This window comes from Pleurodeles waltl, chromosome 4_1 (genome assembly GCF_031143425.1).
Source record: "Pleurodeles waltl isolate 20211129_DDA chromosome 4_1, aPleWal1.hap1.20221129, whole genome shotgun sequence".
In the NCBI taxonomy this organism is placed as follows: domain Eukaryota; kingdom Metazoa; phylum Chordata; class Amphibia; order Caudata; family Salamandridae; genus Pleurodeles; species Pleurodeles waltl.
The window spans coordinates 718,295,648-718,367,736 of NC_090442.1; positions in this window are offsets into that span (position 1 = coordinate 718,295,648).

The following is a 72,089-nucleotide window of genomic DNA, read 5'->3' on the forward strand; positions in this document are numbered from 1 at the left end:
TGAGGCAAGCTGCTGAAACTTATCCAAGCGGAATGTAAATCACTTGCAATACCACAGTAGTCAGACAGTAACTCACTCACAAGGAAGAACCACACAAGTGTTTAAAAAATAAAGGATTCTTTATTACAGTACTAACAACTAGACTAGTATTGGTATGTCTCCCTTAGGAGATATCTAAACACAATATATATACAGAATAATAAGCAGAAATAGCAGAAAATATAGAGGGCGCTTTGGTGAGCGGAAACCATACAATGGGTAAATGGAATGTGAAATAGTGAACCCAACAAAGGTAAGTGTGGTAGTTAGCTAGGAGCTGGTAGATTAAAACACCAGAGGAAAGTACAGTAACGCCCTGATTTTTACTTTTTGACGCAAAACTGCGCTAGCGCAGGTTTGCATCAAAAAGTTTACCGCCGGCTACCACCATTCCTAGACGCCAGCCGGGCGTCATATTTAAGGAATGACTCTAGCTGGCGCTAAGGCCCGGTTAGCATCAAAATAAATGGTGCTAACCAGGCAGGAGGGGCGTAGAGAAGACCGGGGGTTGTGCGTCAAAGAATGGCACTAGTCAGGTTAGCGTCAAAAATATTGACTCTAACCTGACTAGCGTAATTTTTTGACATACAACCCCATTGACATGACTCCTGTCTCAGCAAAGGCAGGAGTCATACCCGTTTGCCCAATGGCCATGCCCAAGGGACTAGTGTCCCCTGGGCATGGCCATTGGGCACAGTGCCATGTAGGTGGGGGGGGGGGGCAAGTTAGGCCATCCTATGGCACTTAGAAAAAAATAGTAATACTTACCTGGACTTACCTTGGATGGGTCCCCCCATCCTTGGGTGTCCTCCAGGGGTGGGTGGCAGGGGTGTCCCTGGGTTCAGGACAGGGCACCTGTGAACTGATTCCATGGTCTCTGACCATGGAAATCAGTGCACAGGTCCCCTAACGCCTGCCCTGACCCAGGTGTTAAATAATGGCGCTAAACAGGCTTAGCACCATTATTTAAGGCCCTCCTCCTCCCGTGCGTCATTTTTGCACGGAAAGATAAATAAGGTACCAATGCCTTAGAGTAATTTTTTGCCCGGGAATGCCTACCTTGCATCTCGTTGATGCAAGGCAGGTTTCCACGATAAAAAAATGATGTTAACTCCAATATTTTGACGCTAGATGGGTCTAGCGTCAAAATATAAATATGGAGTTAAGTTTGCACCGGATTTGCGTAAAACAAAATGACACAAATCCAGCACAAACAGAGTATAAATATGCCCCTAAGTGTCCCAGTGACCAGGTGCAAAGTGGTTACCTACCCAGTCGACCCATGGACTAACACAGGGACGTAATGGTTGGAGTTCAGGGGTTTCTAGACGGACCCCAAGAAAATCAACAGACAAGAGGCAGGTTGGAGAGTGCCCTCCCATCCAAGGATACCCAGAAGACAGGTGTCACTATACCAGGAGATCCAGGTTCAGAGGAGAGAAGGGACTCTCTCTGAAGTCAGTGGAAGCCTCGGATTGTCCAGCTGTTGTTGTGACCCGTGGCCCAGGCCGGTGGAATCCAGGGATGAATTCCAGAGGTGGAGGACCTGAAAAGGAAGGAAACAGAGTCCAGCACCCTTGGAGGTGCCCAGGTGGTGCAGGTGGCAATGCCCACCCTCCTGGAGGTAAAGTCCCTGCAAGTTGGTGGAGGAAGAAGTCTAGCTGCGGGGTCCTGGAGGTGCTAAAGGTCCTACTAGTCACTTACAAGCTATCTCTCAATAGTCATCGGATTGCAGGAGTGTCAGTGGCCAGTCAGGTCACCAACAAGCACTGGCAAAAGCAAGCAGGAACTGAAGATGTATTTGTAGAGTTTTGGGGACCAGCAGGGTCCAGGAGACTCTATCCTTGAGGGGGAGTCACGGCTGGACCTCAGCATGCACAAAGGCCAGCAAAAATCATTGGACCCCCCACGAGTGACCCGCAGGGAATGAACACAGGGAGTCACAAGGAGGCCTCTGAACACAACAAAACAGAAGTCCCATGTCACAGGAGTTGTAGGACAGGGGTTGATCTTCAAGTTGCAGGGTGCTGGAATCTGGGACTTCTTGATTCCTGAAGATCTCCTGGAGGAAGAGTCAACAAGCCTTGGCAAGAGTAGCAGTCGTGGTGCACAGTGGTTCCGGTCCAGTGGCAGGCGCAGAGGCCCACAGTCTCCCAAGTTGGCCAGAAGACAAGCAGGACTCAGGGGAAACCACAGAACCACCACCTGTGATGCAGAGTCTTTCTATGTCCCTGGGACAGCAGGCCCCACAAGCTGGTCGAAGTTGTTTTGAGGTGCCTGAGGATGCAGGGGAGTGACTCCTTCACTCCAAGGGAGATTCCTTCCTGCTTCCAGGTGCAAACAGAGTCCTTGTGACCCTAGAGGATGCACAGCCTTGGATGTTTCAGAATTCTTGCAGGATCAGGAGAAACAATGTTCCAATGGGAGCCTTCCCACCAGAAGCAGACTTGTATTGGTTCCAAAGCAGATCAGCAGTGTTTCCATAGGCCAGGAGCAGAAGATGTCTTCGAGAGAGTTCTTTAAAGAGTCTTACTCAATGAATCAGAGGACCCACCCTTGGGAGAGTCCTTAAGTAACCCGAAAAGGGTGATTGGTCACTCTCTGCAGCGACCACCTATCAGAGGGGGTCAGGGACGTCATCTACCTGGCCTAACCTGTCAGATGCTCCCAGGGGCCTTTGCCCATCTTGTTTTCAAGTTGGCAAGATCAAGTGGCCACCTGACAGAGATCTGTGCACCTCCCTAGGGGAGGAGGTGGGGGGTGGTCATTCCCCTGCTCTTTGTGCAGTTTCCCATCAGAACGGGAACCAGGGGTCCCTGAACTGGTGCAAACTGGATTATGCAAGGAGGGCACCAAATGTGCCCTTCAAAGCAGTCTGGTGGTGTTCAGAGGCCACCCCACCCCAGCCCTTATTCACCTAATACCCGGGGGGAAGTGGTCATACCTCTCCTGTGCAGGAAATCCTTTGTTCTGCCTTCCTCTGCCTGAGTGAGGCTCACCAGCAGGAGGGCAGAACAGTGTCTGGGGTCAACAGCAGCATGGGCTCACAGCCAGACCCCATAAGGCTGCGCAGGCAGAACTGGGGGATCCTCTAAGGAACCCCAAGAGTACAGGGGATCATGCAACTAGCCCTGGGATCAGTGTAGTTGCATGATTCCAACATGTTTGATACCAACCATGCCTAGGTTCAGAGAAGCCATTATGTAGTTGGATCACTCATGTTGACCAGTGTCTACTACATACCTTAAGATGGCTTTCCCACCCTTACAAAGCCCAGGGAATGGAGTCAGGGGTTTGTTGGGGGTACTCTGCTCATGCAAGGGTACCTGCACACTTAGGGGGTCATTCTGACCCTGGCGGTAAAATCCGCCAGGGCCAACGACCGCGGGAGCACCGCCAACAGGCTGGCGGTGCTCCCATGGGCATTCTGACCGCGGCGGTACAGCCGCGGTCAGAAACGGAAAACCGGCGGTGTACCGCCGGTTTCCCGCTGCCCTGGGGAATCCTCCATGGCGGCGCAGCTTGATGCGCCGCCATGGGGATTCTGACCCCCATACCGCCATCCTGTTCCTGGCGGTTTTGGCCGCTGGGAACAGAATGGCGGTATGGGGTGTCGTGGGGCCCCCCGTAACAGGGCCCCACAAAGATTTTCAGTGTCTGCCATGCAGACACTGAAAATCGCGACGGGTGCAACTGCACCCGTCGCACCCCTTCCACTCCGCCGGCTGCAATCGGAGCCGGCATCCTCATGGAAGGGTGTTTCCCGCTGGGCTGGCGGGCGGCCTTCTGGCGGTCGCCCGCCAGCCCAGCGGGAAACCCAGAATACCCGCGGCGGTCTTTTGACCGCGCAGCGGTATTCTGGCGGTCCCCGCCAGGCCGGCGGCTTCCGGCGCCGGCTGGGGTCAGAATGACCCCCTTAGTGACATGCACCATGCTCTTGGGCTGAAGGGTCTACCAGAGGGGTAATTTACTGTATCTAAGTGCAGTGACCAGGATATAAGGAACGCCTTATATCTGTGGTGAAAGGGTGCATGTACCATTTCACACAGGCTGCAATGGCAGGCCTTCAGACACAGTTTGCATGGGCACCCACAGGTGGCACAATACATGCTGTAGCCCATGGGGGACCCCTGATGTACATATGCCCTGGGTACCTAAGTACCATATGCTAGGGACTTAGGTAGGCTCACCAGTATGCCAATTGAGGGTGTAAAAAGATTACCAGCAACCAAATTTAGAGGAGAGAGAACAGACACTAGGGTCCGAGATAGCAGCATCCCAATTAACTACAGTCTAGACACACTGTCATCAGGCAAAAAGTGTGGGTAACTATGTTGAAGAGATGGTACTTTCCTACAATATTTACACATTGAACCACAACAATTACTCTGAATTGTTATGTCTTCTCCATTGGAATGCATGCCCTTTTGTTTCTATGAAAAGCATGTGCCTACCCCTTCTTTCTTGTACATTTTTATTGAGATTTTCAATCAATCAATCAATCAGTCTATTTCTAAAGCGCACTACTTACCAGTTAGGGTTTAAAGGTGCTGGGGGGGGAGGGGGTGCTGCTACTGATCGAAGAGCCAGGTTTTGAGGTGTCTTCTGAAGGTGAGCAGGTCCTGGATCTGTCTTAGGTCAGACGGGAGGGTGTTCCAGGTTTTGGCAGCGAGGTAAGAGAAAGATCTACCGCCAGAGGATCTGTGCTGGATGCGGGGGATGGAGGCGAGGGTGAGGATGGCGGAGCGGAGTTGTCGGGTGGGGGTGTAGAAGCTGAGTCTGCTGTTCAGGTAGGTTGGTCCGGTGTTGTGAAGTGCTTTGTGTGCGTGGGTGAGGAGCTTGAAGGTGATCCTCTTGTGGACGGGGAGCCAGTGAAGGTATCTTAGGTGGGGGGTGATGTGGCAGTGGTGAGGGATGTTGAGGATGAGTCGGGCGCGTTGCAGGTGTTTGGACGGGATGCCTGCGTAGAGTACGTTGCTGTAGTCGAGCCTGCTGCTGACGAGGGCTGAGTTACTGTTTTTCTTGTTTCGGTTGGGATCCATTTGTAGATTCTGCGAAGCATGCGGAGGGTGTTGTAGCAGGAAGAGGAGACGGCGTTGACTTGTTTTTTTTTTTTTTTTTTTAAATTTGATTTTCAATGTATCAAATACAAGACACTAAACAATCATGGATTTCTCAGAAGCAAGCAATCTCAAATCAATCTAGTATACAGATACATTACCTATGCATCAGATATTGAAGAAGCTATTTCCCCTACAATACAGAATACTGAGAAAAGGAAAGATAGAGGGCCAGATGTACAATAAATAGTGGAATGCAAAGCAGCAACCAAAACATCTGTGCTGCATTGCTGAGGGGGAAGAGTGCACTGCAAAGCCATATTATTTCACACGGCATGCTGCTGCTCTCTTTACCTGCACGAGGCTCTTTAAGGCTGCCTAGTGCCACACACACACCTTTGCACTGTAGGTGTTTGCAGGCAGTCTAGCATAGGTTTTGTACTGAAAGGGTAATATTCCGGTAGAAAATACTATTAGACATCTTTCAAAACAATTGTCCCATTGGATTTGCTTTGTGTACTGCAGCACACATGCAGTGTGTGAAATGTAATGAGAAATACACACATTTCTCCTACTTTGCAACCGCCTCGAGGAAACATTTTGTGATGCACAGCCCTGTATAACAACTTTAGTAGCTATGGATTTTCATCAAAAAACAGACATGGTTGCCCTGGAATATCCAAGCTTCACACATGGAACACCCCCTTGATGCAAAATATCACAGAGCAGCACAACTGACCATTTGCACTGCAAAATGGCATTTATCAGGGCAAAAAAGTCTGTGCTGAAAAGTAAATACCATATCAGGTCTTTGAGTTGCTTTGCACCACTTTCTATGACTTGATGGCGGCACAATGTCATGCTAAATCTGCCCCAAATTATTTATTGCATAGCTAGGAGAACTGTTCCTAATTTTTATGAAATAAGTTCCCTGCCCTTTATTTTAAGAGGAACCATGCCGGGGTTGTTTTGCATTAACATTTCTGGGAGCTTATCTTCAACTTTATTTTTGGAACCCTTCTTCCAATTTTTAAAAACATTTTATTCAATTAGAATCATCTTATTTGGATGTATGGTCAAAATGTACTACCTGCAAATATTATAGAAAAGTAAGTACACAAACTCCAGTTTCAAATAGGTTCCATCAAATAAGTTGATACAGCAAACTGCTCAATTTGACAATGCCGTCTTCACATTCTATTAGCATATAAGTATATGCCCCAATTGAATTATTTCAGAATTTGAAAGTCATATAATCTCAGACATGACATCTATTGAGAATTCCAGGGACTGTATTACATCAAATGCCTAGGTATTCAACCGGCATGTGGATCTACTGTATGTGGCTGGGGCACTTTGGTATTACAAAAGTTGCTGCAGATGCTTGCCTGGCCATCAGTAACAAGTATTGTACCGGTGCAAGATGTGTGCCAGCAAGATCACAGAGAGGCTTTCCATTATTTTCCTAGCAGCAAGGCTCGAAACAAATTAGCAAATCCATTGCCATTATACCCATCACCTGTTAAAGACACGGGCACAATGTCAAAGAAGTAGCTAGAAGGCCCACTGCCTGTGTACCACATAGGTAGCACAAGGTAGTTGCAACCCCCACCGGAACTCCGTGAAAGGGAGTTGTGGGGTTGGAGGGACTGCCCAGGCATCCCCAAAAGGCAGGTGAGTAACACAGGTAGGATGTCTGACACCTCTTCAAGTGCAGGCCGGTCCACCTGTAGTGAAACATAGAGCCACAGTTTTACGCCACAGCGCTGCCTGTCACTAAAGTGACCTCTTCAGCACCGGCACAACCTGTCAGAGTTTATGTCCTTGTTAGTAAAGCACATTTTGGTGTGTAATTGAGTGCACTGTCCTGGCCTGTGCTAGATGCACCATGTTAAAAGGTGTGTTGTGACACAGGCCAAGGCAGTTTAAGCTCTGATAGGAGTATCTATATATGTTTTTGTGATGCTGGTCAGAACATCTATTATTCCAAATACCTTAGTCAACAGTCGTTAATACTGTTTCTTCAATGGTATCGAAAGTATCAATACAAAACTAAAGAAGCAAAGACAACTCTCAATTCATTCAAATAGGATTTAGTTTCAAATGGATTTGAGCTGGAAATGTCATCCCTAACTATTATATTAAGAGTCCCATTCTGCAGCATGTTCAAGCAAGTAAGGGTCAGGTGTATAAAGAATGGATTTGCAGCAATTGCTTGGAAATTGCTCCCTGACTTTCGCAAATTTAATCTGATTTTGTAAGCCAATCTATGTATTAATAGGTTACATTCACAAAATGAATACTAGAGGGTCATGGAATGACCTGCCTAATGAATATTTTTAGGCAGAGAGGAATTTGCAACGCACTGCAATTGGCTACAGGCACGGTGATGATGGCCTGCAAGGAACAACAGCTGACCACCCCTGTGATTGCATTTCAAAATGAAAAACTTTTATTTTTTGATGCAGCCCAAAAGGAATGAATCTTCTCTGTACCACTTCCCCTATGCGAATAAGTTAGCACCCTCACTTTGAAGTCATAAACTGATCAATGGCTTGGAGTTGCAATTCCATAACATTAATATATACCTTAACGAATCTCAGTTTGGAAGGTATGCTCAAAACAAGCTACTTCCAAAATGCGATTTATTAGAGACATTTGTGAAGTGGAAAAAGTTTTCAGAAAATGTTTTCAGAATTACAAAATATAGTTAATACATAAGAAAAAAGGAATTTTGTGGTTGTACACCCTGTGGTATTGTGAATCGCAGTGTGTGCAACAGCAAAATCCCTTAGGTCAGCTGACCCTTAAATCCTCTTCTCTCATATTAACTGGATGTTTGACCACATTCAGGCCCATATTTAGGGGCATATTTATACTCCGTTTGCGCCGGAATTGCGTAGTTTTTTTTGACGCAATTTCGACGCAAAACTAACTCCATATTTATACTTTGGCGTTAGACGTGTCTAGCGCCAAAGTCCATGGAGTTAGCGTCATTTTTTTGCGTGGACACCTACTTTGCGTTAATTATATGCAAGGTAGGCGTTCCCGTCTAAAAAATCGACTCGGAGGCATGTGCGTCGGATTTATACTCCCGAGCAAAAATCACGCCCGGAAGTGGGCGGGTCAAAAAAAATGACGTACGCCCGCTTTTGCGCCGTTTTTTAGCGCCTGCAAAAGGCAGGCGTTAAGGGACCTGTGGGCTCTGAAGGAGCCCAGAGGTGCCCTACCATGCCCCCAGGGACACCCCCTGTCACCCTTGCCCACCCCAGGAGGACACCCAAGGCTGGAGGGACCCATCCCAGGGACAATAAGGTAAGTTCAGGTAAGTATTTTTATTTTATTTTTTTGTGGCATAGGGGGGCCTGATTTGTGCCCCCCTACATGCCACTATGCCCAATGACCATGCCCAGGGGACATAAGTCCCCTGGGCATGGCCATTGGGCAAGGGGGCATGACTCCTGTCTTTGCTAAGACAGGAGTCATTTCTATGGGGGTTGGGAGTGAAAAAAAATGGCGCAAATCGGGTTGAGGCGAAAAAATTGCCTCAACCTGACTTGCCCCATTTCTTGACGCCCAAGCCCCATGTCCCCCTACGCCGGCGCTGCCTGGTGTACGTCGTTTTTTTTAACGCACACCAGACGGCGCCGGCGGCTAACGCCGGCTAACGTCATTCAATAAATACGGCGCCCGCATGGCGCTTCAGAATGGCGTTAGCCGGCGCTAATTTTTTTGACGCAAAACTGCGTTGGCGCAGTTTTGCGTCAAAAAGTATAAATATGGGCTTTATACTTTTTAAAGCCGCATTTGCGTCGTTTTTTGACGCAAAAGCAGTGCAAACTTACAAAATACAATAGCGCTGCATTTGTGCCACTTTTTGACGCAAAAACGGTGCAAACTTACAAAATACAATTGTATTTTGCAAGTTTGCGCCGCTTTTGCATAAAAAAATGACCCAAATGCGCGCTAAATAAGTATAAATATGGGCCAATTGTATTTTGGAAGTTTGAGCTACTTTTGCGTCAAAAAACGACGCAAATGCAGCGCTAAAAAAGTATAAATATGGGCCTCAGTTCATTAGGATTTGTTCTTAGGATTGAAACTCATCAAAATACTGTTATCTATAAAAACGAATGTCTCAAACTCCTTACACAGGTATCACAATCCCTTCAACTCCTGGGCATGGTCTCATTCCTTGCAAAGATAGAGGAGCATAATAATTTAGTTTTGCGTTAAACCGCTTTCCTTTTATCGTATCTATCTGTCAGCAGTTTGGTGCCCTTTACTGCAACATAATTTACAAGGTTGGCCAATAATTACAGCTTATAAGATATAGATCTCTGTCATTTTAAGTGCTTTTAGGGCATGTTACTGTTTTTAGATGATCATCGATAAAAGAAGTGTCCCTGGCATGAATTGCTAAAAGTCTCATCATGACAAAGAACACAGTATGTCATTGTGTAAGAGAGCTGGTAGGGGCTGAACTGGATGCATGGTTGAAGTCTAGATTTGTAAGAGAGAGCAGTCTCAAAGCTTGGCAAGCAATGGCAAAGTTAGAAACCACTTATCACATTTGGAATTTCAATAGAAAGAAAAAGGGATCAATAGGAGCACCTTCTCTCTTGTTGAATTCTATTGGGCAGATTTATGAAGGAATTGCATTGCCCCTGCATCACTCATGGTGTCACAAGGGCAACTCAATACCTAAGTTAGATTTACCAAGCAAGGCAAGCCCACCTTGTCTGGTGCTGAGTTGCTTGGTAAATCTTGAGTAAAGCAAAGCAGTGCAAGTCACTGTCTTGCTTTACTTTGCCCTGCAAAGGCATTCAATGGGTGGAACCAGGCGTTCCCATGCATCCACCCATAGATTTTGGCGCATTCCGAGATTTACCAACACTGGTAAACCTGGGAATGAGCTTTTTTCCAGAGAAGGTGCAACAAGGAGAAATTTCTCCTTATTATTTCCTCTTTCTAAATGTGCTGCATTTTACAGTACACTTAGAAAGAGGAAAAGGCCTCAGAGGATTGTTTTTGTGCAGGAAGGTGTCTCTTCCTGCACAGAAACAATCCTGTCTGCAATGCAGGCACAATTGCACCATGGCACAAGGGTGCCTCAGTTGGTGCTAAGCAGCGGATTGTGCTCCACTACAGGTAGTGAGCAGTAATGCATCATATCTTGGTAGACATGGTGCATTCCTGCCCTTTTCCTTTCACTCAGTAAGTTGTCTTGCTGCATTGTGTTGCATGAAAGAATGATAATCCTGCCTCTCAGTTTCTACGTTAGGTGTCTGTGCAGCACTTTCACCATCATTATGGAAAGGAAAATAGTTAGCATGGGAACATAGCAAGAAAATGCAATCTGGACTCTGTAGAACGTGATCACTTCCATTACTTAGCTGGCTTCATATCAGTGATCTACTATTTCATCATCTTTACTGTGACTTGCCATGAATCCAATTCCACTAGGAGGGCTGCACAGTAGCTTTACTTGAATAAAGTGCAGCACATGAATCACTCACATGAATTGTGTACTCAACAGAAAATCCATCATGTGGCAAAATAAAAATGCGCTTAATGAAAAACCACACCAAAGTTTTGAATTCACCTGAACATAAACTATTTCTGAACCCCTTCTTCTTAATGGTTCTTTTTTGTTTCAGTCTCGAGGATGCACACCATTCAATTCAACTTACATTGAACTTTGAAATACAAGACTTCTTCTTTTTGGAGATCATTACTAATTGCTATGAAGGAAGGTTCAAAACAGATTTGCGTTTCAAACTCACTTATTATTAACAACCTCAGGTTGACAAACACACATACACACCCACACATGAAAACAGAATTCACTACATCAGTTGTTAATTTTAAAGGTACACTTTCAGCAGACGTGATATAGACAAAACATGAATAAAACGAATTACAAAATTTTGACAATGTATATTTTCTGAGAAGATTCTAAATATAGCTAAAGGAAAGATGAAACCCATTTCATGTATAATATTGTCAAAAAAAGAGAAAAGATTAGGCCTGGGTGGAGTTCACAGAGTTCTGTTATGCAGAATTCTGCAGAGTGAAGAAAAAACTCTGCGAACTCTGCCTAACTCTGTGCGAGCGGGCAGAGTTGTGCTTGGCTGGCAGTTTGCGGTGATTAGTGTGAGTGGCGCGTTCTGTGTTGCAATGCGGGTGCAATAGGCATCACGCGGTTGCCCGTGCACGCGCCCATCTTGTTTTCCTATTCAGTGCATGGTGCTGGGCCTGCTTTTCAATCCTTACTTTATCTTTGCCATATTTACTTTATCTAAGTAGTCTTCCCCTGTTTTACATTTAGGCCCTCATTACAACCCTGGCAGTGGGTGATAAAGGGGCAGCAATACCGCCAACAGGCCAGTGGTAATTACCGCCAAATTATGACCATGGCGGTGAGAACTCAGATAGACAGCCACTTTACCACACCGACCGCCAGGGCGGATACAACAGCCACCACTGCGGTAGCTGCCTACAGCCAGGTGGAAGTCAATGTTCCGCCCACCATATTAAGACCCTGGAAACCGCCACCCTTTCTGGGGTGGTACCAATGACAGCAAAAGCCTGGTGGAAACACTGCACAGAAGGGAAAGGACTCAGCTTTGGAGACACAGGGAAGAACCACGCCGCCATGGAGCCTGAACATCATATATTACCGATGATTTTCTACGTCCTGCTCCACCACGAACACCAACGACAGCGAAGACGACCACGGTGAGTACAGCCACCTAGCTCACAGGGGAGGGAGGAAGGAAAAAGAGAGTGACACACACACGCACAACACCCCCCCCAACACCATACACACAATCAGCTGCAGTAATAAAACATATTTACCCTTTACCCCTGAGGAATAATGCAAGGCCAATAGGATTGTGCAAAAGTGAGTGTAATAATAACAACACAGTAGATATACGAAAATGCAATGTAATGGTATATACATATGTACAGTTCAAGGGGCACTGCCCAGTCCATATTGTGCGGGGGCCACAGGGCCATAGGGCAAAGTCCAAGGCCCCACTTTTCACCTGCACCAACACGTAGAGAACACTGCAGGGGCATCAGTTGGAAAATAGGCAGGCACCTAAGTGGGACGGGGAACGGAAGGGCACCTCAGCCGGCAGATGGAAGAAGACCACTGGTTCTGGAGGGGGCAACATGCCCTCTGCTGGGTCCTGGGGAGTGCAAGGCCACAGTCTCTGGAGTGTGGGACTTGCCCACTGGCTCTGGAAGGGGCAACATGCCCTGTGCTTGGTACTGGTGCGTCCAAGGCCACAGTCTCTCAAGTGGGTGACTTGCCACTGGCTCTGGAGGGGGCAACATGCCCTGTGCTTGGTCCTGGGGAGTGCAAGGCCACAGTCTCTCAAGTGGGTGACTTGCCCACTTGCTCTGGAGGGAGAAGCATGTCCTGTGCTTCTGATGTTGGGGAGGCTGGGGTTGGTGGGTGTCTTACCCACTGGTTCTGGAGGGGGCATCGTGCCCTGTGCTTCTGATCCTGGGGAGGCTGGGGTTGGTGGGTGTCTTACCCACTGGTTCTGGAGGGAGCATCGTACCCTGTGCTCTTGATCCTGGGAAGTGCAAGGTCACAGTCTCTCAGCTGGGTGTCATACCCACAGGATTTGCAGGGTGCAGGCCGCACAGCAGCCCATGGAGGCAGGACTACATACCATCCGTCGGCGATGACAGCTGCTCAGTGGTGGTGGTGCTGCTATTGCAGCTGCTGGTGGGGTGAGATCCAGCCCACCCCCTGCAGCCTCAGACAGCTGACCACTGGTGGTGATGGTGGTGCTGCTGCTGCTGGTGGGGGGAGGCTCCAGCCCATCCCCTGCAGCCTCGGACGGCTGCCCACTGGTGGTGGTAGTGCTGCTGCTGCTGGTGGTGGTGGGGGGAGGCTCCAGCCCATCCCCTGCAGCCTCGGACGGCTGCCCACTGATGGTGCTGCTGCTGGTGGTGGTGGTGGGGGGAAGCTCCAGCCCATCCCCTGCATCCTCTGATGGCAGCCCACTGGTGGTGGTGGCGCTGATGCTGCTGCTGGTTGTGGTGGGGGGAGGCTCCAGCCCATCCCCTGCAGCCTCGGACAGCTGCACAACCATTGTTGGTGGTGGGTGCTCCGTCTGAGTCCCTGCACCAGGCCCCCTGTCCTTCCAGGCTGCTGGTGCTGGCTACTTGTCTTTCCTGGAGCAGGCACCTTGCCCTTCTGGGCAGCAGCTGGGGATGGCTCCTTGCCCTTCCAGGCAGCAGCTGGGGATAGCTCCTTGCCCTTCCTGGCAACAGCTGGGGATGGCTCCTTGCCCTTCCTGCAGCAGCTGGGGATGGCTCCTTGCCCTTCTGGGCAGCAGCTGGGGCAGGCAGCACCCCTTCCTTGAGGCTGCCTGGTGACCTGGATCCTTTCCCACCACCAGTGGGTGTGGAGACTACTGGGCCAGTGGCCTGGGTGGCTGAAGTGCTTGCCTGGGATTTTGCCACATTGGCCAGATGTGAAGGACAGGGGTAGGGGTAGGGAAGAGGTCAATGGTGGAGAGGAAAAGCTTCCTAGGGACATTGGGGCGGGAAGAGGGAGAAGGTTTGGGAGTGGAGGAAGAGGGATGGTTGTAGGAGGTGTCTGTCTGCTGTGTTTGGGTGCAGGTGCATGGGCTGGATGCTGCTGTGAAGTGGATGGCTGTTGGGTGTCTGAGTGCTTGCGTTTGTGTACTTTAGGAGGAGGGCCAGACACAGTGGGAGAGGACACAGCTGACGTATGCATGGCTGTTGTGGGTGTGTTTGCAAGTGAGGTGTGTGTCCTGTTAGGTGTGGTGGTGAGCTGGTAGTGGATGAGGATGTAGTGCATGCAGGTGTGAGTGTAGATGCAACTGGGAGGGAGGAGGAGGGGGAGACAGTGGAAATTGTGGATGTTGGTATGTCTGCATCTGGATGGTGTTTGTGTGAGTGCCTGGGGGATGATGTGTGGTGCTTGTGTTTGCCTGTGCCACTCTTGTGTGTTGTATTGTGTGCATGCTCATCTGCCTGTGTGCTTGGGATAGGTTGGGATTGAGGGGAATTGGAAGAGGATGTTGGAGGGGGGTGGGTGGAAACAAGGACAATGGCTGCCATCAGAGAGGAGGCCAGAGCCTGGATCGATCTCTGTTGGGCTGCCAAGCCAGTGTGAATGCCCTCCAGAAATGCATTAGTTTGTTGCATTTGGGCTGCCAGCCTCTGGATGGCATTCACAATGGTGACTGCCCTGCAGAGATGGATCTCAGGAGGTCAATAGCCTCCTCACTCAGGGCAGCAGGGCTCACTGGGGCAGGGCCTGAGGTGCCTGGGGCGACGGAGATGCCCACCCTCTTGGGTGAGCGGGCACGGGCAACTCGATGAGGGGTTCCTGGGAGGGCGGTGCTGGTCGGGGGTGGTGGATGTACCTCTAGCTGGGATAGTCACACAGGTGTCCGCCACCACCAGGGAGCTTCCATCGGAGGAGGTATCAGAGCCTGAACTGTCTCCTCCAGTCTCTACTGTGGTGCTCCCCTCGCACTCCGTCTCACTGGTACCCTCAACGTCCGTTGACTATGCCTCTTTGGTCCTGTGGGGTGCAGCTCCTTCCATCGCCGGTGCCTCTGCTCCTCCTCCAGATGATGCTAATGCACTTAAGGACAGGGTGACAAAGCAAAAAGGGGGGTAAGAGACAAAGGATACACTGGGTTAGTGGATGCACCAACATCACCGTTGGCGTACACAGCACACTCACACACAAGGAACAGCCCTACGCACTATGCATTGCACTACCAGTTATAATGCTAGCCACCAAGGCATGGGGAGGGACACGTACTGCCAAATGCAGCACACCTGGGACCCAGACAGCCCAGACCAGTTGTGGATGCCTACAAGCTAGGTAGCAGGATTATCACTTCAGAATCCTTGGCTAACATGGGACCTACTCTGCAATGTCAGCACTGGCCTAGGGGTACCCACTGACACACATACCCCCCTACAATGCATAAGTTGTAATGATGGGCACTGTACTCACCACCTTGGGGCTGCTGGGATACCCTCAAGTGCCCATCCAGCTCCGGATAGGCCACCGCCAGTATGCGGGCCATCAGGGGGGTGAGGGTTCGACCGGCACCCCTTCCTCGTTGGGAGGCCATCCCCAGCTGGGCCTCCACCATTTCCCGTGCTCAGCGTCTCAAGTCCTCCCACCATTTCCGACAGTGAGAGCTCCACCTGCCGTAGACCCCCAGGGTCCGCATGTCCTTGGGAATGGCACGCAGAGAAATAAACACAGGAAATGGTATCAGTTAGACAGTCCTGCCTTTTACACTTATGGCCCACCATAACCCTTCACATCGCCATTTACACACACATGGCCCAGCACACAAGCTGTATGCCGCCCAGGAGACATATTCACTAAGCCTTCACACACACCACCCCATGCATTCATGCCACATGCATCGTGCCCAAAGTGTACATATCTGTTGGTCTGGAGGCCCATACAGCAGTCCATACTGGGGTAGGACCCCATCCACCTGTTGCTCCAACTCCGCTGAGGTGAAGGCAGAAGCCCTTTCCCTAGTCCCACGAGCCATGGTAGGTTCCAGACACAGGTCAACCAATTCCAAGCCCCACTATATCCCCAGTCACAAACGATGTGGTCTTATCCCAATGTTCCTTTTTTTGGGAGAGGCCCTGGACGGGGCAGGGGCAGGAAAAAGGGAGTCAGTTGGAACCTAAACGAAGGACCAACAGACGACGAATCCCCCAGCACCAGCAGAACGTGACTAAGGGGTCCACTACAGTCGTTAACTTAAGCTCACGAGTGCTAAATACTAACGAACTCCAAGCCCTAGAGAAAGGTCTGGGTTTCGTCCCCACCCCAAAACTTGACGTCTTTAAACTAAGGATAGAACTAGCAGAGTTCTTTCGGAAAATCAGGCTTAGAACCTTCTTTCTCCAGAACCCCGAACCCAACCCGGAACGTGACAAAAACACTGGGCTACGTCCCAAATCCAAATTTACTCCCACCTCCCACCTCATGTCACCCGAAGTCTTGGCATTCGAGAAATCGGTGAGCAGGAGGATTGACGATCTACAGAAGACTCAGAGGGAGTCTTTCCACAACATCAGTACTGAAGAACTCTCAGCCCTCAATGACCTCAGTAACGACTCATCCATCACTATTAAACCAGCCGACAAGGGCGGGGCGATAGTAATAATGCCCACAGTGATGTACAATTCTGAGTGCCTACGTCTACTAAACAACGACCATCACTACAAGAGATTATCAAGGGACCCTACAGAAGAGGTCAGAGAAGAGATCACCTTCCTTGTAGACAAAGGCATGAGCAACGGGTGGATCACCAAACATGAGGCCTCCTTCCTCACTCAACCTGATCCCAAAACTCCGTATTTCTATATTCTGCCCAAAATTCACAAGGACAAAAACCCACCCCCAGGGAGACCAATTGTTTCCGGTATTGGTTCTTTGCTGGAACCTTTGTCGCAATTCTGTGACTGGTTTCTTCAACCATTCGTGAAGCAAATTCCCACCTACTTAAAAGACACAACCGACGTGCTCTCCCTTTTAAACACCTTAGAATTTGACAAAGACAGCGAGCATCTCATGACATTGGATGTGGAGTCACTATACACTAATATTCCACAAGAAGCAACTCTCGAAGTGATCAACGATCTATTAAATAAGGGTACCTGGAATTACATCACCCCTCCAGAATTCATCCTGGATTTAGCCCATTTAGCTCTCACCAGAAATTTCTTTGAGTTCGAAAAGAACTTCTTCTTACAGATCCAGGGCACCTCGATGGGGAGCACTTTTGCACCCAGCCTGGCATGCCTTTACGTGGATCACTTCGAGAAAGCAATGGTTCTTTCCGAAGAGAACCCCTACATCAACCATATCAGGTTATGGAAAAGATATATCGATGACATCCTGATTATCTGGAGAGGTACAAGGGAAGAAGCAGCCATCTTCATCACGTGGCTAAACACCCTTAATCCCCTTCTAAGATTTACAGCAACAATAGGCAACCCAGCAGTCTCCTTTCTCGACCTACTAATAACTGAGAAAAATGGCTCTCTGATAACAGAAGTGTATTACAAGCCCACTGATAGGAACACTCTCCTCCAATTTCAGAGCTTTCATCCTCGGTCCCTCAGGGAAAACCTCCCTGTAGGGCAATACCTCCGCCTCAGACGGAACTGTACGGAACTAACGGATTATAAAAAACATGCTCAGCTACTGAGTGGCAAACTTCGAGCAAGAGGATACCCAGATCACCTATTGAGGAGAGCAGATAAACGGGCCCGTGTGAGCCCCAGAGAGACTCTACTGCACCCAAGCAGTCGAAGCAGTAAAGGAAATCCCTTGATCTGTGTGACCACATTCAACCCAGCGTCCAACATGATCAAAAAAATAATAAATGAAGACTGGAAAATCCTCACCTCTGGTGGTCTCCCCTTTGAGATCCCCATGAATGCCTACAGAAAAGCAAAAAGTATCCGGGATATGATTGTGCATACCCGCCCTCGGATAAATCCCACCACAAGCAGACAGAAGACCCTCTGGGACCTTCCCCCTCCCAAAGGACATTACCCTTGTGGCAATTGCAGTGTTTGCGCCCTTACTAAGAAAACCCTTACACTTGACTTGGGACTACCAACACCCTGGGAGCTTAGGCAACTAACGAACTGCAACAGTAAAAATGTGGTGTACATGATCACATGCCCTTGTGACAAGAAATACATTGGGATGACGACACGAAGAGTGGGCACACGCATCTGCGAGCATAGAAGCACCATCCGGTGCAAAAGAGATGCTACGAGACTCACAGAGCACTACATCTCCAGCAATCACCATCCTGATGATATGCAGTGGGTGGTACTGGATCAACTTAAATCGATAGCAACCAATGCCAAACACAAGCTCCTAATGTATGAACAGAGATGGATTTGGAGGTTGCATACGGACACCTTAGGACTAAATGACAATATTCAATGGTCAGCTCTAGGCTGATGACTGTAAATACATAAATGATACCTTCATTCTATGTCCGTCCACCTAGGATCTGAAGTAGTATTAGATAACTTTTCAAACGAGCCCTCCTATTCCCCACTGTGGGACTTATTATCTTCCATACTTGTATATCAGAACCCTACCTTACCTTCTAGAGTAGTTCCCTTAGTATACCTGTCATTGTCGCTCCTTCTACCTCTTCCCCACCTCCCTTTCTTTTTTCTTTCCCTTCTCTTCCACCCCTTTTCCTCCTTCTTCTCCTCCTTTTCAATCCTCTAAACATCTGCTGGATTCCCTCTACTCCCCGCCTCTGGGGTTGTTTTCCCTCTTTCCTTTTCAACATTCTCGTCCTCTTCTTTCCCCCCCCGTCTTATCCTTCCTTCCTTCCCCATCTAGAACCTTTTCTCCCCTTCTCTGCTTTCATACCCCCCTACCATACCTTATATGTTTTCTTTCCCTTTCTTTTCCCCTCTTTTTATCATCACATCTCCCCCAGTCTTTTCCTTCCCTTTCTTGTCCCAGGCTTTCCTTTCCACCTCCCTCTCTTTGTTTTTCTTTTCTCCCCCTCATCCGTTTTCCTTATCTTTTTCTCTTTTTTTCCCCCCCATCACCCCCCTCCCCCCCACTTTCTCGTTTTCTTCGTTCTTGCCACCTTCCCTCCACTACTGCAACCCCCCCGCCCTCCTTCCTTCTTTTTCCACATCTACTATCTTTCCCTGGTTGCCCTCTTTTCGTTCACCGTGGGACTCACTCCCCCAGAGTCCCACGGTATATCTGACGTGCCGCGCTTCGCGACGCGTCACTACTGGGTGCGCCGCGTTGAACGCGGCGCGTCACTGCGGGACGCCCGCCCGTGCGCGTCATCCGCGCCGTGGGCTGGGCGTCTTGCTTCAGTTCACCGTCGCCGGACGCGACCTTCCCCGCGGGGCCCCGTAACCGGGTGCCCCCGCGGGGTGGTGCGTTTCGTGTGGACCTATCAGGGCCCTTGAGGCTCCGCGCCCCGCACGGCCCCCGAGGGGGCGTGTCTTTTACGACACAATGGGAGCTGTGCTTTGTTGCTCCGATATCCAGTACACCTGAGCATAATTACCGGGCACCGCCCCCGACCTCTGCAGCTCCGCACTAATTGGCTGGACCTCCTCATAAAGACCTGGCCTAGCGGTCAGTCAGTACCAGAGCGGCCTGGCTCCGGCACGTAGGTAACCCCCATGGTATTCCCTTTGGCGTGGTAAGTGTGGGCTAATTTTGGCCCATGAATTCTTCCTTTCTTTTAACTGCTACCGGCCTTTCCCCTGGTAGCTTTCTCTATCTGTACTTCCTGGGCACCCTTCCTTTCTCTTGTTTCCTGTTCCTCTATCCTCCCTTTTTTCTTTCCTCTCACGCTACATAGACCTTCTTTCTTTACCTTCCCCTCTCCTGCCATTTCCTTGCTTCACTAGCCTCCCCCTGTCTGCAGCGCACCCTGCGCTGTTTCCTTCTTTCTGCACTTAGCGTACTTAGCTCCCCTCTTTCTCCCCCCTTGCTAAACACCTAATCTCCTCAGAGTGTGACTACAAGGGAAAACCCCCCCCCCGGTTCTAGCCAGACCAGAGGCAACACGCCCCCAGCTCCGGGGTAAGTCACAAGTGCATGCATGTGTGAGTGCATTCTTTTCAATTTTTCACTGATTGCTGTGTTGTGTGCTGTGGTTTGCCACCCTTCTGTCACTCTGAATTAATTGTGATCTATTTATTATTCACTATAGGCCTACCCCACCGTGAACTACCTGTTCAGGTAGGACACACGTTTATTTTGAGCACCGCATTGACTACACGTGCTCCGACCCTGACGAATGCCCCTGACCTACCAGCACTTAGTGAGGGCAGAAACATGTTGGTCATGTACAACCCCTTTTAGACTCCAAGAGACATTATCCTCTAACGAGCCTTTCCCCTTAGTTTTAGTCTTACCAACATGCACCACTATTAAAATTAATAAGAGCCACCGGTGACATGTTAGGTAATTTTATTATTCACCCCCTCTGGATCACTGTAATTATCCAGTCAATTTAATTTCAGCACTCCCTCTGGTTCTTTTAACCAGAGGTCGAGTCCGCCCGAGTAGTATCATCTTACTTAGGTGGGGCTAGGTGGTCATATGATGAAGCATGACACTACTATGTGTGTGAGACCACCTAGTCCGTAAAGGAAAATCCCCCGTCATTCCTGTAGGTCAATACAGCACCCCTTATCCAGCAATCTTAAATAACCAGACACTGGTTAAAAGACTAACCCAGTCTTACCCCCTGTTCCCACTACCCCACACCTTTTGTGATTATACAGGTCACAGCAGCACATGCAGTGTAGGTCCTCTCCTATGGAAATTCAGGTAGCAAGTGAGTGATCAGATAGAAAATGGCAGTCACGTCCATGGCGGTGCATACCGTCACCACCGGCGTACATCAATATTGGCCACTGTACCCCAAAGGGCCCAATGTTAACCAATGATGAGTTGCACAGCGGTTCCCGACCGCCTACCGCCTACCGCAACGGTGAACAACGTCAGCAGAATTACCTCACTTCCACCTGTTCCTTCACACAGGACAGGTGGATGCCATTTCAGGGGGGGCAGGGCCGGAATAGTAACTGCGTCAGAGTTAAAAATTGGAGATACAGAAAAAAAACACTTACCCATTACAAATTAACATAATTAATTGTACTGTTGTGGCTCCGATGTTCAGTTTATGACCGGCTCCTCACTCTTTTGTCCCTTAGACTGCAACCGCTGTGGATGAATAGGAGATGGAGACATACCCAGGTGTACAGACCCTGCTGGACTTGGCAACAATGGACGACAGGCACATTATCATTACCTATAGACTGGACAGGGCCACAATCACAGAGCTGTGTGCCCAACTGGAGCCTGACCAGATATCTGCTATCCGTCACCCCACTGTGATCCCTCTTCTTGTGCAAGTCCTATCTGTGCTCCATTTCTTGGCAACTGGTTCTTTCCAAGTGACAGTGGGCTTGGCAGCAGGAATGTCACAGCCAATGTTCTCAATAGTGCTGACAAGAGTGTTGTCTGCCCTGATTAAACACATGTGCAGCTACATTGTATTCTCCCAGGTGGAGGATTTGGCCACAGTGAAGGCTGACTTCTATGCAATGAGACATATCCCCAACATAATTGGAGCAATTGATGGAACACATATTGCATTTGTACCCCCCATGGCAAAATGAACAGGTATACAGAAATCGAAAGAGTTTCCACTCCATGAATGTTCAGATTGTGTGCTTGGCGGACCAGTACATCTCCCACGTCAATGCTCAGTATCCTGGGTCGGGCATGATGCCTTCATCTTTAGGAATAGCAGCATTCCAACTGTGATGGCCCAACTACAGAGGCACCGTGTGTGGCTAATAGGTGAGCCCTGGTTCCCACCCAGCAGATGTTAGTCTATGGGTATGGTGTAGGCCATATAGGATAGTGTGTGGCTAAATGTTGTCCCTCGATATTTGCAGGTGACTCAGGTTACCCCAACCTCTCATGACTACTGACCCCTCTGAGGAATGCCAGGACAAGGGCAGAAGAACGTTACAATGAGGCACATGGGCAGACAAGAAGGATAATCAAATGGACCTTTTGCCTCCTGAAGGCCCGGTTCAGGTGCCTCCATCTAACTGGGGGATCCCTGTGCTACTCACCCAAGAAGGCCTGCCAGATAATCGTGGCATGCTGCTTGTTGCACAACTTTGCCTTGAGGCACCATGTGCCTTTTCTGCAGGAAGAGGAGGCTGGAGATGGCCGTGAGGCAGCAGTGGACCCTGTGGACAGTGAGGATGAGGAGGTAGAGGATGAGGATGAGGACAACAGAACTGCAATGATTTGACAATACTTCCAATGACACACAGGTAAGACAGTGTTACTTCACATTTCATTGTCATTATTTAGATTATCTTTGGCAATGGCATGCTGTTATTTCCCACTTCTATGCCCACTCACTGTACCATTTGGCAACACATTTTGCAGATGTTGGTGCCCCACTATCACTCCTGGTGTGATCACTGCAGCCAACTACAGGTCTTTCCTATTTGCACATTACTGTACATTTGAATTGCAATGTTTGAACCTGGTTTAACTAATACATACGAAAATAATTTTGACATTCTTATTTTTTCAAAGGGTGTTTATTAAAGTGCTAAGAAGTAGTGGGGCAACTGCATTGGGATGGGGTGATGATGGAGGAAAGTCCAGGGTATTGTTCCAGTCTACTTGTAGCACAGGTGCATTGTCCATGGGGACAGAGGAAGGGGAGAAATGGCAGTTCAAGGTGGACAGGGTGACTGAGTGGGACACAAGGGTGACAATCAGGAGAGTCTCATTTCCTGGCGGGGTCTTGGCAATACCCCCTTGACCACGACTACAGACAAAACCAGAGCCACACACCACCTACACCTATACACCACCCACACACCCCACATCACACACGCCAACACATCACCCCACACACACTCACCCACACCACACACACTACACCCATGGCACCATAAAGACACCCCAGATTGTCTGAGGGGGAGCTAAGGGTCATGGTGGAGGAAAATATTTGGGTAGAGCCACAGCTATTCTGATCACAGGTGCAGCAGACATCCACTGCAAGGAAGATGGGGCTATGACAGCGAGTTGTGGACAGGGTTAACGCCATGGGACAGCACCCAAGAACCAGGGATGACATCAGGCAGAGGTGAAACAACCTACGCGGGAAGGTACGTTCCATGGTTGCAAGACACCAGATAGCAGTACAGAGGACTGGCGGTGGACCCCCTCCTCCTTCCCCACAACTAACAACATGGGAGGAGCAAGTCTTGGCAATAATGTATCCTGAGGGCCTGGCAGGAGTAGTAGGAGGACTGGACTCTGGTAAGTCAAATCTTCACTACTTTCACCCCCCTACCTGCATGCCATCACATATCCCCACCCTCACCCTCACTCCCATCACTCCACCACCTCCTACACACCACACCATCACAACCCACCCCTCCCACAACCAAGCCCTGCATGTAACACCAATGCATGGACACCCATCACAGACCTGCATGGACACCTTTAACCACAGCATGCACAGTAGTGACAATCACTTAGTCAACCAAATCACAACTCACACAAGCCAAAGCTGCCTTGGTAATAACAACCATAGAGGGAACACACACCCATGCACCATATGTCACAGACAGAAACAATAACACTGCATTTACATACCCACAGGACCCCCACACAATGTCACCGAAGAGGAGGTGCCAGCAACATCCAGCCCACCCCCAGAAGAGGCCCACGTTGATGACAGCAGCTCTGCATGCCTGTATATGGATGACCAACTTGGCCCATCTGTGATCTCTGGACAGTCGGTTACCCAGCCACAGTCCCATACCACCACAGAGCCTCCCCCCTCAGGAAACACCACCACAGCACCCACCCAGCGGGCCCATACCACTGTCCCTAGGACACATCAATCAGCAGTGTTTCCACCACTACAGGTACCCCGGGCAACCCCACAAACACAGGCCGATCAGGGACCTGGGGTCAGTGGCAGTGGGCACATGGTTAAGGGGACAGAGACGCAGGACAACAGGAAAGCTGGGAGGACTGCTGTGCGACAGGGAGAGGACAGGCCAAGAGAACCGACCCTCCATGAGGCACTTGCAGGGATCCTGGGAGCATACCACCATTCCCAGGAGACGATGGGCCAGATACTGTCCAGGTTGCACGAGACCCAGCGGCTGCAGGAGGGGCAGTACCTGGGGATCAGGGAGGACATGAAGGACATCCACACCACCCTGGTCACCTTTGCAGGGGTGCTGGCAGATATGGCCAACACCATGAGGGGGGCAGTGGCACACCACCGGGCCCCTGACACTAGCCACACCGATGAACAACCCTCTAACTCCGCCAACGCTAGTGGACAGGAGGCCCCGCCACAGGAAGAGCAGGCCACCAGCACCCCAACCCCTGCAGATGGAGAACCACCCCACAAATGGTCCCTGCGATCCAGGCAGAAGCCAGAGAACATTGCCAAGACACCCACCAGGAAATAAGACTCTCCTGATTGTCACCCTTCTGTCCCACACTGCCACCCTGCCCACCTGGAACTGCCATAGCTCCACTTCCTATGCCCCCTTGGACAATGCACCTGTGAAACCAATAGACTGTACCCTATCATGGTCTCTCCTCCAGCTTCACCCAGGCCCATTGCACATCCCCATCTACTTTTCAGCACTGAAATAAACACCCTTGGAATAAGCACGTATGGAGTATGTCAAATGATTAAAGGATGTAGTTGTTTAACAATCTGTAGACATGGCAAATAGACAGTACAGTGATGAAAACATAGTAATGACCTGTAATATGCTGCAGTCAATACACCAGGAGACACTGGAGGGCACAAATATATGCAAATAGACATGTCAAAAGGTACAATAAGTGGGCTGTGTAGTCTGAACAGCAGCCCAACAGAAAAAATTAACTTCACAAAACAGCAATGGAAGGTGAGATTACAATGTCTTACCTGTGTGTCACTGGAAGTACTGTTGTATTATAGTTGTTCTGTTGTCCACATCCTCTGCCTCCTCTTTGTCACTGTTCACAGGCTCCACCGCTGCCAAACGACCATCTCCAGCCTCATCCTCCTGCAGAAAAGGCACATGGCATCTCAAGGCCAGGTTGTGCAACATGCAACATGCAACGATGATCTCGCAGACCTTCTTGGGTGAGTAGCACAGGGATCCAACTGTCAGATGGAGGCACCTGAACCTGGCCTTCAGGAGGCCAAAGGTGAACTCAATGATCCTCCTTGTTCGCCCATGTGCCTCAATGTAACGTTACTCTGCCCTTGTCCTGGCATTCCTCACTGGGGTCAGTAGCCATGAGAGGTTGGGGTAACCAGAGTCACCTGAAAATACAGAGGGATACCATTTAGCCAGACACTCACCCTTAGGGCAAACCCCACACCCATATACCAACATACACTGGGTGGGGACCCGGTGCGTCTGGAGTTGAGCCATCACATATAGGATGCTGCTATTGCTCAGGATATAGGCATCATGCACAGACCCAGGATACTTAGCATTGACATGGGAGATGTACTGGTCCACCAGGCACACTATCTGCACATTCATAGAGTGAAAGCTCTTTCAATTTCTGAACACCTGTTCATTTCTCCGGGGGGGGGGGGGCAATGCAATATGTGTACCATCAATAGCCCCAATGATGTTGGGGATATGTCCCATTTCATAGAAGTCAGCTTTCACTATGGCCAAATCCTCTACCTGGGGGATGTAGCTGCGCATGTGTTTCATCAGGGCAGACAACACTCTGGTCAGCACGTTTGAGAACATAGACTGTGAAATCCCTGCTGCCATGGCCACTGTCGCTTGGAATGAGCCACTTGCCAAGAAATGGAGCACTGATAGGACTTGAACAAGAGGAGGTATCCCAGTGAGGTGACGGATAGCTGAGATCAGGTCTTGCTCCAATTGGGCACACAGCTCTTGGATTGTGGTCCTATCAAGTCCGTAGGTGAGGAAAATGTGCCTTTCCTCCATTGTTGCCAGGTCCACCGGGGGTCTGTGCACGGGAGTGTCTCCATCTCCTATTCATCTCCAGTGGTTGAACTCTAGGGTGAAAAATGGTGAGATGGTCATATTCATACATATCCTCAGAGTAAAATGCCTTGCAAGGTTGTGACAGAAACAGTATGTGAACATGTAGTTCTGTTAATGTGCCTATGTGTGCTCTGACGCAGTTAGGTGCCATGGCCTGTTCCCCCCTGAAATGGCGGCCGCCTGACCTGTGGGGAGGGACAAGTGGAAATGAGGTAAATCCGCTGGCGCTGTGTGCTGTTGCGGGAGGCGGTCGATGACCACCGTGCAACACCTCATTGGTTATCATTGGGCCTTATGGGTTCCAGTAGCCAATGGTGATGTACGCCGGCGGTGACGGTACGCACCGCTGCGAACGTGACACCATTTTCTCTCTGTTCACTCACTTGCTACCTGGCCTTCAACAGGAGAGGACCTACACTGCAAGTGCTGCTGCGACCTGTGTCTGGAAGCGACCATGGCTAGAGTGTCTGGGGAAAGGGCCCCTGCTTTCACTTCAGAGGAGTTGGAGAGACGGGTGGATGGGGTCCTACCCCAGTACTGTTTACTTTATGGTCCTCCAGACCTACAGGTGAGTACACTGTGAGCACGATGCATGGGGCATGAATGCATGGAGTGCTGTGTGTGTAAGCCTTGTGTAAGGGGGGGTGGCTGAGGGGTCCTGGTCAGAGAGCTGCATGTCTGGTGGTCAATGTCTGTGCGTAAGGGGATTGGAGGGATATGGTGGGCCATGAGTGTAACCGGCTGGACAGTATGACTCATACCTTTTTCTATGTATTTTTTTTTGCAGGTCAGCGCCCATCAGAAAACAGGTATTTGGCATGCCATCGGCAATGAAGTGCGGACCCTGGGGGTCTTTGACAGGTGGAGCACCCACTGTCGCAAACAGTGGGAGGACCTGCGCCGCTGGGCAAGGAAGACGGCAGAGGCCCAGCTGGGGATGGCCTCCCAACATGGAAGGGGTGCCGTACCCTGACCCCCCTTATGTTCTGCATCCTGGCGGTGGCCTATCTGGAGCTGGATGGGCACTTGAAGGCATCACAGCAGTCACAAGGGGGTGAGTACAGTTTCACATTCAGAAAATTGCGCATGTTGAGGTGTTATCTGGATGGGGGGGTGGGTCTGTGGGTGCCCCTAGGCCAGGACGAACATGGCAGGGTGGGTTCCATGATGGGCAGGGTCTGATGCACTCCAACCCCAAATATGCTAGAGGGCATATCCTACTGGGCACGGTCCTGTGGGTTTCAGCTGTGCTGCTATTGGCGTTAGGAATTGTACTCCATGGCCTGGGGACTAGCATTGTAACTAGTAGTGCATGGCCTAGTGCATAGGGCTGTTCCCTGTGTGTTGTGTACGCCAACTGTGGTGTTGTTGCTGGCATTGGCCAAGTGTATCCCCTGTCTCTCCCCCGCCTTTTTGTTTTGTCACCCTGTCCTTGTGTGCATTAGTATCATCTAGCGGAGGAGCAGAGGCACAGACGACGGAGGGAGCTGCATCCCACATGGCCCATGAGGCTGAATCCACCGATAGTGAGGGCATCAGTGGGACAGAGGGCGAGGGGAGCACCACGGTGGAGACCGGAGGGGACAGTTCTGACAGCAACACCTCCTCTGATGGAAGCTCCCTGGCGGTGGCGGACATCTCTGTGCCCACCACAACTACAGGTACAGCAGCCACCCCCGTACCAGCACCACCCTCCCAGCAGCCCCTCAGCGTGTTTTCCGTGCCCGCTCACCCAGGAGAGTGTGCACCTCCTTTGCCCCAGGCACCTCAGGCCCTGTCCCAGTCAGCCCTGCTGCCCTCAGTGAGGAGACTATTGACCTCCTGCGATCCATCTCTGTTGGGCAGTCTACCATACTGAATGTCATCCAGGGTCTGGCAGGGCATTTGCAACAAACAAGTGCATTCCTGGAGGGCATTCACTCTGGCGTGGCGGCCCAACAGAGATCATTCCAGGCTCTGGCCAACTCCCTGATGGCAGCCATTGTCCCTGTCTCTAACCTCCCCCCTCCAACTTCCTCTACCAAGTACCATTCCCCTCAACCACCGCCTACGCCAAGCACACCTTCACTCCAGCATGCACCCAAATCAACACACAGAAGTGGCTCAGGCAAACACAAGCACCAAAATTTCATCCCACAGGCACTCACACAAGCACCATCCAGATGCAGACACACCAACATCCACTGCCTCCACTGTGTCCCCCTCCTCCTAGTCATCCACCTCCCTCCCAGTAGCGTCTCCACTCACACCTGCATGTACTATATCCTCATCCACAACCCCCATCACCATCACGCCTATCACTACACCCCCGTCACTGGCAGTCACCACCCCCACATCCATGCACATGTCCCCTGTGTCCTCTCCCACTGTGTCTGTGCTCCCTCCTCCCAAGGTACACAAATGCAAGCACTCAGACACCCAACACCAATCAACCTCACGTCAATATCCAGCCCATGAACCTGCACCCAAACACAGCAGACAGACACCTACTACCACCACTCCCTCTTCCTCCACTACCAAACCTTCACCCTCTTCCAGCCCCAATGTCCCTAAAAAAGCTTTTCCTCTCTACCCTTGACCTATTCCCTGCCCCTCCCCCCGTCCTTCACTTCGGGCCAGATTTGGTCAGGACCCAGGCTAGCACCTCAGCCACCCAGTCCACGGCCACTGTCGTTTCTGCAGCCACTGCAGTTGTGAGAGGCACTGTGAAGACACCCGTCCACACAGCCAGTGTGCCTGCACCAGCTGCCAAGGGCAAAAGGGGAGCACCAGCTGGCAAATGCAAGGAAGCACCACCAGCTGGCAGAAGCAAGGAGGCACCACCAGCTGGCAGAAGGAAGGAGGCACCATTAGCTGGAAAGGGTGGGAAGGGAACACCAGCTGCCAAGGACAGGAAGGGAACACCAGCTGCCAAGGACAATGAGAACAGCACAGACGCCGCAGCCAGGATGGATATGGAGCCTGGTGCTAGAGCAGCATCTGGGCACACAACATGAGCCATGGCACTTCAGCCGTCTGAGGCTGCGGGGGATGAACTGGAGCCTCCCCCCACCACAGGCAGCACTGCCACCAGCACCGCCACAAGCACCGCCACAAGCACCACTGCCACCAACACTGCTAGCAGCAGCAGCCCCAATGGACAGCCGTCCGAGGCTGCGTGGGAAGGGCTGGAACCTCCCACCACCACAGGCAGCACCATCGCAGCCCCGCCACTGCCACCACTGAGCAGCCGTGAAGGCTGGCGGACAGTGTGTAGTCGTGCCTCCATAGGCTGTAGTGCATCCTGGCCCCTTCAACAACTGTAGGTGTGACATCCAGGTGAGAGACTGTTACCTTGGACCATTTAAGATCTGCATCACTGGGCACAAAGCCCCCTCCAGAACCAGTGGAAGAAGGCATCCACTCACCCCCTCCTTGCCAGGATGAAGCACACTGGGCACAAAGCCCCCTCCGGAACCAGTGGAAGAAGGCATCCATTCGCCCCCTCCTTGCCAGGATGATGCACACTGGGCACAAAGCCCCCTCCAGAATCAGTGAAAGAAGGCATCCACTCACCACCTCCTTGCCAGGATGAATCACACTGGGCCAAAGCCCCCTCCAGAACCAGTGGAAGAAACCACCTACTTGAGAGTCTGTGGCTTGGCGCTCCCCAGGACCAAGCAGTGGGCAAACCACCCACTTGAGAGACTGTGGCTTTGCACTCCCCAGGATCAAGCAGTAGGCAAACCACCCACTTGAGAGACTGTGTCTTTTGCACTCCCCAGAACCAAGCAGTGGGCAAACCATCCACTTGAGAGACTGCGGCTTTTCACTCCCCAGGACAAAGCAGTGGGCAAACCACCCACTTGAGAGACTGTGGCTTAGCACTCCCCAGGACCAAGCAGTGGGCATGGAGCCCCCTCCAGGAGCAGTGACGTTATACCATCTTCCGGCTGAGGTGCCCCCCCTTCCACTCCCCCCTGAGGTGCCTGTGTTTTTTCGACCTGATGTCCCAGCAGTGTTCTCTCCGTATTGAGGCAGGAGTCAAGTGGGGCCTTGGCCTATGTGAAATGGTATATAATATAAATATGGCAACAATGACCATCAAAATGGCCGCATCTTCCTGTAATTTATCATAAGTATGCTAAGGGTGCTCATACACAAATAACATATCTGTTGCCAAATATGTGCACTGGAATAGGACCAAGCCTATACCATAGAGTACAAATGTATAGAAGACATTATGTGGAGCACAGAAATATCCAAGTAATTCATTGTCTAAGTCGATGGATTCAAAAGACCTATAGTCAATTCAATATAGCAAAATTTCATTTGTACACAAAACAATAAACAAATCATACAACTAGTATGTGGCAATTATTCAATCAGAAAAAGGAAACTTTGATATACAGATAACAATTATAATACAAATTACCTCCCTTGTGATTCATGGTGTTATGGGTCTTTACTATTCATAACACTGTCTCTTTGTTTAAAATCTTAATATTAGGGATTATGAATATTCTTCCCTTTTATGTTGGGTCAACTTCTTCCTGTCTCTCTCTTTACTTCACTTGTCATTTCGTGGATGGGTCATTTTTGGTTGTCATGTAGAATACACATTTTTTGGTGATGGTTCTAGTGTGAGGCATGTTTTTGTTTTTGTTTTTGTTTTTTTTGGACACTTTTGGTTGGTTACTAATATTAGTTTTATATTGGCACAGTTGTGTACCTATTTATTGAGAAAACTGTATGTTCATGGTAATTGATAATTTATAACTATGTTATATATAAGAAAATGTTATTACTTTTTGTTTGTCTAATCAGCCTTGAGGAAGTCCGGATCAGGACGAAACACGTATCGGCTGAATTTCACAATTACAAGCACGAATGCTCTTGGATGAGCTTATTTTGGACTAAACTGTTTACTTTGGTTCTTCATATTTGGTATATGTGGTTTAGGAGTTAAATATGGAGTTTTTAGTTTAAATAGGTTGGTTTTTTTTTAACGTTGGGGAACGATCTGTTCACAAGGGGGGTAATTTGTATTATAATTGTTACCTTTATATTAAAGTTTCCCTTTTCTTTTTGAATAATTGCCACATACTAGTTGTATGATTTGTTTATTGTTTTGTGTACAAATTAAATTTTGCTATATTGAATTGACTATAGGTCTTTTGATTCCATCGACTTAGACAATGAATTACTTGGATATTTGTGTGCTCCACATAATGTCTTCTATACCGATGTGAAATGGCCCTGTGGGCCACGGACAATTTGGACTGGGCAGTGTCCCTCCATTTGTATATATTGTAGATACTGTTTTGTGCTTTGAGGACGTATTTCTCGCAATTTATATTATTACACTGACTTTACTCATTTCCTTTTGTCCTTGTGTTATTCCTGAGGGTTATGGGGTGGATATGTAATGTTGTTGCATCTGTTTTTGTGTATGGTGTAGGGGTGGGGGTGTTGCGTGTTGCATGTTACGTGTGTGTGTCACTCTCTCCCCCCCCCCCCTTGTGTGCTAGGTGCGGTACTCACTGTGGTCGTCTTCGCTGCCATTCGTGTTCCTGGTGTAGGAGGAGGTATACCAGCATTGGAAACACCTGTAGATCAGGCTCCATGGCGTCGTGGTTCTTCCTTGAGTGTCCAGAGGTGAGTCGTTTCCCTTCTGTGTACTGTTTCCGCTGTACTTTTGATGGCATTGGTACAACCCTGGAAAAGCTGGCAGATTGGCGTGTTGTAATAGGGTGGGTGGTACATTGTCTTCCACCTGGCTGCTAGCGGTTACCGCTGCGGTGCTTGTTGCTACCGCCGTGGCAGTCGAAGTGTTAAAGTGGATGTCTGTGTTGGCGGTTTCCGCTGTGGTCATAATTCAATTTTTTTTACTGCTGGCCTGTTGGCGGTATTACCGCCGCTTTACCACTAACTGCCAGGATTGTAATGAGGGCCTTTGTCTTTTTTATTTTTTTCTGAGGTTCCACCACTACCACTGACCCTGCAGGAGATCATGGCCTGGTTCAGGTGGCAGAGGCTGGAGACCACTGGGGCACATTAGCAGCAGCTGGTGGATGAGGAGGGCCCGGCACATGCCCCTGCTTCTGGACCTGGGCCCAGTCCACTAGCCAATGGCATGTGTCTCCAGCCTCCAGGCCACACCAACGCCACCGGCAGCTTGGAGTTGCCCATCCCTGTACCGCCCCCTTTTCAGACCGGCTTTACCATAACCGTGTGCTGCAAGAACTGGCGCACTTGGGCTGTTAGATGGCACGCCTCAAGGCCATCATTGAACATCTGGAGACCCTCATGCAAAATACCCTCTATTAGCCTTATTTTAGATTTTGTTTTTGGTGGGAGGAAGTTGTTGTGGGTGGCGAGAGTGGGAATTTGGGTAGGGCGTTTTTAATCATTATGGACACTTTAAAATAATTTGGACATGGACATATTTTGTACATTGGTTGGGGTTGGGGAAAGATGTGGAAGAGAAGTGGGCATGTTGTGGGTGACAAAAGCGAGTTTTACATTTTATTATTTATATTTAATATGTTAGGAAAGGTGACATTTTTACAATCCACCCTGGCCTAGATTTAGGAAGCTCTAGCGTCACATTAGTGACATTTTTTTGATGCTAATGTGGCATCAGGCTTAAAAAATAAGTGCGCCATATTTACAAAGTGGCGCAATGCATGCATTGGCCACTTTGTAATCCTTTGCACCACATTATGCATGCGCCTTGCATAATGTATGCAAAGGGGGCGTTCCCCAGTTCGGGGGGCTAAACAAATGGTGCAAAGAAATCTAAAAGATTTCTTTGCATCATTTTTAGCAGCTACTTTTAAAGCTGCTCAGAGCAGGTGTTCATAGGGGGCACACCATTGGTTACAATGGGCCCTTATGAACTATCAGGGCTAGCGCCAAAAGGTTGGCACTAACCCTGAACAGCACATCAATAGAGTCAAAATTGTTTATGCTATTGCCCCCTACCCTGCGCCTGGTGGCGGTAGGAGGGCCCTAAGGGGTGCAGGAAAAGATAAGTGCAGCGCCACTTTTCTTAAATCTGCCCCTTTATGTCTGAAGTTTTTTTAGCATTTTACTTTAACTTTGCACTGATGCCTTTTTGCGCAGCCTGTCTTTTCAATCTGTTTCTCTAAGTGTATGCCAGTTAGAAGGGTAGGCTGCTCTTCCCTATATTGCCTTCAGAAACATAGATAAACAAGCACTTATCTCATCTGCAGTAGAGGTTAGTTACGTACTAAGTAAACTAGTTCACTTCATCCCATAGTTCTCCTACCTGAATAGATGGAGTGATGGCTGACAGCTGCTCTCTCAGTCAATCCTCCAAGTTCCTTCTAACATCTTACTGGAAGGTTTCCCAAGGCGCCTTCTTTATGGTAGTGTGCTAACAGGGAAGGCATCACAGGTAGGTCCCACTCCCACCTAGGTGATCTCCAACTGTAGGATTAATCAAAAGGATCACAGGCAACTAAATAGAAAGAAAAATGAGAGTTAGTAGGTTATGCATATACATTTATATTATAGCTTTAGAAACACTGAGGGCAGACTAGTATTCCCATGACACATCAAATAATACCTCATAACAAAAACTAGCAATAGTAAATTATTCTGAGCAATGGTGAGCCTGGAATTTGAAAAACAAAGTTATCCTTTGTCAGGAAAAGTGTAGTCAAAGTCTGTACTCTGTACTGTAACCAACAAGGGTAAGCGGTTTACTTGCACACAACAAAGGCCTGAATTATGATGTTGACATTGAGGAATGAAGTTCTTTCTTACTTATGCATGGTTGAGTAAGTGGGGCGGATGTTGGCTATTGCTCACGTAATAGAAGATCCCGCAGTGAGTTGGTTTCGCATTTAACCACATCCACCCCACCAAATGTGGGATCTATTTGGTGTAAATTAAGTTACACCTCAATAAATCACACAGCCCTGGGGAAGAGGGTTAGGGGTTTGATGAAAGGATGAGGAAGGGGATTTGGGGAAAGGCGTGACAAAGACAAATACAACACAACAACAGTATTCATCAAGGCGATTAACAGCACATCATCATCAGTTATCTGCTGTGAAAAGAAATGAAGGAATTTATGAGTCTGTTCAATTAACTGCATTGCAAACAGTACTTCTGTCCCAGAGACAGTTATCCAAATGCTCTGTCATCTAGGTTTTAAAAGATTGAATTATGGAGGATTGAATTGTACCCACCCAGTTCTAAAAAATATGATTGTTAAAATTAAAATGATACGGTATTGTCAAATTGGGTGATGCATCTGCATTCTCCTCTGAATGTCTGTCACTCTTGGGTTCCTGTCTGAACTGGTCCAGTGGGTAAGCAGGAGTGTTGAGCTCATCTTTCACCTTTCGTTCAAGCAGGAGAGGACTGTAAAACAGAAACTGTATTGTCGAGTCAAGGAGAAGGACAAAAGGAAGGTAAGCTTCATGAGGAGTGTACCAAGAAGACTCAGAGGCACAGCAAAACACAAGAGGACTCAGAGTTTCACTTTTGCCACCAGTGAAACACACACACTCATCAGCATTTCCCAAATTAATGCACCTCTCTCCATTTCACATAACTGAGTACTAGAGCTAAGAGTCCATTTGAAGTCGCTAACTCCCTTCTTCTAGCTGTTGATGATAAAGTAGTCCCACTCTGACTCCTTAGATCTCCCTCCTGACTCCGAGTAACTCGGTCCCAGTCCTAACCCTAGCAAGATAGACGTGCCGTTTGTTGTATAGATTTGTGTTTGTTAACTAAAGTGACTGGTCTGGTCTCTGAAGAACCCCAAAAAAAGGAGTAGACCAGACAGGTAAATGTTCGCGAAATAATTTTGTAAAGGCCAATCACCTCCAGGAAAAATGATCACCTATCAGGCACCAAAGATTGATCAGAGTTTACCATTAATTGAACACCCTCCCTCACTGCCTGCCACCATATAAATCATCAATCATCACTCACAATCACTCACTCATGGTTGCAATAGTTGTACTCAGTTATAGTTCCTCCTTCCAATCCAAGCATGAGTAGTTTAGGTACAGAATTGTATCTTTGACTCAGGCAACAAACTGGAATTTGGTATTGGTACTCTTGTAAACAAATGATTTTCTGGGGCAGCCCTGCTAAGTGATGCAAAAAAAGGACAGGAATGCGAGGGAGGCAGAGATTGTCTCCAATGTCATGACGGTATTGTGGTAGCTTCTTCACTGCACATTGGTCCAGCTCCAATCTGGCCATATAGGTGACTAAGAAATAGTTGGACAGTATAAAATTAAATCTAACACAAACATAATGTTCCACTAGCTCCTTTTTTTTGCAAAGAAAGAAGTTCAATCAGAAATAATTTTTAAAAAGTTCTACGGTGGCACTGGCATGCTCAGTCCGGGAAGTAGAGTTCATCCTCAAACTCAGGAGGTTAACGAAGAAGTTAGTCAGCTAACACACTTGATTCTGACCAAACATCATCCTCCTCCTTCTTTGGTGTTTCAGGAATCGTGCAATCGGGTGGTATGAAATGTTAGTTCATTTTGATCATGGTCAATCTTTCCATGTTGTGAGGTGAGAGAATGGTCCTTCTCACTGTAACAACTGGGCCAGTTGCACTGAACACATGCTCAGCAGACAGACTGGCTACAGGAAAAGCCAAATACTTCATGCCAGCCTGCTGAGCTCTGGCAATTGGCACATCTTGCCATACTAATACACCAATGAATTTTGATCCACATCAACCTCTTTTGAGTAATCCAGATACTCCTGCAATATCCCCTGAATGGTCATTGGTGCTGCTACTTTCTCGTCATTGTTGGTCTTTGCCTCTATACTGGACTTAAGACCTGCCACTTGAAACCAAGCTATTTTAGAGGTTGGGTCCAATTCTTCTGTTGCTGTTGTTTCTGGCATTCTTGTTATTGGTGTTGGATGCTGTGAGACAAGACTGCTCTCTCTGGAAGTTGGAGTCAGTACCCCAAAACTGAGAAGTGACACTCTAAGTTCCAGCCGTTCTTCTTCCAGGTCTCTGGCTTGCTCAACAATCCATCTCTTGTATTTTGAAACATCCCCTTCAGTAAAAGGAATGAAAGTGGGCAGAATGTTTTTGTACCGTGGATCAAGTAGTGTGGCACAGATGTACTCTTTGGATGAGGTTATGTCATTTTGCAGCCTTGCAATATAAGCCCAGCGAAAGAATAAGCTATCAACTAAGGCATGTGCTTCTGTGTTGTTGTTCACACTAGCGAGAGCAAGCCTTCCAGGGACTTTCTTTAGCTGGTCCTGTAAGCAGGTGCAGCAATGGGATAACTTGGCCCATCATACTGTCCTCCTTGCTAACTTCCTGTGTGAAAACCTGAAAAGGGATTAGCATCCGTATCAGGCATTTGACTAGGCCCCATTTGTCAGCATCTATGGTCATAGCTTTCCCAGTTGCATCCCCTCCTCTTTGAATGACATGGTTATTGATCTGTCTGTACTGGTCAAACAGGCGTTGCAACATATATTAGGGTGAGTTCCAATGTGTTGGAACCTCCTGATCAGGGCTTCAACTGGTAAACTATTAGCATGCTGAATAATCTGCAACTGCTTCTGGTTACAGAAGAATGGCTGAAATGTGTGTAGCTTCATCTGCAGGTGGTCAGTGTGTTGCTATGTCTTCTTTTTGAGAACGTTTTACACAACCAGATTGATACAGTCCACTAAACACAGATTCCTGAAATAGCCACCATCTGCAATGGCATTGACTATGTTACTGTCATTGTCCGTGGCAACAAATCCAATTTGGAGACCTTTGGGTCGCAGCCATTCAGACATCTTGCTGTTAAATTTGTCTAAGATGTTTGCAGCTGTATTTGATTTCTCCATGGTGACCATGGCTACTGATGCATGCCACGAAACGCTCTTAAATCTTTCATCAGGGCCAAGACCTGTGGATAGTTCTTGCTTTAGCCCCACAAAAGAGATCCAGTGTACGTTGATGCACATGTAATCAGTCGCCTGACAACTAGTCCTCATATCTGTCATCAGGTGGATAGTGTGGACAACACTTTGCTGCAAAGCTTGTCTAACCAATTGCACCACATTATGATGCAGCACTGGAACAGCAATTCTTGCAAAATAGGGTGTCTCCTGGACTCTGCCGGGATCCACTCCATATCCCTATCATCATCATCAGAAGTGGTGCTTGGAGAAGATGGTGCAATAGTACCCTTTCTTCTTCTTGTTGGAGATCTGGGAACCAATGATTATAAAAGAAGAGGTTGTTGTTCAGCAGGAAACACAACCTACTTTTCTGCTATAACTTCAGGAATGTCTACTATTGCTGGCTGCGGCTGCTGCCCACTTTGCTCTGTTTCCTGAAATGATTGGGTACTACTTTGAGAAAGGGACAAATCCAATTCAGCATCACTGTTTGTCCGCATCACCATGGTTGCTGTGGCTGCCTCACTGACCGCCATGGTCTTGGGCTTAGGTTGGGGTGGTTCTGCTGATGATGTGGGAGTGCTGCTCCAAGGTTCCTCCCTGGAGGCTGGTGTGGCTGGCATACAGTTCAAGAAAAAGGTTGTTTTTGCGGCACTCCACTAGTGGAAAGCTGATTCTTCTCACTGACCACGTTCTTGGGAGAACTTTCTTTAGGGCCATCTTAAGGCTCTCAGCTGGCAGTGGCACTCAGCTGCACAAACAAAAGAGATTGGAGGACTGAAGTCACTGTACAGGCCTTCTGTTTGGCAGTACTTCACGTGATCTCTCTTCTTCTCTTGTGCACCTAAGAGTAACCGAGCAAGAAAACCATGTAGTTAGTGAAACGTGGCATTGTTACAGTTTGAATTAGTACAGACAAAGGCAATATTAGTCTAGTTGATTACCTATGTATTACTACATCAACTACTTTAATATCAAACCACATCTCCATACCATAAAATGTAATTTCCAATCAGGACAACATAACACACAACATACGGAAATAGCTCTTTGCTTCATGTCCATCTATTCTGAAAGAGACACCTGTGGCAGCTCAGGAAGTGCTTGGGTAAATAGTATAATCTTTTTTGTAAAATGAAGGCTAGTGTGTGCCTATGGCTGGCAATGTGGAATAATCATTAAAAAACAAATGATGCTGAATGTGGCTGCAGTCTACTGCAGGCAGAGTGTCCGGGAGGAAATTAAATTGTACCTAAAAAAAACTGAATGCTGTTGTGTAACTTTGCACCTTGGTGGATAGATAGATGGATCAAGGCAAAATGCAAAATAAATCAATAATAAAAAATAAAAAAACATCTAAAATATAAATAAAACAAATAAAATAAAAATAAAAAAAATTATGCAATTAAAAAAAAAACATTTAAAACAAAAACAGATAAGGAGGATGAGAAGAAACCTATTGTAATTCAAGGGAGTGCAAAATAAAAGAAATGCAAAAAAATGCATGGAATATCTAAACCCTATTCATCAAAATCATATTCATAATATACATGTCCTACAATGATCCCCAAGAATATTATTAAACTGATATCACATCTATCCATGCAACCTATGTCAAAAGCACACTGGCTGAATGCACAAAATGGCCACCAGCCAGAAGGTCAAACAAGAATAGCGATCAAGGGGGCATGGGGAACAAAGAATGCATGCAAGCCCATGCAAAGTCACACTGGCTGGATGCATAAAATGGCCACCAGTCACATGGTCAAACAACAGCAGAGAGTAAGGTGGCGTGGGGAACACAGAACACATCTAAGCCTATGGCAAAGGCACACTGTCTGAATGCACAAAATGGCTGCCAGCCACATGGTCAAACAATAACAGAGCGCAAGGAGCATGGAGAACAAAGAACACATGCAAGCCTATGGCAAAATCACACTGGGTGGATGCACAAAATGGCCACCAACCACATGGCCAGATAACAACAGCGAACAAGGAGGCATGGAGAACAAAGAACACATGCAAGTCTATGGCAAAAGCACGCTGGTTGGATGCACAAAAAGGCCGCTACCCACATAGTCAAACAAAAACAGGGAGCAAGGAGGCACGGAGAACAAAGAACACATGAAAGCCTGTGACAAAGACAGACTGGTTGGATGCACAAAATGTCCGCCAGCCACATGGTCAAACAACAGCAGTGAGCAAGGAGGCACAAAGAACAAAGAACACATGCAAACCTATGGCAAAAGCACACTGGCTGGATGCACAAAATGGCTACCATCCACATGGTCAAACAACAACAGCGAGCAAAGAGAAATGGGGAATAAAGAAAACATGCAAGCCTTTTGCAAAAAAAACACTGGCTGGATGCTCAAATGGCTGCCAGCCACATGGTCAAATAACAACAGCTAGCAAGGAGGCATGGGGAACAAAGAACACATGCAAGCCTATGGCAAAAACACACTGGCTGGAAGCACAAAAGGGTCGCCAGTTGCATGGTCAAACAACAACAGTAAGCAAGGAGGCATGGGGATCAAAGTACATATGCAAGCCTATGGCTAAAACACACTGGCTGGATGCTCAAAATGGCTGTCAGCCAGAAGGTCAACCAACAGCAGCGAGCAAGGAGATATGGGGAACAAAGAACACAATCAGGCTCCTGGACATAGACTATACAAAATGGTCCCTGCCCACATGGCATGGAGAACAAAGACAAATTGTGGCCAATGAGAAACACCCACGCACACACACACACACTCACACTCACACACACACTGGCCAGAAAAAAGGAGGCATGGTGGTAAAACTGAAGAAAACACTAACATTAATTCAGCAATGCAAAACACAAAAATTAACTAAGCTATAAAAACAACACCCATCCTCCTATGCCATCAAATATTACTCCACATGTACATGTTTTGCAGCAAAAAATGAAATGCACACAATATCCAACACTTTGAATTTAATCCAATGCCATCCCTTCATTAAATGAAGTTTTAAAACCATATACCACAGAAACATTTCTTTCATACACTGATGACTAGTATTGGACCTACTGGCTAGATGGCCTATTGGAAGTCTAGACCACATAGTACAATAAATGAATACTGCAAATGTAACAAACATGGAGAAAAGATACCAAGCTGTGCAACAATTTTCTTTTACAAAACATGAAAAAAATCAATCAAATGCAAAAAAATATAACTACGTCTCTACTTGAACTCTGGCCCACCCAGCACAATGACATTTAATGATCAAATAAAAGTACAAAGAAATACTGGTACATGCCCTATCAAACAAACAACACCCTTATACGTTTACTTACCTGTGTAATTACTTTTGTTGTATTACCTAGAAGTGCGACACGAGTCACCCCTACTACCCTTGTGCTCCTTTATAGTTCTAACACCCTTATACAATAGTTTTTTTAACTTGCTTGTGTGATATCACAAAAACAAACTCCTTAAATTGAACAGTATATATCCAGGAGTCAAAAGAGTGATCCTTCCACCTTGAAATCCAAGTGAAAAGAGGCCAGGAGATGGGCAAAGCACTGGGAGGAGCTTGCTGGACAGGAACAGGAACTTGGAGTCTCTGGGGCACATCCTTCCTGTTGGGAAGAAAAAAAAATTGAAAAAAGGCTTCTCGCACTAAAAAACAAGTTGAATGGTTTGTTGAAGAAGAAAATTCACTTGAAAACCTATTTTTGAGTAGATTTAGGTGCTCCTTGAGCTGAAAATGTATTAGAGGTGTGTTTGTGAGCTGCACTATATCAGTGCTGCTGTGGTCAGAAGCCGCGGAGCAGATGCGAAATCTTGCATATGCTCACTAGCGGCCTGAGAATATTGTGACGCTCACAAGCGAGCTCCAAAAACAAATCTTGCGCTTGGGAACGGAAAAAAACATTCCACTTCACGCCTAATTGCGGGATTCGGGAACTCCATGCTACTCAGTGCCCGAATTCTAAAACCTCCTCAAGCAGAGTATTCTGCCCGGGCCTAGAAAAAATATGTTGATTTGTGGGCTAAACTGATAATGACCTCCATGTTATTTAAAATAATTCCACATTGGAGTATCCTTTGTTCCACTTTGGGTAAGTATTTTTATTTTAAGAACATTGACCGAGTTAGCAATACAGCAGTATATAAAAGATTAACTAGTTAAAGAAGAGCCCCAGAAACATGATTTTTCATAAAGTCTCTTTGAAGCATATATATGTGCTTCAATGGGATTCCAGATTTGTGAAGTCTTAAAAAAATCATCACACACGGTTAACTTGACATGACGATTATTACAATGTGAGAAATGGTAGTCAGAAAAAATTAACAATATCATTACATAAATTGAATCAACATGATTCAACAATTTTCTTACAATGACAATATAGTGGGATATCTAATGTGGTAATGGAATGAGACAAATAGGGAGATACAACTACAGTATAGGCTCTAATGAACTAGTCGATGTGACACATATAGATGTGGACTGGTGATACCTCACGACCAAAACAAATTGACATTTAAAGATATATATATATATTTTTTTTACATTGTGTAATTTACTTCTATCAATGCTACGTTAAGAGAATTTGATATTTCAATTCTTTGTTTTAATTTCAGAGGTTTTTAGTATGTGATGGAGGGAATATTTCTTGAAAATGACTTTTGAATTTGGAAATGCTGAAGTCTTTTTCGAAAATGTTATTGATCCATGCTGTTCACTTCAAAATTAAACACTGTGATAGGATGGATACACACAACAAAAAGTGAAGGTTGCAGACTATTTGGAGTTAACAGGGAATTATACCCAAACTGGATGCCTTATGTCAGGCCCACACCCTGATTTTAATTGAGAAGCATTTGGAGCAAATTCAGTGTCGTACAATGTGTTGTGAATCCTATTCGGCTGATGACAATGGTAAAAACTTGGGCATAATTAAAAAAAAAAACCTTTACAGATGCTCCTAAAGGAAACTTAGGCTGTCTACAATAGCGCCAATGCAGTTTAGGATCTGCATTTAGGGAATTTATCATGTCACTGCCTTGCATACCATAATTGTGTGGGTCTACAATTTGATGTAGGCTAGACTGTTGACTCTGATAAAGATACTTATACAGACCATAGAAAATAAGTTTATTCTTCACTTATAAAAACATGCGATGTTGTGTGGTTGGAATGATCAAAGCAAGTGTTAAGCGGTTGTTTAGCTCTGTCATTGACAGAAAATCGATTTAAAATACAAACAATATTTCCTGTGCGCAGTTGTGTGGCGCGTAAAGACGTTTAGTCTCTGGTCTCTGAGAATTAAATTATACTGGGCTGCAGTGGCGTAACGAAATTTGAGGTCCGGATCGTAATCTTAGCCCCTGGCTTAAAATACCCTCATACATACAGGGGCATATTTATACTCTGTTTGCGCTGAATGTGCGTCAAAAATTTTGATGCACATTCGGCGCAAACCGTGCCCCATATTTATACTTTGGCGCCCGACCCCCGCGGACGTCAAAATTCCACCATGTGCGTAATTTTTTGGAAGCGGGAAACTGCCTTGCGTTAATGATATGCAAGGTAGGCGTTCCCTTCCAAAAAATGACTTTAAGGCCTGTGCGCCTTATTTATCCCCCAGCGTCATTTTGATGCACAGGAGGGGGTGTGCCTTAAAAAACGGTGCACAGCCTGATGTGTGCCGTTTTTTAACACCTGGGTCAGGGCAGGCGTTAAGGGATCTGTGGGCTCGGAAGGAGTCCAGAGGTGCCCTCCCCTGCCCCCAGGGACACCCCCTGCCACCCTCGCCCACCCCTGGAGGACACCCATGGATGGGGGACCCATCCCAGGGAACTAGAGGTAAGTTCAGGTGCATATTCTTTTACTCTTTTTTAAGTGGCATAGGGGGGCTTGTTTTGGGCCCCCCTACATGCCACTATGCCCAATGACCATGCCCAGGGGACATAAGCAAAGACAGGAGTCATGTCAATGGGGATTGTGCGTCAAAATAAATGGTGCAAGTCTGGTTTGAGGCCTGATTTTAGCCTTGACGCACAACCCCCATTTTCCCATACGCCGGTGCTGCCTGATGTGAGTCTTTTTTTTTTACTCAGACTAGTCCGCAGCGCCGGCTAACGTCATTCCATAAATAAGGCACCCGCATGGCGCGTTGGAATGGCGTTAGCCGGCATTTAAATTTTTGACACACAACTGCGTCAAAAAGTATAAACATGGCCCACAATGTTTTAAAAGTATACTATTTTAGGTTTTGTTAAAAGTTTTTCCACGAGCTAAACCAGTAAGCAAAATGAAGCCATGTGAAGAAATTTAGATGAATTTGTGAGGTATAGTTTGACTTTTAACTCACACACACACCTGCTACTTTATTCAAGCAATGCACTGTCCACCCCAGAAGCACGTTAAGGAATATATCCAGCGCGGCAATCAGTGACCCAGATTGATACGGTATAAAACATACGTAAGTCTCCTTCACACGGACAATGTTTTAAAGCTCTGTTCTGACACGCAAATAAGTCTGGCAATTAAAATCCAGACCTAGATATGTTTAAACGCATCCATGGAGCACATACAAAACTGCTTTCGGAAGACAACTATTAAAAGAGTCTCTTGGAAAGCAATTTATGCACTTTAACAGTAACAGGTCATCAACAACTAGATATCAAGAAATGCGATTATTTAATTTATGTCTCGTGTGCCGATTGATAAACAGCAGAGGGCAGTAGAGCACAATTTAAAACGTCTTTCTGCTTCTCTGAATAGACTAAAGCTAAACTTTTTAGTTAAACATGTATTCTCCGAGCTCCCCCCGGTTCTCATTCCGTGTCCTGAACCAGGAGCGTCACCACCCTAGCTCAGCCAGGAAACGAAAGATAAAACGATATTTAACTATCGTTTTATCTTTCATCTGATGGCTCAGCCAGGGCCCAACGGCTGGCCTGTGGGAGAGTGCATTAAGTGCACATGTGTGTTTGGCGGGCCGGCCAAACACACATGCGCACTTAGGTTTCTCCAACGCGGCTGTATACACAGCCGGGCTGGAAAATCAGCACAGACTGCAGGCTTGTGCCTGAGCAGCACTCAGAGCTGCTCAGACCAATCCTGAGACTGCTTACATGCTATGTAAGCAGTGCCAGAATTGCTGGGGAGCCTGAGACACCACAAGAAGTACAGAGGAGCAACGCGGCAGGAGGCGGCGGCAACAACAGGAAAAAGGTAAGTTTTAATTTTTTATCATATTTTTTATTTAACCCCTGCCACGCCCCCTCCTCCCCTTGAGATCTGTGGCGGCCCTTGTTGGTCCTGAATACTTTCGATACCATAATCTTTTTTAAACACTACTCCAACTCCATTTTAACTTGATGTTTCAATCACGGGCATTTCGATTGCCGACTGAGTGGTATTCGTTTTATCAACATCATACTGATGAAAGTTTAAATTGAATCTGGCCGAGAAAGACACCTATAAACTTAAGGAGGCACGCCTTCTCAGCAGCTGATGCCCTTCATAAGCTAGCGTGAAGGCTTAATACTAGACCCTTCAAAAGTGCGGCACAGATTTATCTGTGGAAAATGATAAATTATAAAACCCCAGAGGTTTCTTAATTCCACGCAGTTTTTGGACATTCTATCAATTCTAACTAGACTTTTGAAATTAGGGGAAAGGCCTTAGGTATTTAGATTGGCTTCTTGTTTAAGGATCAAATGGCTGATTCAAGTTTAAACCCAGAAGTGAAGCAAGATTCATTAGCTTTGGTCATCACTGAGGAAAAAAAAACTTTGAAGTGATTTTATACTTCAGAAGTATAAAAAAAATCCAAGTGGGCATGTATTTCACTATAGGTAGTAATGTCATGACCTTTCTCAAGGTGAATCACTTGTATACAGATTCTCAAACTGAGCGATATAGAAATCGGAATGAAAAGGGCCCTATCATCAAAACTGGGCAGTGGCTCCCTTACCTGACACTTACGTGTCATGGTGGTGGGATGTCGATGCAACAATTATTTTGTTCCTACTTTTGTGTGGTGTCCGAGGGAGATATAGGCTGTGGCATCAGGATTTACAACTGCAGCTGAAAAGAAAGGTGCAACATCAACCCTTCACATTTCAATTGGCTTTTCTCTTCATGTTCAGGAAAGCTGAATTTGTACACGTTGGGGCCTAGTCACAAACTGCATTTTGTAGTACTTTTACAGTACTACAAAATGCTACTTATAAAACTACGTGTAGAGTTTCTGCCACTGTCTCTCCTAAATCTGTCTGTGAAGAGATTTCCCTCCAAAGTGCTGAGTTTCTGCACAGGTAAGTACACATTTTAGTAATAAATGTGGGAAGGACAGGGGAGTGGTTGGAAAATGGGGAATACTTACTACTAAATGGAAGAGGTAAGGGAGTTTAAGTCTGTTTCAAATACATATATAAATTAAAATTGCAATAGTATGGTACATTAACATAATGTTAATAATGTTTTTTAATAAAATTAACTTTTGTATGTTTCCTTATAATTTACCATAGGGAGACACCCCAAATAAAGGACTGTTTAATGATTGGACCAGGGGAAATGTACAGCTTTTGAATTTTCCCTTAGAACCAATGTACATAATGAGCATTACAATACTTGCAACGCACCTGGTAATGAATAGAGTGCTTGTTCTAAACTCCAACATACATCTCCAGCTGAAAAGTGTTTTGACAACAACAAATCACAGCCATGCTGACCACATAAGCAAACAACACACACCTCAAGCCTCTTTTCCTGCCTCCACTATGTTGGTGAATGTCTTTGTAGGTTTGCCCCTTCTTTTGAGGAGGAATTATTTATGGAGGAAGAGAGTGGGTTTACAGGCAAAGGATCAACATCTTTGGTATCTCCAGTAAAGCTGTCATTGCCAGATGGCACTTCTCACCTGATGTGATCCTGGATATGGCTACTGACTGGGAGCAGGAGCTGGATTCACCTCCAGACTACTCCAGCTATTCCAGCCTACGTCTTATTTTCTAGGGCTCCCCACTCTTTCAGGGCCTTTAACTGCACCCACTACCATGTATCACCTCCTCTTCCCAGTGCCCCCTAACAGAACTTGAGTAGAGGGACACTCCTGCCCCCAAGACCCCACACCTCTCTTGTGCTGCCTAATCCCTTCCCCCAAAATATCAGTGGAAGCTCTCAAGTAGGTTATGATGCCAATTGTAGAATTTCAGGGATCACTCTCACAGGATATGCAGGACTTGAATGCAGAGATCTAGATGCTTAGAGACATTCTCTGAGCAGTCACAAACTTTATGTGTTGACATGATCTCATTGACAGCAACTCTTATGTCTGATCTACCTCCCTAACCTGCCGAACCTCCTGTAATTCCATCTCCCAGTTCGTCTATGATCCCTGGTTTCCTTGCTACCTCTTGTTTAATTTTCCCCTGGTATGTCTGTCCCTATAATGGCCAGCCAACTTACATCTATGTCAGAGGAGGATCTCTATGTTGTGGTTACAAAGGTGAGTGAGGATTGCCCGTGACTTTGTCCATCAAGCAAGGAATCTGAGTTAGGCACACCCTTTGGCTTGGGGGTCTGACTTTATTATAACTGTTGATAGTGGACTCTCATGTTTGGACCTATTATGGATTATGAACGTTTCTTTTTCCCATTTGTAAGTAGAGTTATTCGTTTGAAATTTCCTACTGTATTTCCATTATATGCCCAACCATCACTGTACCACAGAACCTAGCAGTCCAGCTGTATTAAGGAATCTGATTGGCTGGTTGTAAAATGAAGAAAAATGTTGTGGTCACCTTTACAGGACATGGGGCCTCAGTCACTTTTTCCTGAAAAATAAAATTGAGAATATCCTAAGGAGGCCGGGTATGGGTACCCTGAAACCCCTTTACACTACATTTAAAAAAAAAAATTGGTGCATCAGTCCCACCGTAATCTTGCAAGAGATTTTGACAACTCCAACTGTAGCCTTGTGAGACCCAGAGTGACCCACTTTGTGGTCCTGTGAGACTCCTGTGGCAAATAGTGCCGACTGCTGTGCTCCTGCAGGACCAAAGAAAAAATGTAGGATAGGGGTCTGTGATCGGGTTGCCTACATGAGGTGGGGGGGGGGTTGGCTCTAGATGTATGGTTACAAGATTTTACTTGAAGTTGAAAAAAATGGCATTTCACTGAAAAAAATAAAGGTTAACATGGGGTTTATATGGAGGTAAGGTAGCATCATTTTAACTTATGTTTAAAAAAAAACTTAGAAATTCACTGAAAAAACACACAGGTTAAATTCACGTTACATAGGTGATCTAATGAGTAAACAACCTAAACTAACATTTACAAATCTAAAAACCAATGAAATTCCCAAGTCATATGTAACTCACATAATTATAACTTGCACTGCTATGATGTTCTTCTTATAATCTCACAAATCATTACTAATGACATTTGAAATCTATGGCAGTGCAAGCTATACTTACAACATTTATGTATAACTGGTTAATTTAACTTTTTTGGCTTTGAAACATTAGTTTTCTTTTACTTATTAGAAAACCTACGTTTAACTACACTTTGACCTTTGTTGTTTACAGTGGATAGATAGATAGATAGATAGATATATAGATAGATAGATAGATAGATAGATAGATAGATAGATAGATAGATAGATAGATAGATAGATAGATAGATAGATAGATAGATGTCAAGCTAAAACAAAAATATCTTTTCTTGGTTTTACAAATCTTACTGTAAAACACATTATATTTCAGCTAAAGGAAATTTTTGTTGTTTAAAAGATGATTCCATTTCACAATGCAGTTTTTTTGAAGGCCTTACACTTGAACAAAGAAGATAACATATATGCACTATCCTGTGTGGTAAATGGAATATCAAACATGCAACACAGATGCAAGGTTGATACAGGTTTATGTTGTAAATAGTGCACTTATTATTATTAAGAAAAATGGTGACAGGGAATTTGCTCAAGATGAAGCGTGAACGTAGCTATTACAGGGGATTTCTCCTGCTACTCCTCCTACACAATGCTGGTGGTGAGAATGAGACTGTGCTTGTGTTCTTGGGGAGGTAGTGCGGGCAGTGCAGGTGATGCTTGTGTCTCTGTACAATCTCCTGCATGTATTGGCTGTGAAGATTGACACAGGTATTTTTTGCCTCTTCACCTGTTACCTCAAGGTCAAAGCATGGTGACTTGTACACTGTTCCTTGAAATTTTGGGGATAATTGTGGTGCATCTTTACTATGTCTTGGTTACATTTTGCAACATTATCCTTGGCAGAAGACTGCCTGTCAATTATCTGAGGCAGTCCTTTAGGTGAGTCAGTGATCTCCCTGTTTAGGCAGAAGTTGCATCTGTGGCTGCTTAGCTAATGGCTGGGGACGGACAATCCTCAGAAGGGTCTTAGGGGGAATACTGCTGTCGGGCAGCAAAGTGGCCTACGTGCAGTCACTACATAGTTCTAAATTACTGTTATTCTGGCTCTACCGCCTAAACTGAGGGGTGGAGATATATAACGCACAATGTTGAGTAACTTTACAGGTTTTATGGATTTTGTGAAGTATAGCCAGGCTTTCTGGTGACCTCCTGTTGGTACTGCAACAAAAGGTGTTGCCAATTTTTATGTTAATGCTCTGACAGTCAGGAGCTCTCAGTTGCCAACATTTCTATCAAGATGTTTTTGTTAGCCAGAAGTAGTAGAGTTACTCAAAAGTGTAGGAGTAAATTACTCAAAAATGTATATTACCTTTGTTAATAGCTCCCACTGAGTGCAATTTGATGTGTCTTTCTCTTTATGTTTGATATTGGTGTTTCCCGAACCCCCTGTCTTTTGGGTGGTGAATATGGGTACCAGCCAACCTTCTCCACACAGCCAATTGCCAATGCCAATCTATCAATAAAAAAGGGCCACTCCCCCATCCGTACCAAAATCTTAACACTCTTACAGTTGGTTGGAATTTAGGAAGGAGGGAGGGCTCAGAGTAATGCAATTACAGGTAAGTAATTGAAGCATTACTCATCGTCCTCCTTACTTTCCTTACATACTACTTTCAGAGGTAAAAAGTATAGAAAAAAAAACCAGGACAACTGCAGTGTGTATGCCTCATCAGATAAACTGTATTCAGAAATATACAAGAACTGATACTGGTAACATGCTCTCTGTTGCTTCATAGAGGCTGTCACCTTTGACCCAAACATATCCAATTAAATGTCCTGAGCAATCTGATAGTGATTAATAAAAATGGACCGAGAAGCCCATGTCATCCCCCTCCAATTTCCGTTATGAAGGTCTCCTTGAGCTCTGCCACAGAAGTGGACATACAACTTGTCGATCTGCCCTGAGTCCCACCTTATGGAGCGAGACCAGCTGCCTTGTAAGCCATTGCAATAAGAGAGCTATCTCAGTGGCTTAAGAAAGCCACAACAGGTTTGCAACCTTTTTACGCAGGCCCAAAATGAAAAAATAAGAATTCACACTGTCGTAAAGATTTCCCCCTTTCAAGATATGTCAGGAGGGCTCTTCTGACATCAAATTTGTAAAGCTGTTCCTCCTATCAGAAATTGGAGAAGAGAAAAACTGAGGAAGAACAACCTCCTGGTCTTGATGAAAAGTTGAATTAACTTTTTGACAAAAGAAAGAAAGACATAAATAATAATGTGTTAAAAAATCCTGCAAAGTGGATGCCTATAAGAGAGAGCTGCTAATCCTTCCAGTCTTCTAACTAATGTGATGGCAACTAAGAAGAAATCTTCAGTGTCAAAGTTTTATGGTCAATTTCAGTGACTCAAAAGGAGGAAATTTCAAAGCATCTAGAATCAACAACGAATGCCCCAGAAGGATATTGATGTGGTGAGTCGGGTTGAAGGCCAGCAACCCCTTAAAGAATCTTAAAACCAAAGTTTTCAGGTCAAGAAGGTTACCTCACAACTCCTTAAAAGGTCTGATAGAGGCCTATTGCAACTTCAGACTAGAAATTTGAAAAGCCAATGACACTCCAGCCTGTAAAAATGACATAATCTGGAAGAAGGCTGCCGTGAAAGGATCTCATTGCCTCACCTCATGCCATGTACTGAAAGAATTCCAATGCCTGGAATAAGCTTTTAAGATGAATAAGTGTCATTATGACTACAAAGTATGGACCAAATTATTAGGCAGACCACTCCTCCTCCTCATTCCCCCCGTCGCAGTTTCCAACCCATTATCTTGAGTTTAAATAAAACATCTTGTTGCAAAATTAGAAAGGATAATGGAGATGGATGTGTGAGAAGCCTCCACTCCTTCTCCGATTTCACAGAAGTCATGGGAGGAAACCAACATACGTGGGCCCATGCCATTGGAATCAGAAGGACTGTAACTCTTCCCCTCCTAATCCTCAAACGAGACCTCAGGAGAAGAGAAATGTGGGGAAAAGCAGAAAGAAGACCTGGAGGCCAAGGGCAGATCAGGATATCCACTGCCCAAGCATGATTCTCTCTTGCCCTGGAGCAGTATTTACCCATCATCACATTTGCCCGATAAATGTATCTATACTATTTATCCAAAAGGAACAATAGACAAAAAGTTGCCTTCTGTTCCCACCAATAAAATAGATTATATTTTTGTGGACCAATAAATACCCAAACTCCTAAAGCTGGAAATAAATTAGATAAGATTAAGAAGGACGAGGCCCTAAAGGGCCTACCCCTTTGCTGTGCTGCGTGCCATCTGGAACGCCTGGAGACTCCACACTTCCTTAACATTTTAAACACAAAAAAACACCGAAATTCACCATTTATATTTATCTCAAGTAACTATTACTATTGCACCAAGGAAACTATAACTCATGCCACAGTCATGCACAGTTTTCTCATCAATAATTTTATTGCAGTGTCGCAGTGAGTTTATTGATTATGTTATAGAAAATGTCATGAGTGGTGGAATATTTGGGGTAATTAGCAGTGCATGGCAAGGGTGTGAGTTATAGTTGCCTTAGGCTATGAGTTATAGTTACGTGAGATAACTATAACTGGTATATTTCTTTGTTTTATAAATAAATATGTTACATTGTCAGTGAAATTTTAAATTAGCTATAATGTTACATTACCCTTACTTTAAAGGTGGAGGGGTTGCACGGCCCCCTCCCTGAGTTGCTTTGGTCCCTGGTTACCCCAGAGGCTGTGCGCCTCCTCCCTTTTGAAGGACCTGGGGATGGGGTCCCCAGGGCCCCTTGTGGCTTAGGGAAGGAGGCCATGGGCCCCCCGTTCCTTTACAAATATATTTTTCTCTAGGTGGATAAGGACCCTGGGCTCACCCTAGAGTTTCTTTTTATAAATAGCGTGGATCCTCCACAAATTCACTTCAAAACTGAAAAAAAAAAGTTTTAAAACATGTATATAAGCCACGCCCGCAGCCTCAGGGACCGCCACCTCCCCGGGGCTTTCAACAAATTCAATGTGAGAGGCCAATGCAGTCCCCCCCCTGCAGTCCCGGGGATAACCACCTCCCTGGGGTTATTTGAATTGTTGGATGGGACCATGCACCCCCCCTTGAGGAGCCGCTGATGGCCCTGGTGACCGCCATCCCAGGTCCGGCACCTGCAACATTCCAGGTGCCCAGCCCCCAGACATAGCTGTTTGCTGTAACTTGGTGGGAGCTGACATCTCCCACCTAGTTACAGCAAACACTCTGCTCACAGTGTGGGAGAGCTGTCAAACCTCTCCCTCACGGCAAGCAAAGGTTTCCTCTGTTTCCCTGCTAACAAGGATGCAGGCAGAGAAACAAAGGAAGCATTACTGACACAGGGAGGGAGCTGCTTCAGCAACTCCCTCCCTGTGACAGCAATGCCAGCTCCCACAGGAGGTGGGGAGCCGGCTGGGACCACAATGGCCTTCAGGCTCCCCCTGCGGTCCACAACATTCTGACTGGTTGCCCTTGGGGCACCCAGGTCACATGGTCAGGTCCTGGGGAATAGGGTCCCTGGAGCAGAGATGAGCCTGGGAAGGGGGGGGCTCTGCAGCCCCCACCCCCAAAAAAATAAATGTTTGGGCCGGTCCTTGGGTGATGGGGTCTTCAGGGCCAAGATCGGCCTGGAGAGGGTGACTGCTTGGACTCCACTCCCCCCCAAAAAATTAAATGTTTAGGCTGGACTCATGGGGATGGTGTTTCTAGGGCCGAGAGTGGCCTGGGGAGGGGGCAGTGTGGGATTTAGTTGTTAAAGGGGTTGGCTGCAGGGACTAGCCGTGTGCAGCAGAGGGTTGGGTGGTTTTGGAGCCAGGCCCTGCGGCCAACCACCGCAGCACATTGCCAAAGGCTGTGCACAGTATGGGGTTGAGTTGTGATAAGGGTCAGCCGCAGACTCTGTGGTCAACCACTGCCACGCAGAGCCAAAGGCCATCCCTGGTGGTAGTTGGATTAATATATGGTAATGAAAATTATTTTATGCTATAAAAAACCTAGAAATGCATGAAAAACTAAGGTTACAGGGACATTATAGTTAGAAAATAGAATTAAAATAAACATAGAAATTCACTTAAAATAACAAAGGTTACAGGGATGGTATGGTTAGGCTCACATTTTAAACGTACAAAACCATAGAAATTCAACTGTTATAGTTAGAAGTATCTCAAGTAACTATAACTCGTGCCCTAGGGTAACTATAACTTGCCTCCTCGCCATTCACTGCTAATTACGCCACACATTTCAGCACTCATGACATCTTTGATAACATCATTTATAATGTCACTATAACATGTGCAGTAAAACCTGGCCCCTTTGGTGGAATCCTTTGGGTGCAAAATGATCTCCTATGCTGACGACATGTCTCTCTTCTGAGATCAAGGTCACATCTGTGAAGAAGCCTTTTAAAGCCCACATGCAAACTGTTTTTGACTGGATGCACATGAGTCAGCTTAAATGCAATTCATTTAAGACAGAAATTCTGCTATTTGGGTCCCTTCAAGCCAACCGGTGAGAGGCAGGCTTTCATCTTTATTGGCACCCCCAGCACCATCTTTAATGGCAGAGAATCTTGGATTTAAATTTGACAACCAACTCTCCTTTCAACGGCAGGTTTCGGCTATTGTGGGAGCCTCTTTTGGGTTGATTCTCACCCTTGAGAAATTTTTATTCCTTTTGCTTCTTTATTTTATGGAAGATGGTGATTTGCGCCTTGATTACTTCCATGCTTGACTATGGCAGAGCCCTCTATTTAGGGCTGTTGGATGCCTTGTTTGATTGACCCCAAGTTGTTCAGAATGGCGCTGATCATCTAATTTGAGACTTCATTGGCATACCCCCAATTACTTCCGACCTAAGGTTGCTTCATTACCTGCCTATTAAGAAGCAGATTCTTTTTAAATCTTTAACATTGGTCCATCGCGCTCTTTTCCTTTAATTTCCTCTGTATCTGATGGACAGAGTCTTGCCTTATTGTCCATCAAAAGCACCGTGCTCGGCAAAGGCCGCATTTGTGATAGTGCCACAGGTCAGGCATGTGATGAAAGAAGGTCGTTCCTTCTCCTTCTTGGCAGGTTGGAGGAAGGGACGTAGCTCTTTGTCCTTCTTGGGGGCTAGGGCCTAGAATCAGCTCCCTCTTGAACGTCAGACCCTGACCTCTGAATCCGTTTTCTGCAGCCAACTGAAAACTTGGCTGTTCTGTTCTTGTTAATCTGGTGCATAGGTCATTGTCTTATTGGTTCTACTTGCAGTTTTCAGCACCGAGAAACTCTCAGGAGTAGCTCTGCACTTTATAAAACCCATACATTCATTTCTTCAGTGTTGGTTGCATTGCATACATGGTCACTTACATCACTAAGCATCTACAGGTATCAAAGTGTGAATGTAGATTTATTAGTGAAATAAATATAGAAATATACTGCTATAACTTTTTACTCTTGGCACAACATAAATATGAATAAATACTGATGAGAGGAGAAAAATAAATCTGGGTGATTACAGGCAGAAATATGAAAATTATAAATACCCTAATTATGAATATTAAAACAACAGAGGCAAAAAAAAGTGGCAAGGGTACCTTAGAAACTGTACTTAGATATCGAAGGTGTGCCTCTTCAGTTGACTACATAGTGGACTGTTTAATAGGTCTCTCAGGAGTATTAGAGGTGCACGTGGAGGGTATCTCTTCGGCTTTAGGACCAATCTTTCTAAGCCATTTTTTTGTGAAAAGTAATCATTTAGCAGAAAGATTTACTATGAACTGATGAGATCTGTTGAAAGTGTTTCTCGGACGATGAACAGGGATGATACTAGTTTAAGCGCCCTTTGGACCTTAATCCCAAACAATTGCCTGAAAAAGAGTTACAGCAATTTCAAAGAAAATAACACAGTTTGACTGCCAGTGTCAGTATAAATCATAGGATGCATGGATAGTCTTACCAGCCTGCCAATCAGGTTCTGACCATAGAGAAGCTCTACTCGTTGCCAACAAGAAACAATAAAAATACACATCATATTTAAATATGCAAGGCTTACTCACAAAGATGAATTGACACTTTATTGCAACTCAGAAGTATTGTATTCTATTACAATTGCAAATATGTATCACTTTCTACCCCTGGTGAGGCGAGGTAGCTGAGTAACATGCTACACTGTTGCGAGTGCATAGTTTGAAGCATGTTGAGTTGCTGTGTCACGATTGTAGGGCGTATTTTGTTGTCATGTGTCACTGATCAGTGTGGTGCTCTTATCCTGACAACCGTTGCTGCACTCAGGTTGGCACTATGGTGAGGATGATGGAAGATCTTATTAATATATTTTATTGGAAGGGTGTGAGCTGTTGGTGTGGCTTAGGAGTATTGTTGCTCTTCATAATAGGTAGGAGAATGCACATCATGTGACTTTGCGACTGTGTAGCAGTGCTTTAGCTTTGAGTGGAAGGAAGTAGATTGAGAGATGGATGAGTATGTAGTTGTGCCAGCCAAAGTTTCATTAGAAATGCAGCTTGGTTCCCGGGCAGGGATTTTCTCGAATCGTCTGATATCCATATTTTCTTTGTGGGTGAATTTATTCAATGTGATTCTGCATCATTACTTTGGGAAGCACCATGTCTTTACTTCTCTTCTGAGTTTCTGGTGGTATTGAATATTTGCTGTCTTTGCTGGGACGGAGGTCCATGATTTTGCAGCTTCTAGGGACAAGGCATTCCAGCTATTTGTTTCTTCTAGCAGGGGCAAAGCAGTCGAGGTGTCAGATGAAGTACCAGTGTAATACCTTTCCCAATAGCAATCAACCTAGTTCAAGTAAGGAAAAAGCTGCAGAAGAATAGGGTGCTGTTAGACTTGGTATCCTTGGCGTGGTCTTTCCTAACTTTTTGCCCCTGCTTCCCTGATTGCTGATGTGTGCTGGACTCTGTTTTTGTTGTTTTTGATACTCTGGGCACTTTACCACTGCTAACCACTGCTAAAGTGCAGGTGCTCCTGTGTAAGATGTATGTGTAATTGGCTTTCTATGATTGGCATATTTGATTTACCAGTAAAGTGCACTAGAGGTGCCCGGGGACTGTAAATCAAATGCTACTATTGGGCCTGCAGCACTTGTTGTGCCACCCACATTAGTAGCCCCTTAAACATGGCTGAGACCTCCTGCCACTGCAGTTTCTATGTGTGCAGTTGTAACCTGCAAATTCCACTTGGCAAGTGTACCCACTTGCCAGGCCTAAATCTTCCCTTTTTTTATACATGTAAGGCACCCGTAAGGTAATCTTTAGGTAGCCCCATGGGCAGGGTGCAGTGTATGTTAAAGGTGGGTCATGTACTGATGTGTTCTATATGTCCTAACAGTGAAACACTGCTAAGTCCTTCACTATTGCAAGACCTATCTCTCGCAGAGGTTAACATGGGGGCTGCCTTTAAATATTATTAAAATGCTGATTCCCTTTGGGAGCAGATAGAAATACGGAGTTTAGGGTCTGTGAACTCACAATTTGAAAATACATCTTTTAGTGAAGTTGGTTTTTAAATTGTTAGTTTGAAAATGCCACTTTTAGAAAGTAGGCATTTTCTTGCTTAAACCATTCTGTGACTCTACCTGTTTGTGGATTTGCAGCTAAAATCGATGCTCCACCTGCATCGCGGCTGGGAGATCAACACATTGCGGCTAGAGAAACAACGTGCAGCACCTGCTTGCAGCTGCTGATATTGACGCAAACCCCACGCACCTTGGTTTTTTAACACCGTGCAACCGGATTCTCAAAGCATAGTCCCTGGGTGTCAAATTCATCCTGACTCTACGTGGATCCATGGTGCTCCGTCTGGAAATCAACACATCGCTCTCTTGCGAGGGAGAACAACTACGCATCGCCGACCCGACTGGAGAAGAAATGATGCACGGCCTCCCTTAAAAGGAAGGAATCGACGCATCACTAACTTTTCTGATGCATGCAACACCCGTGCAGCTTTATTTTTGACGCAAACCAGGTACTTTGTACAAAATCATCGTTCCCATTGTTTTCTATGGAGTAAGACTCTTATTCTTTTGAAAATTCATATTTTAACTTGTGTATGTTGGATTTGTGTCATTTTGGTCTAGTTTGATTTAGATAATATATTGCCTATTTTTCTAAACTGTTGTGGTGTCCATTTTGTAGTGTTCTCACTGTATTACGGTGTGTGTTGGTACAAATACTTTACACATTGTTTCTGAGTTAAGCCTACCTGCTTGTGCCAAGCTACCGAGGGGGTCAGTGGGGGTTAACCAGGTGTGTTTCTCCATTGCCCTGACTAGAGTGAGGGTCCTTGTTTGGACAGGAGGCAACCTGACTGCCAACCAAAGACCCCATTTCTAACAGGTGTCTATTCCCTAACTTCAGAAAGTGAGAAATGCATCTGACAGAACCTAGAAAATCTAAAACTGTGTATTATTGAAGGCTGCTGCGACAGTATGGTAGACTCTGTCAGGCATGAGGAGAATGATGTGTGATTCTGGCGCTTCACCATAGTCTCATTTTATGGCAGGCATGGACACAAAAGCAGTGGCTCTTGATTGTGTTCTTAGCCACTTTCTTACTTTTTTTTTTCCAGCATTGTTATTGTTTGAATGATCGAGGAGTGCGACATGTTTATTGTGTTAAGGTTGTCTTAAGGTCTTCTGCTTTCCTTGGGGGAGGGGTGCACAATTCGTTGCACAGGATAATTCAAGAGTGTCTACATGCCCTAATTGTTAGTGCCCACTTGGTTACCACATAAAGATTAACTACTAACTTCCACCTGGATATCTATTCCCCCTTCTTCACTTTCATAATTCAAGCTAATGGATCACTTGCTAAGTCTTGGGTCTCTCCACCAACAAGAAGAGAGGCTTTCTGGCTGAGACATACACTCAAGTGGTGGGATCATTAGATATGTCTAGTACATCCTCTGACAGACTAAAGCACTTTCTGGACTGCTCCACCTTCAGATGCTGATGTCTTCTCTTCTTGCTTTGGGTAATGTAACTTCATCACATACCTGCTCCCCTGTCCCCAAATGCTATAGCTTAACTACTAAGTTGCACCACAGAGTACCCAGGCACCGGGGCTCTGACTTGCCTTCTTCCTGACCTCTCCACGAAGTTAAGACTTATTGGTTTTTTTTTTAATCTATTTTATTAATTTCAACACATATTTAATATTTACCACATTCCAAAGGTTAACAAAGCAGTTGTTCATTGATTCATGTTCCAGTTCTATCATTAGACATCAAGTAATACAGACAAGAAATATCAACATGGTTCATTGCAATATCGTACTTCACCCCCAATTGCCCTGTATATGCTATACCCGTTCTGCAACCCACCCATTGCCTTGGTCTCTGTAATGTATTTCAAGCATTGAGTCCGGTGGCTCTAACCTTATGCGTCCCTGACTCACAAGAGAAGGCCCAAACGGTCAGGCCGATTAACTTTAGTATTAATAGAGTACACACAGTAACAACACAGAGCCCCCCTAACTTCTTAATGCCCCATTTATAACACAGGGAAACACAACAGATCAAAACCCTTTGGGCGTCACGCCCACAGTGTAGTAAGTCACGGCGGGCGCTCTTCGTTTTTAGTCTCCAACTTAGCCACCAGCGCCTCCCAAGTGTCATAGCCTGTAAGTGCCTGCCCCTTGTCCGGCAGAGACCGCAACAATCGTGTTTCGACCAGTGCCCATTGCAGTGTTGTGGCGCGCCAGCTGGATAGCTCCGGTGCCTTAGACGCCTTCCAACTCATGGCAATTAAGGTGCATATTTATACTCCATTTGCGCAACTTCAGCTCAAACCGTTCACCATATTTAAACTTTGATGCACGAGCCAGCGAAAGCCAAAATTCCTCTGTGTGCGTCATTTTTCTGGATGAGGGAAACCGCCTTGCGTTAATGACATGCAAGGTAGGCGTTCCCGTCCAAAAAATTACTCCAACTCCTGTGCGCCCTGTTTATGCTACCGTGCAAAAATGACGCACGTCCGGGACGCGGAGTCAGAAAATTACGCACAGCCCGATTTGCATAAAAAAATAACGCCTGGGTCAGGGCAGGTGTTAAAATGGGGCAAACACACCTGTACTTAAGGAAAAAACACAGAAGCAACACCAGAGCTCCAAAAGGAAGACATGGAGGTGCTTCTCATCCAGCATGCACGCAGACGCAGAGCACAGGACCAACAGCAGCAGCTTCCACAACACCAGCAGGGACCCCAAAGGCAACGCAGAAGGCAGGAGAGGATATTCCACACCAGGACAACCCTTATGGGACTCCGCCAACAAGACATCATTCAAAGGTACAGGCTCAACTGGCAAGCCATTCAGCAGCTGCTGCACAACATTGAGCCACAGTTGGCACCCAGCTTGCAGACACCCTGCACCATTCCACCAGAAAGCAAGCTGCTAGCTGTACTACAAATGTTGGCAAGTGGCTCCTTTCAAACCACTGGTGCCCTGGTTGCCGGGATCTCACAGCCATCATTCTCCGCCTTCCTACCCAAGGTACTGGATGCTATCATCTCCCTCACACCCCGCCACATCTGCTTCACCAACACACAGCAGAAGCAGCAGGAGACAAAACAGGGGTTTTACCAAATGAATGGCTTCCCACACGTCCTTGGTGCCAATGACTGCACACATGCACGCCTTGTGCCACCTGCTGCAACCGAACATCTATACCGCAACAGGAAGCACACACACTCCATCAATGTGCAGGCCATTGTCGATCACCGGGGATTGATCACCAACATTGTGGCTAAGTATCCTAGGAGTGTACATGATTCATTCATCTTCCGTCACTGCACCATCAATCAACTCTTCCAGGACGGACGATATGGAAATGGACTACTTGTTGGTAAGTACAGAAACCCAGTTATATACACACTGCACAGCAACCCTCTAGAACACACAACACATACACAATGACATCGACACGTGGACAGGAAGACAATGAGGTAGTGACACCGCTAGGCATGTTTGAGATCCACACCCAATGGGATACACACCTAGTGACAACTGACAATTCAAAATAACAACTGACGCCACTCCACAGACACAAGGGGACAATTTAAAACAACACAATGACAAAGACATGGCCCCAACTGGCAGTACAATTTGGAAGATTAATCTTTCAATATCACAACAATAACACTCAATCAAACACCCTTCCAAACAATACGTACTGTGTAAGGGGTGTGTAATGTGTTTTGCTGTAGGTAAAAATACCATGACACACATAGCATGATGATGACTACAATGAAGGTCACGTGCAATCATTGAGGCAGTACCACCATCTCACATCACTCCTGGGGTGACATTGCCCACTACCAATAAGCAAGTGGACTGTGCAAAGAACACATCTTCATGGGACAATATTGAAAGTGCACATTCCTACACATACGCATTGTGACAAATTAACACACACACAACAGATGTACAGGCATACGGACCTTCTGAAACTCAAAATGACAACCTCACAACCAAGTTAGTCAGCTGAACTAGAACATGTGCAGTAGTATAGGTACACGTTACAACCTGAGTCAATTTGGCAAGGTCAGAGAAATAGGTCTGCAGTGAACTTGTCACACATGTGAAATTAGTGCATAGTCAATTGTCAACACATCAGTGCTGACAACGTATGGAGATGTGTTGCACATTGTCCCCTTACTAATTTGAAGGGTCTCACTGATGTTTAAATAATTCTAGTGCATATGTGAAATTGGATGGGATGTCCAGGGTATATGGATGCAACCGCCTTACCACCACTGTGGAATTGATTCAGTGTATGGAAGTATCATCTCAACCCCAGGTCAATCAATCAATCAATCATGGTATTTATAAAGCGCGCTATGTACCCGTCAGGGTTTCGAGGCGCTGAGGGGGGGGAGTGCTGCTGGATTAGCGGTCGAAGAGCCAGGTCTTGAGGAGCCTTCTGAATGTGAGGAGGTCCTGGGTCTGGCGAAGAGATGTGGGGAGAGAGTTCCAGGTCTTGGCGGCGAGGAAGGAGAAGGATCTGCCGCCGGATGTCTTGCGCTGGATTCGGGGTACGATGGCGAGGGCGAGGTTGGCGGATCGGAGTTGACGTGTTGGAGTGTAGAAGTTGAGTCTGGTGTTGAGGTAGGAGGGTCCGGTGTTGTGAAGTGCCTTGTGAGCGTGGGTCAGGAGTTTGAAGGTTATCCTCTTGTCTACCGGGAGCCAGTGGAGTTCCTTTAGGTGAGGGGAGATGTGACTTCGGCGAGGTATGTTGAGGATCAGTCGGGCGGAGGCATTTTGGATACCTGAAAAGACACAGGGACACCTATTTCACATGACACAATGCAAGGGAGTATACACTGTACTGCAAATCTACAAAAATACTGCTGACATCCTGTCAACAGCCAAATACCCGTTCAGATAAGGAAACAACCCAATGCTGATGGTACATTCTAGAAGCCTAGGATTCCACACAATAACACAAACACAGATGAGTCACAGACAACACAAGACAATAACTGCCATGTAAAGTGATAATCATGTTGCAAGGTACTTCAACATGTTCCCACTCATTTTCTTTTTCAGCTGATCAGGGGTATGGGATCCAGCCTTGGATCATGACCCCATTTGCAAACCGGGGCACTGCAGAAGAGCGTGCCTATAATGAGGCACACAGGAGGACATGCACCATAGTCGAGAGGACCTTTGGCATCCTGAAGTCAAGATTCAGGTGCCTCAACATCACTGCGGACAGCCTCCTATACTCACCAGCAATGGTGTGCAAAATAATTTTGACCTGTGCCATCCTGCACAAAATATGTGTAAGAAGGAACATTTCCCTATATGAGCCAGACCCACAAATGCCTGAAGAGGAGGAAGAGGAGGATGCTGTCCATCAACATGAGGGGGACCATCCAAACACAGCTGCAGGATTGCGTCAGCGCCAACATATTGTCCACAATTTCTTTTGACTCTATTCACCATCACCACTGTTTTAACATATGTCAATAAACACCTATTCTATTCATCATATCATGGTCTGGGTAATAATTTTTGCATTACATTACCTCTAACTATCAGAATCAGAGTGTAGCCTCATGGAGCATTGGTGAAATACAGATTAGGACACAGGACATTCCAAATCTATTGTGATGCGTATAAATCTAAAGCCACATTCACACACACACTGTAAATGACATATATCATGTACATTTCACATTTGAAGGGCAATACCAGAGGACAACACCTATTTCACACATACATGTTGACTACATGGTTCATTGCAGCATATGGCACACAACTAAGACACCATCAGTCAATAAGGGCATAAAATGCCTCATACATGAGGCAGTGGATGTGCTATTGCACTGGCGACAAGAAGGTATGACCAGACCCCTGACAGCAGTAAGTTTCACATCACCTATCTTTGCAAGGACTATGTGTGACAAGATTTCCATATAAGCAGCAAATAAATAGCACAAGTGCCCCAGTTATGACTAGCATTGCTCACATGACATTCCCTCCACATGGTAGCCCATGTCCTAAGTCCAGCTACACCCATGTTCCCTATTTCAGCCCATCCTTCTTCAGAGGTCCATGGAATGGGAATACGTGTCCCCAGATAATCCCTTCTCTACACACACCCAGACTCACAATGTTAATCCAGTATGCCTCCCCCTCTAGTATGGTATGCCATAGTCATTGTACTTCTGTCTGCATGGACGTCAGGTTAAATAATGCACTGCCTTGTAGTCTGTAGGACCTGTAGTCACCTATACATTGCTTCCCATGTGAAAGGTACTGTTGGCCCTTGACTAGTCTCAGTCTGACCACTGTGTATTTACCTTGTCAAATGTTGGGATCCTGATTACCCCTGCATCCTGTTAGCCTGACTGGCTCCTGTCTTTGTATTACCCTAAAGGTTCCTTGTGGCTACATTTGTATCATAGTAGCTTTCCCAACCCTCATATTCCTCCTGGGGTATTGTGTCAGATGGGTTTACAATGCATACTCAAATACATTGTATAGCATAATCAGTTTATTTAACGTACCATGGGTGGGAACTTGTCTCCAAATACCAGAATCATGGCCTATCCCTTGTCTGGGTCTCATGTATGCATGAGTGACTAATTGTGACAGTGTACCGTGGCTGTATGCAGGGATTGGGTATGGTGCCTCCAGCAGAACCAACAACGTCAGATAATGTGCAAGAAATGTCTACACGTGTTAGGACCCTGACAGTCCACACGCTGATTCACATTGCTCCCAACATATTGATGGGGGGTGCATGGTGAATAGCTGTGAGATTAATCAGCACAGAGGCAATGATGTTCCCAGATGCAGTGGGAATTTTAGAGGCCAACCTGTGTACAAATGTTGTGATGACACCTGCCGGTACAAGAATCCTGAGATATTAACTTTCTCAGCACACCAAGGTTGCCCTGTTGACAGTCTCATAACACATCTGCAGTGACAGGGTTGGACCATCCCTATGTGTGTTCTCAAATCTTCATTGGCTTTACTTCTATTGATCTGCGAAGGATACTTTGTAGATACAGGAAATGGCGCCACAGACTCATGACTAGACCTGCACGTAACTGTGACAACATAGCCCCCAATAATTATACAGGCTAAACATTGGCCCACACACATGAACCAGACACCTCTGTGTATTTGACCACTGGAAATATGTGAACACATGCTGCTTGGTCTGCTGGTCCTCCTCTGCCACAGGAGAGACATGGCTCAGTTATATGACCTCAACTGTGGCATAACATTACAAATGTGGTGTATCTTTGGGTCTTCGTGTCACAAACACGGTACCCACATAGTATGTACCCATGCCTGACTCATGGTGGGTTAACAAACAAGTGCCTAGGAAGTAGTATCAAACATTCCAGGACATGTGATGGCCAAGTTTTGGACCATTCACATGAACAACCATCTGCTATCTATCCAGTGCATGCTTTGTCATTTGTGGTGTTTATGTTACAAAAAAACTAGAAAGTGCCCACAGCAGCTGTTGCTACATGTATGACTAACAGATGTCCTCTCTCATTTCCACACTGACTTGGGTCTGAGGGTTGGACACATTGACTTCACATGCATACAAGCATATTTGCTAAAATGCATCTTGTGATGGTCACAGAGTGGGTCAGCAACAATAGTAGTAGCCAAATCACACACATTGACCCATTGGCACTGAGCTATTGTACTTATGTGCATTGCAAACACGGTACCCACATAGTATGTACCCATGCCTGACTCATGGTGGGTTAACAAACAAGTGCCTAGGAAGTAGTATCAAACATTCCAGGACATGTGATGGCCAAGTTTTGGACCATTCACATGAACAACCATCTGCTATCTATCCAGTGCATGCTTTGTCATTTGTGGTGTTTATGTTACAAAAAAACTAGAAAGTGCCCACAGCAGCTGTTGCTACATGTATGACTAACAGATGTCCTCTCTCATTTCCACACTGACTTGGGTCTGAGGGTTGGACACATTGACTTCACATGCATACAAGCATATTTGCTAAAATGCATCTTGTGATGGTCACAGAGTGGGTCAGCAACAATAGTAGTAGCCAAATCACACACATTGACCCATAGGCACTGAGCTATTGTACTCATGTGCATTGCCTTGCTATCCTCTCTTGATGCCAAATATGCCCAGATTGGGTAATACATATTTGTAGCCCACACGTTTGGCCATCTATTGCGTCAGTGAAGAGTGAAAATCCTGTACACCAAGTAGCGGATCATGGCCCGCAGTAGTATAATCTGTCACATGTGCCCAAACACCGTAATGCCCAAAGTGGGTACAATCAGCCTATCTCTGTATTGTCACAACTATCATGTACCATTAAAATGGAAAAATGGCCCAAACCCAGTTAATGTCAGAAATTGTGACTCATACACGTCAAAAAATGACGCACATGTGTCTAAAAATGACGCTTATGCTTCGAAATATGACGCACAATGCCCTGAAACATCCATTGGCCCAGAGCAGTTAATCCCACACTGTAGCCCCGGAAATTGGTTAAGTATGACATTTTTTTTAACATTATGGATGCGGGGTTAATTCTACTCATGTGCGTCAAAAAAAGACGCACATGCGTCTAAAAATGGCGCATATGTGTTGAAAAATGATGCACAATGCCCTGAAACATCCATTGGCCCTGAGCAGTAATTCCCACACTGTACTCCCAGAAATTGGTTAAGTTTGAAACATTTTGAACCATATGGATGCGTGGTTAATTCTACTCATGTGCGTAAAAAAAAAATGACGCGCAGACTGTAAGCGTCATAATATTTTGACGGATAACAATAAAAACGCACCGCATTTGAGGCAGGAAGTGATGTAATAGGATATCCTGTTTACAGAATTGGTACAGTGGGTGTACTTTCACTTTCACTTTGCAGTCTGTGATATTTCCTGACTGTGTGGCTGTGTCTAGAACTGTCTCTCTGTGCATTTTGTGATTTTGTCTCCAGTGTGGTCTTTAAATTGTCTTTTTGTGTTTCATAACTGTCTGCGGTATCCTGTCTGAGTGTTTTTGTGGTCATTTGTGTTGTCAACATTTGTCTTTGTTGTGTTGAGAGTCTGTTGTGGGTAGTGGTAGTTTGGGTATAGTTGGGCTGTGTTAGTTGTTTTTTTGCATTTTTCCTGTCCTACTTTCTCTCTATTCTCCTTTGTTCCCCTTTATCCCCTCTTTATTTTCTGAGATAATGTTGGGTAGGCCTCATCTTGGCAGGATGGGAGAGGAGGGGTGGGTGGGTTCATTTGACTGGTGTGCCATTTCTTACCCCTGATGATTGAGGCAGGTGGTCGTGTGATCCAAGGTTATCACACAGAGGCACGGAGGCTCCTGTGGACAAAGGTGTTGCACCATCTGCAGAGGATATACAACACACCACGAAATGACCACCTGCTGAAGCACCGCTGGGCTGACCTTGTATCCAGGGAGCAAGATCTGCTGGACCACTTGGGGATTGTGATTGGTGGCCCTGTTGGTGAGTACAAATCAGGGTAATGTGCACGTTTAAATGCTCTGTAGTGACAGTAGCTGATTTTTCATCATTTTCCGGCAATATTTTTGAACATGTGGAATGCTAGTGAAACATACAGGGCCATATTTCTACTTTGTTAGCAATGCAATTGCAACCTGTTTTGAAGCAAGAGCGGCTCAAACTTACAAAATACAATTGTATTTTGTAAGTTTGCATCGCCTTTGTGTCAAACAGCAACACAAATGTGGTGAAAAATGTGTTCAGACATGGGCCACAGTTGCCTGTGAGGTGCAGAAATTTCCGACACATTACCGTCATTTGTTGACGCAACAGCTAGACTAACTTTATAAACACAACAGGAGCCTGAAAATTAGTGCAGGCTTCACGTCAATTGATGATGGCAATGTGGCGCAAACATATGTTTTATGTGTGGTCGGTGAGTGTGTCAGGAAACAGATCATGGAAATCCCGAAATTTTTCAGAAATATTGTGTCCCTCCATTGTTTCCAGATACATGTCTGAACTGAATTTGGACACATACGTAACAAGTTATAGCTGCGCTCAGATAACATCTTAGACTGTTTTTTGGAGTTTGTAGTGACACATTTCAATTAGGGATGGCTGGCAAAAGGTATGCACGTGGGTTCATATCTCCATGGTTGGTGCAACTCACCATAGCTGTGGCACATCAAATGAAGAAAATGATACAAATTGAGGGCTAACAACTGTCCCTGGCCCTCTGTACATTGTACCTGTGTGTCTAAAATTGGTCTTAGTCACAATGTCTGGGTGAATGGTATTGCAGTCCTCACGGAAAGTGGCTTTTGATGTCTCTCATGGATACACATGATGAGAGGAATACACTTCGTGATTTTGTCTGCTCACTAATGAAGGACCATGTTTGCCACCACATAATAGTCAGGGCCACTGCATGTGTGCAGATATGTGTGTATCACTCACTGGAGTCCCCGGGTCTGTACATGTTTGCAGGGGTATGTAGGATGCAGTATCATCATGTCTGAGAGGCTTTACTTTCTGAGTTCATATTACACATAGTATTTGTATTTTGAATTGTTGTACATTGCACAGACATTGAGCACATTTCTCCCTTCCATGCCTGACAGGTGGACCGGCACCCTACACTATTGGAGAGGTGGCTCGATTTGCGGACCCAGAGATCTCCAGTAAGTGCTGATATTTCTGTTATGTGTTGTGTTTGCTGATGATTGACTCCTGTGTGTTGGACACATAGCAAGGTGTGATGCGCTGGTCTAATTTGTTTTGTTCCATGAGTGGAATATCATTTTATCACCATCTTTGAGTTGGCCAATCCTTATCGTATTGTCATATTTTGGGATTCTAGGTCAGTCCTGTAGGCACGGCAATGTGAATAGGGATGAGTCATGTGGATAAAACTTGAACCTGAGAAAGTAGCAGTGGACCATATTAGTGAATTAGTCAGCCAGTCAGACCCTGATTCTCCCAGAATAGGGATGCCAAAGTCTTACCCACAGACTTCAGCTTCCCTATTCACTAATGAACACGTTTGACTGTATGTTAAACTTCCTAGCAGCATGTAGCTCCACATGTAGTGCTACGAGTATGAGGCACTTGAGTACAATGGCCTAGGTGTGCATGCAGCTCATGGCCAGAGGTGTGCTTGCATCTATCTGTTTGTTGTAAGTCATGGCTTACTGGTAGTAAATGATGTGGACAAAGGTCTGCATTTCCAAAGATAAGTGTTGATGGAATTGTCTAAGGTTTGGGTGTATCCTATTTGGAGTTCCTCCTTACCTGTGGTGTGCTGACCAAACCCATGTACAGCTTTTCAAAGCTTCCTGGGTGTCATTGTTGTTAGAAATTATTAGTTGATTGTCCACCTCCCCCCCTCAGACACAGGCGTAGGGTTGTTAATAGTGTACCTAGGACTGATGATCCAAGTTTGGTACACAGACATGTAAATCAGTAAATCACTTGTCCAAACCTAGGATACCCACTCATGATTAGCACATGCTTTATATACTGCCAACTGGCAGAACTATGATGCCAAAATCATTCCAGTAGTTACCCATCTTGTAGGGTTTGGATGTGCTATTTGATGATAGGACATTTGTAGGCTGGCTTGCTATGTACTTCCTCAGTTTCTATCAGTGATCTGTATTATGATATGGGCTGTTACAAATACATTAGATGTAATGTCTGATTTACTTCTTGAGCCATTTCACACAATTCAGTACCTAATGTTTGGTTTTCTATTTGTCTTAACAGCTGCAAATATGACTCCCATCCAGATTTGGGAGTTTCAACGCCGGGCAATGCGATACCGCCACATTCTTGATGTTGAGTCTGGGTACCGCAACATGGAAAGAAGATATCGCCATGAAAGAGCCTCCGGAGCGTGGAGGGCATTTGCACAAGGGGACCCTTCCGTGTCTACCACAGCCACCACCACCAGCACCACCACTACCACCCAGGTGGCACCAACAGCAGCTGGGACCTTTGCAGGACCATAAACTGCAACAGCTCCAGGAGCAGTCACAGCACCACCTGCCCCGCAGCCTACAGACATTGTACCGACAAGGGCATATACTTCCTCGGCTGGCACCCAGATCACCCCTGCTGCAGCCATAGACCCTCCAGCTTTTGCAGAGATGCAAAGGAACTTGGACTGTGTCCTACGAAAGATGACCAGACTGCAGCAGGAGGTGGCACGGGTCAACCGGCGGGTGCGTGCCATTAAAAAGACCTTGAGGAGGGCCAACCTGCAGGCATCAACGGGGACATGATTCCCTTCCCTCCCTCCTCTTTCCTGGTTCTTAAACTTTGTGGGTTTAGGGGGCTTAGTGTTAGGTTAGTATAGGCTGTTAGTTTAGTTAGTAGTAGTGGATGGGGGTGGGGGTTTCAGAATATTTCTACAGTTTTTATTATGTGTGTGAGTGGGTGGGTGGGGGCAATGTTGGTGGTTTGGTGTTTAAAAATAAATAAATAAATAACAAAATTACAAAAGATTTTTTTTTTTTAAATATATATTTGTTTAGTATAGGATAGTATGTGTTTAGGTTAGTATCTGATGTCCTCCATGTGTCCCATCTTATAAGGGGGTTGGGGGGGTTGATGTTTAGATCGTTTCGTTAAATGTGATAAGTAAGTTTTGCTTAGGTTAGTTAGGGACAGTTGTGGGTAATGTGTAGTTAGAGTAGATTAGGTTAGGTAAGGTTTTTCCCCTAGTTTTAACTTCTGTTTTAACTGTTTAATGAAAATCTAGGTAACCCTTTACAGTATGTGTCAAATGCTTTAGATCAGGGCCTTGCCATGAGTGAACAGTGTCTCTTTTGTATTAGCTTTTGTGTCCCATGCTGCAACCATATCCCAACTGAGCTGTTACATTGGCAGCTACCCCAAAGATACTTAGCTAAGATTCGGCCATTCATTGCACCCACCACTCACTGTTACTATGGATCCCAAAGTGTGGTTATTTTGTGATGTATGTTTTCAATGTCACATACTGTGCTACCAGATTTGGTATTGGGGACACTGTGTTAAGTCTGCCTGCAGCCTGATGTCCAAGCAAATCCTTAGAAGGTAAGTGGTAGTATGCTCTCTTGTAGTATATTGTATATAACTCATACATATCATTTGTTACAATGTTCAGAATGTTTATTTATTTGTATGGAAACTCATACACATCCCTTCATGCACTTTGGTGTGTGTCAGGTTAAATTCGGGGCAAATGTCAAATACGAAAGTTTTCACTTTCAGCAACAATTGAAGGCAGTATTTTCTGGCTTAGACATCCCTTGAGGAAGCGTTATTCTGTCCAACACAGCATTATACTGTATAGTTTCTATTTCACTCAGAATCAACCCTCAGGACGGGCAGATGATGGTACAATCCCGGCTACTGTGTATAGTTATCAGCCCACATTATTTCAGGGCAGTTGTATTGACAATCTATAATCATTGACAGGAGGCAAACATCACTGATCTACCGCACAGTTGATGTGTCACATTACACAGAGACAAAGTGGTTGTGTAAGTGCTATTTATTTTAAATGTGCTGTAGTGCTATATGTGCATTGTCCATGATTGTGAGTCCATTATTGTGACATCTTCTATTGTGATCCTACACAAGTGCACAAGGACATGTCATTGGACATGCTGGGGTGAAGTGTCAGACAGTGCAGAGGGACAGGATTTGCCAATGAGTTAGTGAGAGACAATCACAGGGCAGGCTGACAAGATAAACAGTGGGTTGCAGAACAGTGCTTGAGTACAGTTGTTGCAAGACTGGCATGTCACAAAGCACAGGACCTTGGTAATAGGTGGCCATGTGGCAGGGACTAGTGCTACCGGGTACTCTTACGTGTGAAGGTGATCTGTTCCACGTCTTCATCTTTTGATGTGTGTGTAGTCTCCTCTGCCCTTGGTGTTGGTGGTTGTGAAGGGGCAACACACACCTCAGTGTTTGAAGACGTGGAGTCAGACATCCCAGTAGCTGCTAACTGTGGGGGTCTTAAGGTCAGTACTGCAGCAAGGAGGAGCTGCTGGTTCTTAAGAATAGCAGCCACATCACGATGGTAGGCAGCCAGGTCTGCCCTGAGGGGTTCAATGTTGCATTCGTGCACGCGTTGACAGGATTGCTGTTGTAGGTGTTGGGTCAACTGTATTACGGCTGTGCTGATTTCCTTCAACCTTTTTTCTACTTCCTGCAAGTTAGTTGTTCGCCCTTGCATAGTTGCTGCCTGTTCTTCAGTTGACATCATGCACGAACGCACCCCCTCTAGGCTGGCTGCCATATTTTCCATCCCCACCCGCACCTCCTTGGCCAGCTCCCGCTGTACTCTAACTACAGTTCGCTCAAAGCTGGTGCCAGTGTCGTCAGAGTCCTCAGCTGTGTTGGAGCTGGCAGGTCGTACAATTGGAGTTGTGGGTGGGTCCTCTGTGATGGCTGCTAGTTCTGTGCTCCTCCTTGTGACTGAAGGTGGGGTCTAGTTGGTTCCAAGGAGCTCTTGGAGGGTCTGCTGGCTGATGTTTGTCAGCTCATCATCCATGTCATCAGGGTAGTCCAGGACAGGCATATTCACAGGAGATCCATTGTCCTCTGCAATGAGATACAGTACAATTAGTGTGTCTGTGTTGTGGGCTTTGTAATGTGACATGCCTGCCTTCCGATTATTTTCACATTCTGATCTTGGTTCCTGTTCATTGTTCCTGTCTTTCAGATTGGCATTCTCCCAGGCCTATGACCCACCTGCATGTCACATGTATTGTGGACAGTTTGTGGACTTGTCAGCATCATATCCTCTAGGTGTTGGTTCTGGCCAAATTGTGAATTGCCACCTTCTTGTCCTACTCAACCCTCCGTCTATTTCCATTCTCATGGTGAAGCCTTTTACTGGCTGTGGGTGCTCTGATGGCACTAGCACCACACTTAACAATCTGGACCTGCCCAAGTCTCTGATCTTTCACATCCACCTATATGTTGCTGGGACCAAGCACATACTATGTATAGCATTGGCGTGGCACACTACATTTGTCAGCATTGGTAGTGTGTAATGTTGATGTACGGCAATGTGTGCTACATTGGATTGCTCTGATGGTCCTTGCAGTGTTCCAGTTCCTCTTCTGACTGTGAGGGTGAATTTCACTAGCCGGGAACATATGTCCTCCCCCTCAATGCTGTTGTCTGAGCAGTATGACATTTGGGATGTTGCATGTTGTCATTGGAGCTATAGTGACCCAGGCATAGGGTGGACCCTGACATATGCAGCAAGTTTATGACATTAGTGCTGTGTACCTCCTAATGTTAATGACAATGGGTGAAGTTAGTGGCAACGTTTGACAATCACATTTGACAGGATTGGAACATTTGTCTTGATTTCAGGGGATTGATAACGTTGTCATCCTGAACCTTCTAATTTGGGTGTTTTAGATCCATGGGGACGTTACTGCCATTAGCTACTTGACCTGCACACACAGCAGAGGTGGGAGTGGCAACTGTTGTCAATGTTACATTCCACTTGCAGGTATGGCCAGAGGTTGTTAATTGGGCCCTAGTTAATGTAGAGAGTATACTGGCTGACGGGCTGCCAGTTTTACGTTGTACCCTGCCCTCCTGGCCTGGCTTTACCTTTGCAACATCCTTGGCAAGGCAGCATACCCCCATGCAAAGGTTGTTGGTGTTGTGTAGTGGTGTGCCCCAGGTTTCCTAAGTACGGGCCATGCCCCCCTGCCGTGCCCCTTTACCCATTCCACTCCCTGAATATCATGACTTACATGCATTGTGTAGTAGGTATGTCCACCACCCGGTTGCAGTTAACATTAGTGCATTTTAATTCCTCATGCATCTGGGATCCATTTAGACTCTCCTTAGTACATTTTGCTGTGTTTGCGCCGCTTTTTGATGCAATTGCGAAAAAAAACGGCGCACATCCGGTTTGTGACGTCGTAAACCGGCTCACAGTCATTTTTGCCGCGTTAACGTTGTTTTTCTTTACGTCGGGGTGCATCGGTTTGCGTTAAAAAAAATTACTCGGACCAGTGGTTTGTGCCGCAGTGCGTCAAAGTCTAAATTTGACGCCCGCACAGCACGGGGAAATTGCGTTAGCCGGTGGTAAAAATGTTTATGCAAAACTGCGTCGGCACGGTTTTGCGGCAAAATGTATAAATATGGCCCTAAGCGTTTGTACATAATGATGGCCAAGTCAGCAAACTTATGAATGTGTAAATGTTGCTTAGCTCTGGGGCATATTCCCAAAAGACAAGACTCTGGTTCTATTGGGAAAACGTGCTCTGTGATGTCGGTAACGTCTGCCACTATCTCCTGCCAGATTTTCTGTACTGGCCTGCAGTGCCACACCATATGATAAAAGTGTGCTGTATGGTACCCACATCGGGGGCATGGCGGATAAGATGCTGAGTACATACGCTGAATACGGTATGAGGACAAATACGTCTGGTGAACAAAGTTAAACTGGGTGTAGCGGAGCCGAGGG